At 39.6% G+C, this 72,089-nt stretch overlaps 2 protein-coding genes and 1 long non-coding RNA gene across 3 annotated transcripts; 2 read left to right on the top strand and 1 right to left on the bottom strand.

Moving 5' to 3' along the window:
• Positions 1-34,062: 34,062 nt before the first annotated feature.
• On the bottom strand, positions 34,063-36,524 carry LOC140004967 (uncharacterized). The gene is made up of 3 exons (XR_011812787.1): positions 36,415-36,524; positions 35,000-35,060; positions 34,063-34,264 (listed from the first exon to the last, which is right to left on the bottom strand). It is a non-coding gene; the product is annotated as an uncharacterized lncRNA (long non-coding RNA).
• A 10,028-nt stretch (positions 36,525-46,552) lies between these two features.
• LOC140004769 (uncharacterized) lies at positions 46,553-47,827 on the top strand. Its single transcript, XM_072044914.1, has one exon. It carries the CDS (start codon positions 46,553-46,555, stop codon positions 47,825-47,827), a length of 1,275 nt encoding a protein of 424 aa, XP_071901015.1.
• A 332-nt stretch (positions 47,828-48,159) lies between these two features.
• Positions 48,160-48,795, top strand: LOC140004768 (uncharacterized). The gene has a single exon (XM_072044913.1). It carries the CDS (start codon positions 48,160-48,162, stop codon positions 48,793-48,795), a length of 636 nt encoding a protein of 211 aa, XP_071901014.1.
• The last annotated feature ends 23,294 nt before the right edge of the window (positions 48,796-72,089 follow it).

Genomic DNA, 72,089 nt, shown 5'->3' with positions numbered 1-72,089 from the left:
ATAAACGAAATACTCAGACCTATTTTGACCGTCAAATTCTGTTACGTTTTTGCACAGTTTATGACTGGAACTTTGGCTTCACATTTGACTGGGTTACAAGCTGTTTGGGCTTGCGACCAAAACACCAAAATTATAGCCCTATATCAGAGCTTTCTAACGCCCTTGGAATTTCATGAATCGGATTTATAAAACCTGAGATATAGCCAAGCAAATAAGGCCTGACTGTGAAGATGACCATTTTCTGGTCAGATCTGTTTTGGTCCAGATGACCAATTTCCGTTTCGAATTTGGATTGCCGACCTTCATGAAAGTTGTTCCATTTGGAATGAACTATCTAACTGCCAATGTTCACCTCTTTTTACCATGTGTAGCATAGAAAACAGTTCGCACTCAAAACTGACCATTTGTGCATTGGCCAGATTTCGTAAGTGTTTGTGTTTGGCTCATTTGGGACTGAAGCCTCCAGTTTAGTTCTGGATGTCTTCATAACATTTGTTGTTCATCCTTTAAGCTTCGATATGGCATCTCATACGCCTTAATCCGATATTCGTAGCTCAACTTATGAGTAAACTAGAAATGTGTGTCAAATCTGCCGTTTCCTCTAACGGCCGTTTCCGTTTCCGTCCGTCATATTTACGTGCGCGCGTGTCGTTTTTGCCGTTTTGCTTGTTTTAGGCACGATAGTAGCCGTTTGCGATATTATGTGACACAATCTTCTATTTCAGACGGTGGTGAGCTGGGCGGAACTGGTGGGGCCCACTACTAGCTGTTCATTTCGATCCGACTTCGTACTTTTGCTATTTCAGTTTCTGAGTAAGTATTCAGGCCAGTTTGGTGTGTTTTCTTTGCTATGTGTTTGAGATATGTGAAAAGGGTACTTAGGCGAGGGTGTACTTTATCGCACTCGACCTAAACCCTAATTTGAATGTATAATTGTACTTGGCATATGTATATGAACCTTTTGGAACCAAAACCCTTGAGCTTGTGGCTCGGGGCGACTTTCGAGTAAAGTTTGTGAATTTTGTGAAGTTTGTGAGTTCGTGGGCCCGATCTAAGACCTGTATGGACTATTCGAGCCGGTTAGGGCTTGGTCGAAGTCAGTCCAACTTAGTCTGAGGTCACCAAGTTTGTAGGTTCATGTTATGAACCAATTTTGTGAATCCGGTTCACCGAGAAGGTGACCAAGTTTGTGACCCGAGCTTGTGACTCAAGCTCAAGTTTGTGATTTCGTTCGCCCGGGCAAGTTTGTGAGGTGACTGGCCAGTGAGGGTGATAAGGTGTCGGTGGGTGTACGAGTGAAGTTCTACGGACCATTGAGTGTGGTCGACGGAGTGTCGGTAGGAGATCACGCATGGCATATGAATTGGCTTTGGAGCCACCTGTATCCTTACTATATGATGTTGTTCTTTTCTGCTTTTGCTTTACTCTTGTTGTGAAATTGTTGCTACGTGAATTTATGCTTTCGCCCCTGTTTACTTACTAAGCATTTAGCTTACCCCATTCCTTTTGTTTTCCTTAGCAGGGGCCGACGCGGGGATTTTGGCACTTACACTAGTGTAGTTAAGTTTGTTTGTAATAGTTGGACAGTTAGGATGTTTGTTTTTGTTTTGGTGGTTTGTATAAGGACCCTTCTTAGGGTCTATCTTCGGCTGGTTGTGGTTGTAGTATATTAGAGTGGTTTGACTCGAGACTGTTGAAGATGTAAATATAACTTTTGGGATTGTATATATTGTATATAGTGCTCTTTCGATCTATCTCGTTTGATTGCTTTAAGTTTTGAGTCCTGGCGCGAGCTAGGCAGGCGGCCCGCCGATACCCTTGGGTTCGCCCTTGGGAGAAGTGGGGTCGTCACAAGTGGTATCAGAGCTTAGGTTTCAGATCTCTGTAGTGTATCCTAGACTTGAACTTTAGGATGCCGGACTGTGGGCTTGGCTTGAAATATTAGTGATTCTTGCGGGTTGACTTGACTTGATTAGTACAAGAGGGAATGTCGAGGACGACATTCTTTTAAGGAGGGGAGATTGTGACGCCTCGAAAAAAAAAGAGTTTGAGAACCCGTAAAAACCCTAATCTTTTCCGAGGGTTTTATCTCCTTTAATGGCATGTTTTCTGCGTTTTCTGGCTTAGGATATTTTCCTGAGGAATTTTTATGAGTAATTATAGTTTTTAGATGATTTTTCTAGCCTTGGAGAGTTTTTGGAAAATTAAGAACGTATATCGGATGTGGGACCCACTAGTGCGAAAAGTTCGGAAAAATTCGGCCAATAAGGTTAAGTTTCGGATACTGTGTAAAATTTATCGGGTGTTAAGAGATAAGTAGAGTGTGTGAAATGATTGATGTGAGAGAGAAAAGAAAGGATAGGATTGCATTTATGAGAGTGACAAGTGTCACTTCCTTATTGGATTGAATTTAAGAAACACTATTCACATTTTTTACTTTTTTGACCAAAGGATTAAATATCTCAAAAATCATTCAAAATTCACCATTTTTCTTTCTCCATAGCCGTCTCTCTCTCTCCCTTGCAAGAAGGAGAAAAAAACCTCTTCAATCTTCAAGCTTTCCACTAGCAAATCATCTCAATCAAGCACATAAATTAGTTTCCTTTCCATACAACTTTTCTAGTTGGTGATAGTGGTTGGTTTAGTGAAGCTTTTTGGAAGAGCTAAGGTGTCCATCATCTCCATCTCTCTTGTTATTAGGTGAGTGATGCTTAAACTTCCCTCCTATACTTAATGATGGTTATTTTGTGCCTAATGGTGGCTTGAGTAATGGAATATGTGATTTATTTTTTGATTTGAAGAGTTTTGGTGAAGTTTTCCATTTTATGATGATTTTTCTGGTTTAATTGGATTATGATGGTGTGGTTGTTTATGATGATTGGTAATGGTCTATATAGACTCTAGTAGGTGCAAATTAGTGATAAATGCAATCAATTTTGGATTTGGATGGAAAAATGGAAAGTTAGGGTTCATAATCCCCTAATTCTGTCCGGTTTTAGATCATAGGATTAGAGGCCGAATTGGACTTTTCTCAAAACATGAAAGTTGTAGGTATTGATGAGTTTGAAGTGCCTGCAAAATTTCAGGTCATTTGGATTAGTGTAGAGTGAGTTATGTCGGAATTACTGTAGCTGTTCTGCTTTGGTCAGAATGCGAAAACTGCGTTGGTATTTGGTTATTTTGGCTGGAATCACTTTGGATTTGGATGTTAGTGTCTTCTGATGAAATGTAGCTGGATGTCTTAGCTATCATATGCCTTTGGAATTTCGGCATTTGGACTTGTATAGACTGAGTTGTGTTCAATACAGCGTTGTGTATTTTGCAAACCTGTTTTGGTAATTCTGGTTTCGTGTTTTGCATATTTGACCTAGTTTTCCTAGGATTTGGACTGAGTGACCTTTTACATTGTTGTAACCCTGTGTCTTAGCTTCGAAACGGTGGGTCTTACACCCCCATCCGATAACCGTAATGAATTTGGTGCCATTACCGCATATTGAGGTCAAATACGGTTTGTGATCCTGTTTTGCGATTCTGGTATAGTGTCTTGCATTTTTGACCTTGTTACATTCAAAATTGGACAAAGTTTCCTTCTTCAACATTGTAGCCCCTTAAGTCCTGGATATCCCTGTAAATATTAAGGTTAAACGGATTAGTATATCCTGAGCTATAAACGAAACACTCAGACCTATTTTGACCGTCAAATTCTGTTACGTTTTTGGACAGTTTATGACTGGAACTTTGGCTTCACATTTGACTGGGTTACAAGCTGTTTGGGCTTGTGACCAAAACACCAAAATTATAGCCCTATATCAGAGATTTCTAACGCCCTTGGAATTTCATGAATCGGATTTATAAAACCTGAGCTATAGCCGAGCAAATAAGGCCTGGCCGTGAAGATGACCATTTTCTGGTCAGATCTGTTTTGGTCCTGATGTCCAATTTTCGTTTCGAATTTGGATTGCCGACCTTCATGAAAGTTGTTCCATTTGGAATGAACTATCTAACTGCCAATTTTCACCTCTTTTTACCATGTGTAGCATAGAAAACAGTTCGCACTCAAAACTGACCATTTGTGCATTGGCCAGATTTCGTAAGTGTTTGTGTTTGGCTCATTTGGGACTGAAGCCTCCAGTTTCAGTTCTGGATGTCTTCATAACATTTGTTATTCATCCTTTAAGCTTCGATATGTCATCTCATACGCCTTAATCCGATATTCGTAGCTCAACTTATGAGTAAACTAGAAATGAGTGTCAAATCTGCCGTTTCCACTAACGGCCGTTTCCGTTTCCGTCCGTCATATTTACGTGCGCGCGTGTCGTTTTTGCCGTTTTACTTGTTTTAGGCACGATAGTAGCCGTTTGCGATATTATGTGATACAATCTTCTATTTCAGACGGTGGTGAGTTGGGCGGAACTGGTGGGGCCCACTACTAGCTGTTCATTTCGATCCGACTTCGTACTTTTGCTATTTCAGTTTCTGAGTAAGTATTCAGGCCAGTTTGGTGTGTTTTCTTTGCTATGTGTTTGAGATATGTGAAAAGGGTACTTAGGCGAGGGTGTACTTTATCGCACTCGACCTAAACCCTAATTTGAATGTATAATTGTACTTGGCATATGTATATGAACCTTTTGGAACCAAAACCCTTGAGCTTGTGGCTCGGGGCGACTTTCGAGTAAAATTTGTGAATTTTGTGAAGTTTGTGAGTTCGTGGGCCCGATCTAAGACCTGTATGGACTATTCGAGCCGGTTAGGGCTTGGTCGAAGTCAGTCCTGTCGCGCCCCATTTTTTGAATAAATAAATAAAATGGTTTAAAAATGTATTTTTGATTTAATTTATGATTGGAAAATGAATTGTGATTTAAAAGAAAAATGGGTCTAAATGGGGGTTTGAAAATGCGACGATTTGACCCAAAATTATAGTTTAAAAAGGGTTTTTGAAAAAATGGGAGTCACCACTTGGTAATGAGTTAAGGTGTACCAAGTCACCTAAAAAATGAATTTTTAAAGAAAAATAGGAAAAAGCAGTAAGAAACCCCTTTTAAACGACTCCTAGTCCAAGTAAACCAAAGAAAAAAGGTTCGGGAGTCACATTTGACAAAGGGGAAGGCAAGGATAAAATCCAAGGCACCCCTTTGACCTAGCCAAGGCTAGTTGCATGATTTAATCAAAGTTTTTCTTGTTTTAACCAAAGAATTTATTATATTTGGATGCACTACATGAATGCAAAAGAAAGGAAAAATGTAAACCTAAATTCTAAAATGTCTCTTGTAAGGTTTTTGGTCCCAACCACATGAATTGCGGCGGCCAATAAAGGAAAACCTTATAGAGGTCGATTAATGCAAATAATGGCTAAAGTGCAAGTGTGCACGTGTATAAAAAGGTGCACGTGTGAAATTGTAAAAAATCCAAGTGTTTGTGTGCCAGTGTATGAAAAGGTGCATGTGTGAAATTGTATGAAAAATCCAAGTGTTTGTGTGCAAGTGTATGAAAATAGAATAATAGATATATAAGGTAAAGTGGAATTCCATTTGTGAGGTGAAAATGAGCACGTGATAAGAAAAAATGTAATGAGAAAGTATGGTTTGAGAAATGTGAAAAAATGTGGTTAAAAGAGTATGTAGGTGATAAAAATGAAAGTATGACCCTAGAGGAATGCAACAAGTCGGGTACGGGGGTTCACTCCTAACTTTTCGACTTCTATTTTCCCTTTGATTAGAAGGCAAAACTAGCGTGCTAAGGCTATCGAGTAGCCACACTCGCTCGTTTTCCTTATCGGAAGGGGACACTTCAAGCAAATGTACCCTAACTAGCATGAAGTGCAAGACCTAAAATGAGGGGAAAGGGGAATCGAGGAGCATGCGAAATGATAGAAAAACTAAAAGAATGCATGACATGTAATGAACATGCAAACAATGCACGAATGAAAAGGAAATGGACCTATTGGGTCTAGCGTTGGACTAGCCCTTTCTATGAATTTCTACTAGCATTGGACTATTGGAAACGGAACAATGAACCACAACTAGCGTTGGACTAGTGTGGTGACGGGAAAGGGGGCCACAACTAGCATTGGACTAGTGTGGTTACGTCCATTCATCCATCACGTTCATTCATGACTATAAAAAGCGAGTAGACATGCGAAACACTCATAAACACATAGCACATAACATTTAGCATGCTCGACTAGATGCAAGGCCCTAACAAAGCAAATTGACACTTAACACGTAGGCATGCAACCAAACTAATGAACCTATTACATTCACTAACTAAAACAAAAGGGGAAAGGGAAAATGGATCAAATTGCTCGCCACAGCCCTATCTATTACAAGCCAAGAGGTGTACACATACCCCATCTAAAAGAATAATTTAATAAAAGCAAGAATGAATGAAATAATGGAACTAAAGAATGGTAATGAAAGCAAATTAGGCATGTGATTCACACTTAGCACATTGGATCACATAGGAGAGACAAAAGGGATAAAAGAAATTATACCTCCCTTGAAATGAAGCTCTAATGGAGTGAAATCAACTTATTTACCCTCCAAAATAATAAAGGAGTCAAGGTGCCAATTTATTTGACAAATAATCACAAATGACAAAAACAAACATGAATTTGAATCAATTAAATCATGTAGACAACCTACATTTAAGAAGTCAAAAGAAGAAAGGACTTGATTGCAAAAATTAATAAAGTCTTGGGGTCAAAATCAAAGAAAAATAAAGTTCAGGGACCTATTTGCAATTAATTTAAGGACCCAACTGACAGCATTGAAAGTTTGTAGAGCCATAGTGTAGTTAAGAAGAAATCCAGGGACTGATTTGCAAAATTATTTTCTGGTTTCTTAATGGACCAAACCATTGGGCTATTTTTCCTTTTTTGCTTGGGTCAAAACCTTCCAAGCCCAACCGAAAATCCAAAACAAAAGGAAATGGGCCATTTTCACTTTTATCAAGTAAAACCCAACAAAATGTATGGGCTTTAGCTTTCGAGCCCAAATTACTAAACCCAGGAAACAAACAACCAAAGACCCAATCAAAAATGGACCAACCCACCATCAAAACTCAATGAAATTTAATCCTAATCCAATTCTCATCTAATTTTATTAAACCCATCAAAATAATAAGATAACTAAAAAAAAAACATTAAAACCTAATCATATCATAATCTCAGAACTAAATTACCCAATCACTTGCTGAAAATATAAAAGGGCAAATTGAAACTTAGAAGGGCCAAATCAACTGGAAATTTTTAGTTTTGGGCCACAATGAAATTAGACAGAAATTGAGGGGGTTAATTGCGATTCTTTAGGGAAAACTCATGCAAGCTTACGAAAAGCAGGTTTCTTTCTCGTTAACAATACTTCTGCAGTTTTATTTCCGCAACCTGCTTTCTTGTTCTAACATGTAGATTAATGCAAAACTCAAACCAAACTCCCTATTTTATCAATCTAAAATCAACAAAGCTTCAATCCATTCAATTAACATCGTCTAAACACAATCATTTATCCCTAGAAAATCCAATCACAGCAGCGAGACATAAAATGCAGCAAAGGTACAAAAGGAGGAAATTTAGGATGACAAGCCACAGATTTACATCAAACTAAAAACTTCAGCAACGAAATCAGGAACAGACTTCAACATCCGAACAAACAACAAAAAGTTTAGAATGGAAACAAAACATGTCACTTTTCCTCACTGATTTCCTCTATCTTTTTTCAGGTTTGACAATCTCATTGCAGCAGTTTTTCCTAATTAAAATGACCCTTTATCCGTCTTAGCATCCAAACCAAACTGTACACTATACATCCCCCAGCCATAGCAATTCTGCATTCATGCACAAACGAAACCAAGAGAACATTCATGCATTCTTGCACACACAGCAACTAAACCCACATGAATTCCCAAATAAAGTTCCAAAACATAGCTCAAGTTAGGATTCAAAAATTGCATAGACAAGAAAAAAGATATTGCAGTAGTTTAAACATGTGATTCAAAGCCCCCTACAAAATCATGTAACCCAAGTTTCGAACAAGAAATCATCAAGCTAACATCGACTACCATTTTGGCTTTCTTTTCAATCAAAGCAATATCAACAATTTGGTTTTAACTGTAGCCATTCCTCCCATAGCAGTAGCTCGAATCGATAATCGATACATAGGGAAGCATGAGGAACAAAAAATGCAAGGCACCAATACACTCAATTTCTGGAATGCAAAAAGAGGAACTTGCTGACTTAGCCTGTTTCTTCACACGGAAAAATGTAAAACAATTCATCTTCCAACAAAGATTTTCAGCTCAGGCATTTTGTCGAACAGGTTGGGGGCATTAAAAAGTTCAACGAATCTTTGCTCAATTTACATTACAACCGGTCCCAAAATCATCAGAAAAAGCAAGGAATTCAGCCCAACAAACACAGAAGATATATGCGAACAAAAATTACAGACCATCAATAGAACAATTGCAACCTCAAATCCCATAGCAGACATGCTCTGAGAGCTTAAACAGAACCAAAATTTTAAAAGGAAAAGGACAGCTTACCTGCTCCTGCTTCGTGAAATTATTTTTCAGGTGGTGGTGGGAAGTTCCGGTGATGGCAGCAGCTCCGATTCTTCACGGGTTGTCTGCTCCTGAGCTCATTTCAATGCTTCCAACCCCCAGCTTGAACCTCTGTTTCACTGCTGGAACGCACCTTCCTCTCTGCTTGAGCCTTAGAGTTGCCGCCATCGTGAAGCTCTCAGTTTCTTAGCCTTCCTTGAACCCGTAGCTTCCTTTTCTCCTCAGCCGAAAGCTCCACCCTTTCTCCGCCTCAACCTTCAGCCGTCAAAACCATCCTCAACACCCTCCTCAATACTCAGCCGCCCCTTTCTTCCTTTGCCCAGTTTTCTTTTCCCTTTCCCAGTCCGTCCGCCTCTCTTTTCTTTTTCCGATCCCGCTCAGCCGTCAGCCCGTCCTGTTTTCCTCTCCGTTGTTTTTTTTTTTGCCAAAAACGCTCTGCAAAACTCCTCTTTTTTTTCCTTTGCTTCGTCGCCGCGCCTGTCTCATCTCAATCCACAGCCGCCTCTGTTTTCCCCTCTTTTCTGAGCCCTTTTTTTCCTTCACTCTTGTTTCCCTCAGCTTTTCCTCTGTTTTTTTTAGCCGATCCCCTCTGCCGTTCTCTTCTTTTTCTTTTTTCCGTTGTTGACTCCCGCAAACCCCTCAGCCGCCACTCCATTCTCTTTTTCTGTTTTTTTTTTAGCCGTCCGCCCTCTTCCCCGTTTTTCATTCAGCCCCCTTAGATTTTTTTTTGTCGGCTGCTGCCAAATGCCACCTCCTATACACTTGTCTCATACTTCCTTTGACACTTGTCTAATGATCATTTTGTACACTTGTTCAACATGCACACTTCCACCTATTCCACATTGTTTTGTATTTTTGTATTTTTCATTTTCCTCCTTTTTTTTTTTTGAAAATTAGGATGAAGGCAAAAATAAATAAATAATAAAATAAAATGAACTAGAACAAAAATAAAATAAAAATAAAATAAAATAAAAATAAAAACTCTAGAATTGAAACCAAAAAATTAAATTAATTAAACAAAAAAAGTTAAAAATAAAAAATTTGGTGTCTACAAGTCCAACTTAGTCTGAGGTCACCAAGTTTGTAGGTTCATGTTATGAACCAATTTTGTGAATCCGGTTCACCGAGAAGGTGACCAAGTTTTTGACCCGAGCTTGTGACTCAAGCTCAAGTTTGTGATTTCGTTCGCCCGGGCCAGTTTGTGTGGTGACTGGCCAGTGAGTGTGATAAGGTGTCGGTGGGTGTACGAGTGAAGTTCTACGGACCATTGAGTGTGGTCGACGGAGTGTCGGCAGGAGATCACGCATGGCATATGAATTGGCTTTGGAGCCACCTGTATTTTGGCACTTACACTAGTGTAGTTAAGTTTGTTTGTAATAGTTGGACAGTTAGGATGTTTGTTTTTGTTTTGGTGGTTTGTATAAGGACCCTTCTTAGGGTCTATCTTCGGCTGGTTGTGGTTGTAGTATATTAGAGTGGTTTGACTCGAGACTGTTGAAGATGTAAATATAACTTTTGGGATTGTATATATTGTATATAGTGCTCTTTCGATCTATCTCGTTTGATTGCTTTAAGTTTTGAGTCCTGGCGCGAGCTAGGCAGGCGGCCCGCCGATACCCTTGGGTTCGCCCTTGGGAGAAGTGGGGTCGTCACAAGTGGTATCAGAGCTTAGGTTTCAGATCTCTGTAGTGTATCCTAGACTTGAAGTTTAGGATGCCGGACTGTGGGCTTGGCTTGAAATATTAGTGATTCTTGCGGGTTGACTTGACTTGATTAGTACAAGAGGGAATGTCGAGGACGACATTCTTTTAAGGAGAGGAGATTGTGACGCCTCGAAAAAAAAAAGAGTTTGAGAACCCGTAAAAACCCTAATCTTTTCCGAGGGTTTTATCTCCTTTAATGGCATGTTTTCTGCGTTTTCTGGCTTAGGATATTTTCCTGAGGAATTTTTATGAGTAATTATAGTTTTTAGATGATTTTTCTAGCCTTGGAGAGTTTTTGGAAAATTAAGAACGTATATCGGATGTGGGACCCACTAGTGCGAAAAGTTCGGAAAAATTCGGCCAATAAGGTTAAGTTTCGGATACTGTGTAAAATTTATCGGGTGTTAAGAGACAAGTAGAGTGTGTGAAATGATTGATGTGAGAGAGAAAAGAAAGGATAGGATTGCATTTATGAGAGTGACAAGTGTCACTTCCTTATTGGATTGAATTTAAGAAACACTATTCACATTTTTTACTTTTTTGACCAAAGGATTAAATATCTCAAAAATCATTCAAAATTCACCATTTTTCTTTCTCCATAGCCGTCTCTCTCTCTCCCTTGCAAGAAGGAGAAAAAAACCTCTTCATCTTCAAGCTTTCCACTAGCAAATCATCTCAATCAAGCACATAAATTAGTTTCCTTTCCATACAACTTTTCTAGTTGGTGATAGTGGTTGGTTTAGTGAAGCTTTTTGGAAGAGCTAAGGTGTCCATCATCTCCATCTCTCTTGTTATTAGGTGAGTGATGCTTAAACTTCCCTCCTATACTTAATGATGGTTATTTTGTGCCTAATGGTGGCTTGAGTAATGGAATATGTGATTTATTTTTTGATTTGAAGAGTTTTGGTGAAGTTTTCCATTTTATGATGATTTTTCTGGTTTAATTGTATTATGATGGTGTGGTTGTTTATGATGATTGGTAATGGTCTATATAGACTCTAGTAGGTGCAAATTAGTGATAAATGCAATCAATTTTGGATTTGGATGGAAAAATGGAAAGTTAGGGTTCATAATCCCCTAATTCTGTCCGGTTTTAGATCATAGGGTTAGAGGCCGAATTGGACTTTTCTCAAAACATGAAAGTTGTAGGTATTGATGAGTTTGAAGTGCCTGCAAAATGTCAGGTCATTTGGATTAGTGTAGAGTGAGTTATGTCGGAATTACTGTAGCTGTTCTGCTTTGGTCAGAATGCGAAAACTGCGTTGGTATTTGGCTATTTTGGCTGAATCACTTTGGATTTGGATGTTAGTGTTTTCTGATGAAATGTATCTGGATGTCTTAGCTATCATATGCCTTTGGAATTTCGGCATTTGGACTTGTATAGACTGAGTTGTGTTCATTACAGCGTTGTGTGTTTTGCAAACCTGTTTTGGTAATTCTGGTTTCGTGTTTTGCATATTTGACCTAGTTGTCCTAGGATTTGGACTGAGTGACCTTTTACATTGTTGTAACCCTGTGTCTTAGCTTCGAAACGGTGGGTCTTACACCCCCATCCGATAACCGTAATGAATTTGGTGCCATTACCGCATATTGAGGTCAAATACGGTTTGTGATCCTGTTTTGCGATTCTGGTATAGTGTCTTGCATTTTTGACCTTGTTACATTCAAAATTGGACAAAGTTTCCTTCTTCAACATTGTATCCCCTTAAGTCCTGGATATCCCTGTAAATATTCAGGTTAAACGGATTAGTATATCCTGAGCTATAAACGAAATACTCAGACCTATTTTGACCGTCAAATTCTGTTACGTTTTTGGACAGTTTATGACTGGAACTTTGGCTTCACATTTGACTGGGTTACAAGCTGTTTGGGCTTACGACCAAAACACCAAAATTATAGCCCTATATCAGAGCTTTCTAACGCCCTTGGAATTTCATGAATCGGATTTATAAAACCTGAGATATAGCCGAGCAAATAAGGCCTGGCCGTGAAGATGACCATTTTCTGGTCAGATCTGTTTTGGTCCTGATGACCAATTTCCGTTTCGAATTTGGATTACCGACCTTCATGAAAGTTGTTCCATTTGGAATGAACTATCTAACTGCCAATTTTCACCTCTTTTTACCATGTGTAGCATAGAAAACAGTTCGCACTCAAAACTGACCATTTGTGCATTGGCCAGATTTCGTAAGTGTTTGTGTTTGGCTCATTTGGGACTGAAGCCTCCAGTTTCAGTTCTGGATGTCTTCATAACATTTGTTGTTCATCCTTTAAGCTTCGATATGGCATCTCATACGCCTTAATCCGATATTCGTAGCTCAACTTATGAGTAAACTAGAAATGAGTGTCAAATCTGCCGTTTCCGCTAACGGCCGTTTCCGTTTCCGTCCGTCATATTTACGTGCGCGCGTGTCGTTTTTGCCGTTTTGCTTGTTTTAGGCACGATAGTAGCCGTTTCCGATATTATGTGACACAATCTTCTATTTCAGACGGTGGTGAGTTGGGCGGAACTGGTGGGGCCCACTACTAGCTGTTCATTTCGATCCGACTTCGTACTTTTGCTATTTCAGTTTCTGAGTAAGTATTCAGGCCAGTTTGGTGTGTTTTCTTTGCTATGTGTTTGAGATATGTGAAAAGGGTACTTAGGTGAGGGTGTACTTTTTCGCACTCGACCTAAACCCTAATTTGAATGTATAATTGTACTTGGCATATGTATATGAACCTTTTGGAACCAAAACCCTTGAGCTTGTGGCTCGGGGCGACTTTCGAGTAAAGTTTGTGAATTTTGTGAAGTTTGTGAGTTCGTGGGCCCGATCTAAGACCTGTATGGACTATTCGAGCCGGTTAGAGCTTGGTCGAAGTCAGTCCAACTTAGTCTGAGGTCACCAAGTTTGTAGGTTCATGTTATGAACCAATTTTGTGAATCCGGTTCACCGAGAAGGTGACCAAGTTTGTGACCCGAGCTTGTGACTCAAGCTCAAGTTTGTGATTTCGTTCGCCCGGGCAAGTTTGTGAGGTGACTGGCCAGTGAGGGTGATAAGGTGTCGGTGGGTGTACGAGTGAAGTTCTACGGACCATTGAGTGTGGTCGACGGAGTGTCGGCAGGAGATCACGCATGGCATATGAATTGGCTTTGGAGCCACCTGTATTTTGGGACTTACACTAGTGTAGTTAAGTTTGTTTGTAATAGTTGGACAGTTAGGATGTTTGTTTTTGTTTTGGTGGTTTGTATAAGGACCCTTCTTAGGGTCTATCTTCGGCTGGTTGTGGTTGTAGTATATTAGAGTGGTTTGACTCGAGACTGTTGAAGATGTAAATATAACTTTTGGGATTGTATATATTGTATATAGTGCTCTTTCGATCTATCTCGTTTGATTGCTTTAAGTTTTGAGTCCTGGCGCGAGCTAGGCAGGCGGTCCGCCGATACCCTTGGGTTCGCCCTTGGGAGAAGTGGGGTCGTCACAAGTGGTATCAGAGCTTAGGTTTCAGATCTCTGTAGTGTATCCTAGACTTGAAGTTTAGGATGCCGGACTGTGGGCTTGGCTTGAAATATTAGTGATTCTTGCGGGTTGACTTGACTTGATTAGTACAAGAGGGAATGTCGAGGACGACATTCTTTTAAGGAGGGGAGATTGTAACGCCTCGAAAAAAAAAAGAGTTTGAGAACCCGTAAAAACCCTAATCTTTTCCGAGGGTTTTATCTCCTTTAATGGCATGTTTTCTGCGTTTTCTGGCTTAGGATATTTTCCTGAGGAATTTTTATGAGTAATTATAGTTTTTAGATAATTTTTCTAGCCTTGGAGAGTTTTTGGAAAATTAAGAACGTATATCGGATGTGGGACCCACTAGTGCGAAAAGTTCGGAAAATTCGGCCAATAAGGTTAAGTTTCGGATACTGTGTAAAATTTATCGGGTGTTAAGAGATAAGTAGAGTGTGTGAAATGATTGATGTGAGAGAGAAAAGAAAGGATAGGATTGCATTTATGAGAGTGACAAGTGTCACTTCCTTATTGGATTGAATTTAAGAAACACTATTCACATTTTTTACTTTTTTGACCAAAGGATTAAATATCTCAAAAATCATTCAAAATTCACCATTTTTCTTTCTCCATAGCCGTCTCTCTCTCTCCCTTGCAAGAAGGAGAAAAAAACCTCTTCAATCTTCAAGCTTTCCACTAGCAAATCATCTCAATCAAGCACATAAATTAGTTTCCTTTCCATACAACTTTTCTAGTTGGTGATAGTGGTTGGTTTAGTGAAGCTTTTTGGAAGAGCTAAGGTGTCCATCATCTCCATCTCTCTTGTTATTAGGTGAGTGATGCTTAAACTTCCCTCCTATACTTAATGATGGTTATTTTGTGCCTAATGGTGGCTTGAGTAATGGAATATGTGATTTATTTTTTGATTTGAAGAGTTTTGGTGAAGTTTTCCATTTTATGATGATTTTTCTGGTTTAATTGGATTATGATGGTGTGGTTGTTTATGATGATTGGTAATGGTCTATATAGACTCTAGTAGGTGCAAATTAGTGATAAATGCAATCAATTTTGGATTTGGATGGAAAAATGGAAAGTTAGGGTTCATAATCCCCTAATTCTGTCCGGTTTTAGATCATAGGGTTAGAAGCCGAATTGGACTTTTCTCAAAACATGAAAGTTGTAGGTATTGATGAGTTTGAAGTGCCTGCAAAATTTCAGATCATTTGGATTAGTGTAGAGTGAGTTATGTCGGAATTACTGTAGCTGTTCTGCTTTGGTCAGAATGCGAAAACTGCGTTGGTATTTGGCTATTTTGGCTGGAATCACTTTGGATTTGGATGTTAGTGTCTTCTGATGAAATGTATCTGGATGTCTTATCTATCATATGCCTTTGGAATTTCGGCATTTGGACTTGTATAGACTGAGTTGTGTTCATTACAGCGTTGTGTGTTTTGCAAACCTGTTTTGGTAATTCTGGTTTCGTGTTTTGCATATTTGACCTAGTTGTCCTAGGATTTGGACTGAGTGACCTTTTACATTGTTGTAACCCTGTGTCTTAGCTTCGAAACGGTGGGTCTTACACCCCCATCCGATAACCGTAATGAATTTGGTGCCATTACCGCATATTGAGGTCAAATACGGTTTGTGATCCTGTTTTGCGATTCTGGTATAGTGTCTTGCATTTTTGACCTTGTTACATTCAAAATTGGACAAAGTTTCCTTCTTCAACATTGTATCCCCTTAAGTCCTGGATATCCCTGTAAATATTCAGGTTAAACGGATTAGTATATCCTGAGCTATAAACGAAATACTCAGACCTATTTTGACCGTCAAATTCTGTTACGTTTTTGGACAGTTTATGACTGGAACTTTGGCTTCACATTTGACTGGGTTACAAGCTGTTTGGGCTTACGACCAAAACACCAAAATTATAGCCCTATATCAGAGCTTTCTAACGCCCTTGGAATTTCATGAATCGGATTTATAAAACCTGAGATATAGCCGAGCAAATAAGGCCTGGCCGTGAAGATGACCATTTTCTGGTCAGATCTGTTTTGGTCCTGATGACCAATTTCCGTTTCGAATTTGGATTACCGACCTTCATGAAAGTTGTTCCATTTGGAATGAACTATCTAACTGCCAATTTTCACCTCTTTTTACCATGTGTAGCATAGAAAACAGTTCGCACTCAAAACTGACCATTTGTGCATTGGCCAGATTTCGTAAGTGTTTGTGTTTGGCTCATTTGGGACTGAAGCCTCCAGTTTCAGTTCTGGATGTCTTCATAACATTTGTTGTTCATCCTTTAAGCTTCGATATGGCATCTCATACGCCTTAATCCGATATTCGTAGCTCAACTTATGAGTAAACTAGAAATGAGTGTCAAATCTGCCGTTTCCGCTAACGGCCGTTTCCGTTTCCGTCCGTCATATTTACGTGCGCGCGTGTCGTTTTTGCCGTTTTGCTTGTTTTAGGCACGATAGTAGCCGTTTCCGATATTATGTGACACAATCTTCTATTTCAGACGGTGGTGAGCTGGGCGGAACTGGTGGGGCCCACTACTAGCTGTTCATTTCGATCCGACTTCGTACTTTTGCTATTTCAGTTTCTGAGTAAGTATTCAGGCCAGTTTGGTGTGTTTTCTTTGCTATGTGTTTGAGATATGTGAAAAGGGTACTTAGGCGAGGGTGTACTTTATCGCACTCGACCTAAACCCTAATTTGAATGTATAATTGTACTTGGCATATGTATATGAACCTTTTGGAACCAAAACCCTTGAGCTTGTGGCTCGGGGCGACTTTCGAGAAAAGTTTGTGAATTTTGTGAAGTTTGTGAGTTCGTGGGCCCGATCTAAGACCTGTATGGACTATTCGAGCCGGTTAGACCTTGGTCGAAGTCAGTCCAACTTAGTCTGAGGTCACCAAGTTTGTAGGTTCATGTTATGAACCAATTTTGTGAATCCGGTTCACCGAGAAGGTGACCAAGTTTGTGACCCGAGCTTGTGACTCAAGCTCAAGTTTGTGATTTCGTTCGCCCGGGCAAGTTTGTGAGGTGACTGGCCAGTGAGGGTGATAAGGTGTCGGTGGGTGTACGAGTGAAGTTCTACGGACCATTGAGTGTGGTCGACGGAGTGTCGGCAGGAGATCACGCATGGCATATGAATTGGCTTTGGAGCCACCTGTATCCTTACTATATGATGTTGTTCTTTTCTGCTTTTGCTTTACTCTTATTGTGAAATTGTTGCTACGTTAATTTATGCTTTCGCCCCTGTTTACTTACTAAGCATTTAGCTTACACCATTCCTTTTGTTTTCCTTAGCAGGGGCCGACGCGGGGATTTTGGCACTTACACTAGTGTAGTTAAGTTTGTTTGTAATAGTTGGACAGTTAGGATGTTTGTTTTTGTTTTGGTGGTTTGTATAAGGACCCTTCTTAGGGTCTATCTTCGGCTGGTTGTGGTTGTAGTATATTAGAGTGGTTTGACTCGAGACTGTTGAAGATGTAAATATAACTTTTGGGATTGTATATATTGTATATAGTGCTCTTTCGATCTATCTCGTTTGATTGCTTTAAGTTTTGAGTCCTGGCGCGAGTTAGGCAGGCGGCCCGCCGATACCCTTGGGTTCGCCCTTGGGAGAAGTGGGGTCGTCACAGTGACGACCCCACTTCTCCCAAGGGCGAACCCAAGGGTATCGGTGGGTGTACAAGTGAAGTTCTACGGACCATTAAGTGTGGTCGACGGAGTGTCGGCAGGAGTTCACGCATGGCATATGAATTGGCTTTGGAGCCACCTGTATCCTTATTATGTGATGTTACTTTTCTGCTTTTGCTTTACTCTTACTGTGTAACTGTTATTACGTGAAATTTAAGCTTTCGCCCCTGTTTACTTACTAAGCATATAGCTTACCCCATTCCTTTTGTTTTCCTTAGCAGGGGCCGACGCGGGGACTTTTGGCACACACAGTAGTATAGTTAGGTTTGATTGTAATAGTTGGACTTATAGTATGTTTGTTTTAGTTTTAGTTTTGGTGGTTGGTATAAGGACCCTCCTTAGGGTCTACATTTTGGTTTTGGTGGTAATTATAAGGATGTAATAGTGTGAGCAGGTACTTTTGAGAATGTAGTTATAACTCTTTTGGGTTTGTATATAGAACTCTTTTGAAGTTTCTGGCTTTTATTGTTTTAAGTTTTGAGTCCTGGCGCGAGCTAGGCAGGCGGCCCACCGATACCCTTGGGTTCGCCCTTGGGAGAAGTGGGGTCGTCACAGTTGGTATCAGAGCTTAGGCTTCAGATCTCTGTAGTGTATCCTAGGCTTGAAGTTTAGGATGCCGGACTGTGGGTTTGGTTTGAATATCAGTGATTCTTGCGGGATGTTTTGACTTGATTAGTACAAGATGGAATGTCGAGGACGACATTCTTTTAAGGAGGGGAGATTGTGACGCCCCGAAAAAAAAGAGTTTGAGAACCCGAAAATTTTCTAATTTTCTAGGGTTTATTTTTTTTTAACGCCCGCCTTTTCTACATTTTCTTGATTAGAAAAATTCCCCAGATAAAATTTATAAGCAAATATAGTTTTTAAATAATTTTTCTAGTATCGGTTAGTTTTTGAGAAATTAAGAGCGTATATGGACGTGGGACCCGCTAGTGTGACATAATTTTGGTGACTTAAGTGAATTGTGTGCTAAGTGTTATTATTTTACAAGGTGCTAGGAAATGATTAGAAGGTGGTTATATGATGTAACCATTGGAAGCCAAAGGATTAAAGAAAATACTAGAAGGGACAAGTGTCACAAACCCATTGCAAGTTGGACCTTTGACTAAGACCATGATTTCTTCTTCTTATCTTGACCAAACCTTTTGTTTTCATCATTTCTTCTTCTTGTAAGCATGATGGACGAAATTTTGAGAGAAAGAGAGAGAAAATCCAGCATCTTGCACCTCAATTTCTTCCTCCAATCTTGAGTTCTAACCGATTAAATTGCAAATCACTCCATAAAACTTGCTAGCTAAGGAAGATTGAAGCTATTGGTGGAGTTGTTTTGGAAGAAAAATCCCTAAGCCATCACCTTTCTTGATATTTCAAGGTATCATGTCTAACCATCCTTTCTTTAATCTTGATTTTGTTAAATTGATGACTTGTGATGGCTAATGAGATGTTTTAGTGGAAGATTAGCACTTGAATGCAAAAATTTCCAGATTAGGGTTTTCAATTTCCCCAATTCTGCCTGACACTGTTCATCATAGTTAGAGGCCGAATTGGCCTGAGCACAAAACATGAAAGTTATAGAGAATGATGTTTTATAGTTGCCTACAAAATTTCAACTCAATCAAAGTTCGGTAGCCTGTGAAAAGACCAAAATACCCCTGCTGCCCTGTTTCTGTCCGAACCTGGAAATCAGCTTTGGTAATTGGTTAGTTTGACTGGGAATACTACTGATTTAGTTATTGATGTCTTCTTAAGAATTCTAGCCCTGTATCTTAGCTTTCAAATGGCTTTGGAATTACCTGAATTGGAGTTGTGTGTGCTGAGATATGAGTGAATAAAGCAGGACTGCTAGTTGATTTCCGCAGTGAATTTCGAACTGGAAAATCTGGAGTTGTTTTGGAAAGTTTGACCTAGTTAGGGTGAGAACTGGAATGAGTGGTCTTCATGAAAGTTGTAGGGAATGATATTTTAGAGGTTCCTGCAAAAGTTCAGGTCAATCGGAGTAGTGTGGAATGAGAAAAGTCGAAATTACTACTGCTGTTCTGGTTTTACCCGAAATTGAGAAGTGCTACTGTAATTGGTTGTTTTGGCTGGAATTGCTTCCAAATTGGATGTTGAGGCCTTCTGATGAAATTTATCCCTATTTCTTAGCTTTCAGATGGTTTTTGAAGTTCTGGATTTGGACTTGGAGAGCCTGAGTTATGACGTTTCCGCTAGAATGCGTTCTGTGAATCTGTTTTTGTGATTTTGATGTAGTATCTTGCATTTTTTACCTGGTTACACTCGAAACTGGGTTGAGTGACCTTCTGTAATATTGAAGCCCTATCTCTTAGCTTCGAAACGGTGTATCTTGCACCTTCATCCGATAATCGTAGTGCCTTTGGTACCATTACCGCAAAATGACGTCAAAACCTGTTTTTCTGGTTTTGAGCTTAACTTTCATTTCCGGACTTTTTCCTAGCTTGACTTGTACTAGTATTACTTGGAGCTTGTTGAATGACTATTGGATGAACTTGTTGTTGTGTGTGTACCTTTGGGACTGGCTGAGGAAATAATGAAGCCATGATGGCTGGAAAAGTTAGCAAATTTAGGGGAAGTGCTGTCCGAACTTTGAAGGGACTTGTTCACATTGAGTTGGTGATCTAAGACTTGGATTTGAACAAGGCAATGTTATATGATGGATGATTTCTGAGCCATGGAGGTGAGTGACCTCAAACTACTTCTAAAGTTATTTATGAACCGTTTCTTACATTATTTACTTTTGAACTGTTTCCAAAGTTACTTTTGAAATGTTTTCTTGCATATCATGTGTGCTGGCATTTGAGTGTGCCTTGTTTGCTATATTTCTTGACTTCATGACTTGTATTTTGATTGATAACGTGTTAAGCGCTTATAATGATTTCCAAAACGAGTTTTCGAGGCGAGTGTGTACTTTATCGCACTCGACCTCGATAAATGTGAAATTTTCGATTGAAATGTTACTTGCGCATGAATGTAAGCCTTTTGGGCTGAACTGGCCATTGCCCCTTGTTACCGGTCGTCTTGAGCCATAAGCGGACTCGGTCAGGCGATTAGGAACTTGGGTGAACGTTTGGTATACTCGAGTATTACCTATGTAGGTTGGTGGAGCCTGGCCAAAAGCCAGGGACGGGGTGAATGAAATGAAATGAATGACCAAATGAGCGAGGAAATGTCAGGAGAATGAATGTATCCTTTCATGAATGTTACTATCGCTTTCCATTGTAAATGTTTCTTGAATTATTGATAATCCATATTTACTGTTTTGCAAATGTTGTAGTTGTTTCCGGATTTATCATTTGATTTATGACATCATTGCTATATGACATCATTGAAATGAACTATTGTGAAACCGATTTGATTAATGATTTTCTGGTTACTCGCTGAGCTTTTAGCTCACCCCAAAAACTATTTTATTCCTCTCCACAGGGCTCGTGGCGAAAGAAGGACTTGTTGTGCTTATTCACGTGAATGGATGGCCTAAACTTTGTACAAATTTTGGATTTGGAATTATTTTATGTATATTTGGGATTAGTTTCCGCTGCATTTGTGACATGTAATTATTGGAGACGGATGTGTATTTGTGGACCATTTGATGTATACTTGAGATTTGTATTGTATTTATTTGAGGACTGTAGTGAATGACTGAGTCCCGGCGAGAGTTGGGCGGGCGGCCCGCCGAACCCTGGGGTATGCCCTAGGGAGAGGTGGGGCCGTCACAGTTGGTATCAGAGCCTGCTTCGCGTGGTCTCTGCGCGGAGTGAGCTTGGGCTGTGTGGTGAATGGGTATGAAGGATTAAGTGCTCGTTTGAGCATAAGCTATGAACCCTGAAGTGTTATAGGTCTTCAATCTTTCTCATGGTATCTAAGGACCATAGATAGGTATGTCGGGTAGGAAGTTCGATTTGTAGATGGTTTACTCTTCGGACTGGCCAGCTCGAGATGTGAACTATTTTATTTCGGATTCTTGTGCCCGAATACTCCAGAATTGAGGTGATGCAAGCTACTAGGTACTCGAGACTTGTATCTTGGAAACATGAACAGGCTTTGTCTGACTAGAATGAGCACAAGAGGTCAATGGACATCTAGTTTGGATAGTAAGTGATGTGAGAGATCAGACGGGCTGATACTGGGACGACTTCACCTTTTCCTTTTGGTTCGCCTGCATATTACTACCACCTGACGTTAGTATATGTGTTTGTGTACATGGTTATCTCTCCAACTTGATATGTATGTGTGTACTTGCTTGTCCGTCTTTTGATATGGCGTGTTATGTGCGATATGTTATTTGTGTAATTGGTATGTTGGATTTTGTTATTGTAGTCAATTTACTGCATTCATTCATTAAAGTACCCATTTGGAAAGAAAAGAGAGAAAGAAGGGAAAACTATATATATATATGTATATATGTGGAAGGAAGACATAGTTACGGACATGGTCATAGCTGTGGAACAAAACGAGGCCGAGAGTCAAGAGAGGAAAGGGAAGGAACAATAGCTGAACGAAACATGGACCGAGAGTGCCACTTGTGTTCAAGAATTGATTATGACCCATTGTTTTGCCCGACAGGCTACCATCTGTGTTCCAACAATTTTGTGAGATGGCACATTGGGTTGAGATGTATAAGGAAATCGCGGTTCTTCGAGACGAAATAGAAGTCCAAAAGAAACTAGTCGCATACTGGGAAGGGCGATGGAAGCACGAGTATTCAGAGAAAATTGAGCTCTTGCACAAGAACTTAGAGCTAAAAAGGAAATACGAAGGGATTTCCGGGGAGGCCTTAGCAATGGCACAGAGCGCTACTTCTATGGGGGTTCCAGAGAAAAGTCAAAGGACAGAAATTTCATGGCCGCAAGTGAAGACCTTCCATGCAAAGAAAAGGAGCGCATCTCTTGAGAGTCAAAGGCCAGAACCGAGTAAGCGAGGTAGGTCATCTGCTAAGAAGGGTCGTGGAGCGGGTGGTGTGACAATTTGTGGTTATTGTAGAAAATCCAATCACATTGAAGTGAATTGTTGGAGAAAGAGGAGGAGATGTTTGCGCTGTGGGAGCGCCAAGCATCAAATTGCTAATTGCCCGGGTTTATTGCACGAAAAGAAAGGAACCCAACCGCCAACCCAGACTGACCCTGGATCGTCAACTAGAGAAGGGACTGGAATGAAGAGCCTCGTTTCTTTTAAGAACGTGGAAGGTACAGGCTACTGGTTACTTTAGATTTGATAGATTCCATTCGTAGAAATTTCGAGGACGAAATTGTCCTAAGTGGGGGAGATTGTGAGGCCCCAGTCCGTTCGTAAGTCGATATTAGGGTTATTTGATATTCGGTATAGAAAAAATCAGGGTTTTATGGCTAGGAAGGAAACCCTAATTCGGTTGAGCTTGAAAATCCTAGTTTACGTATTATGATTATAAGGTTCAAGCTATAGTTTATATTCGGTATTCTAGTGTGTGCCTTGCCATAGGTAAATATAGGATTTGTTTTAATTACAAAGGTTTAGTAAGTTTGAAGGATTAGCAAACCTCTAGTGTTGCAATATTAGAAAGCTTAAGTAGAATTTTATTTATCGCCCGTCTTTTCCACATTTTCTTTATTAGAAAATTCCCCAGATAATTTTTATTGAGTAAATAGAGTTTTTAGATGATTTTCTAGTATTAGTTAGTTTTTGAGAAATTAAGAACGTATATCGGATGTGGGACCCACTAGTGCGAAAAGTTCGAAAAATTTCGGCCAATAAGGTTAAGTTTCGGATACTGTGTAAAATTTATCGGGTGTTAAGAGATAAGTAGAGTGTGTGAAATGATTGATGTGAGAGAGAAAAGAAAGGATAGGATTGCATTTATGAGAGTGACAAGTGTCACTTCCTTATTGGATTGAACTTAAGAAACACTATTCACATTTTTTACTTTTTTGACCAAAGGATTAAATATCTCAAAAATCATTCAAAATTCACCATTTTTCTTTCTCCATAGCTGGCTCTCTCTCTCCCTTGCAAGAAGGAGAAAAAAACCTCTTCAATCTTCAAGCTTTCCACTAGCAAATCATCTCAATCAAGCACATAAATTAGTTTCCTTTCCATACAACTTTTCTAGTTGGTGATAGTGGTTGGTTTAGTGAAGCTTTTTGGAAGAGCTAAGGTGTCCATCATCTCCATCTCTCTTGTTATTAGGTGAGTGATGCTTAAACTTCCCTCCTATACTTAATGATGGTTATTTTGTGCCTAATGGTGGCTTGAGTAATGGAATATGTGATTTATTTTTTGATTTGAAGAGTTTTGGTGAAGTTTTCCATTTTATGATGATTTTTCTGGTTTAATTGGATTATGATGGTGTGGTTGTTTATGATGATTGGTAATGGTCTATATAGACTCTAGTAGGTGCAAATTAGTGATAAATGCAATCAATTTTGGATTTGGATGGAAAAATGGAAAGTTAGGGTACATAATCCCCTAATTCTGTCCGGTTTTAGATCATAGGGTTAGAGGCCGAATTGGACTTTGCTCAAAACATGAAAGTTGTAGGTATTGATGAGTTTGAAGTGCCTGCAAAATTTCAGGTCATTTGAATTAGTGTAGAGTGAGTTATGTCGGACTTGAAGTACATCCTAGCTCGGACTTGGCTACTCACTCACTACAAACCTTGAACAAAATGCAATATAAATCTCAAATTTTTCATCAAATTCTCCAAGAATTACATTTCATAAGCGAAGCATCCACGCTTCCGCTGCGCCACTCTGATCCATGATACCAGCTATTATACAGGAGGAATTTCAAATCTAAAGTGTACAAAATATAGGCCATCCAGTCGCACGAAAAGTACTACAAGCACTTCCTTCGTCTCGAGCCCTGTGGAGGGGAATAAAACATTTTGGGGGTGAGCTTAAAGCTTAGTGAGTAACCAATAAAACCAGTAAGCAAATCAGTTTCACAGTCATTCATTTCAGTGATGTCATGATTCCAAGATCAAATGTACATTTATTGCTCTCATGAGCCAGTGAAATCGTTGTACTTAAACACCCAACGCTCCAAACAAACATTTAACAGTAAACAATCAGAGGGGGAGCCATTTGCTCCAGATGAACAGTACACAGAGGTGGAGACGTTGGTGTTCAGCACACGAATTCCAAGTACTCATTTAAGCCAAAACATGTCATGGGCCACATGCAAGCACTCATGATATGCAATCAAGTAAATAGTGCAAGAAACGGTTCATAAGTAACTTTGAAAACAGTTTAGGGTCACTCACCTCCACGGCTCAGAAACCATCCATCATATACCATTATATTGTCCGAATCCAAGCCCTAAAACCCAAAAACAGATTTGATGTCATTTAGCGGTTTTGGCACCATTGGCACTACGATTATCGGATGGAGGTGTAAGATACACTGTTTCGAAGCTAAGAGATAGGGCTACAATATTACAGAAGGTCACTCAGTCCAGTTTGCAATGTATCTAAGTCAAAATTGACATATACGAAACCAGAAACTCACAAACAGGTTGGCTAACCGCACAATTGTTAAACAGCAATAATTCAGGCTACCGAAGTCCGATTGAAGTGTATCTTATGGTGTTTCGAAGCTAAAACACAACCCTACATTTCATATGAAGACCTCCAAGGCCAAATCATGTATTTTCATGATCAAAAATGGAAAACTACACGAAAATAGAATTCTGGGCGCGAAATAGGTTTCATGGACAGGCAATGGTATTTTGGTCATTTCACATGCTACAATGATCGGATTAAGCTGAAATTTTTTGGGTACAACGTTCATGTTTTGGCCAAAATCTAATTCAGTCGGGATCATGGTGAAAAGTCACGGTCAAATTGGGTGAAAAGACAACCCTGTTCGCTGAACTCCTACCTACACTAGTCTGGGTATTTCCGGCTTATCTCTGGCTACCGAGCTCGGATTGGGCTGAAAATTTACAGGAAACTAGAAAACATCATTCCATACAACTTTCATGTTTTGTTCTAAGGCCAATTCGGCCTCTAACCTGGTCAAATAAAAACGGGCAGAACAGGGGTTAGTGAAACCCTAATCTGGAATCTTTGCCCCAAACCAGAATTTTCTGCAATTAACTACCATTCACACCAATTAGCTTCATTCTAGGCCATTTCCAATCATCATACATGGCCACACCATAACAATCATATTAAAACAGAAAAATCACCAATAAATGTAAAACTTCACCAATTCAACCAAAAATCAAGATGTAATCCACAAAATGAACTCTTAAGTCACCACCAATCACAAATTAAACATCATTAGGTGAAGGAGAGGGTTCATTCACTACTCACCTTAGTAAAACAAGAGAGAGAGCAACTTGTCACCTTAGCTTTCCAAACAACTCCACCAAACAACTCACAAACACTAAGTGAAGAGGTTTTATGGAGTAATTGCAAGATTAAATGGTTGGATTCTTGAACTTGAGCAAGATTGAAGCCAAAAACTTGAAAAGTTTTCTTTCTTTCTTTGCTTGAGGAGCTGGCCAAGATGAAGGAAGAAATGGTGAATTTCTGGTATTTTTTTTTATTTATTTGGTCAATTGGTAAGACCATGAATAGTGGTCATAAAGTTACTCCAACCAAATGGTGACACTTGTCACCTCATTAAATGCATACATATCCTTTTGTTCCCTCTCACATCAATCCACATATCAATCTCTAATTATCTCTTAGCACCCGATAAATTTAATCCAGTATCCGAAACTTAACCTAGTTGGCCGAATTTTTCCGAACTTTCCGCACTAGCGGGTCCCACGTCCAGTATACGTTTTTAATTTTTCAAAAACTAACTGATACCAGAAAAATCATAAAAAAAAACTATATTTGCTTATAAACTTTATCTGGGGAATTTTTCTAATCAAGAAAATGTAGAAAAGGCGGGCGTTAAAAAAAAATAAACCCTAGAAAATTAGAAAATTTTCGGGTTCTCAAACTCTTTTTTTTCGGGGCGTCACAAACTCCACTTCCAGTTTTCTTCTTCCGCCGTTCCTCCTGCGTCAAAGCTCCCATTTTCTCTGCCGTTGTTTCACTCTTTTCCTTGCAGGCGTCCCCCCTTGGTTTTCCTTGCTTCCTGCTCGGCCAAAACTCTCTCAAAGCCCCCCTTTCCAGCCGTCACTTACTTCCCTTTGATTTTTCAGCCGTCATTCTCTATCTCTCCTCCACTCCCTCTCTCTGAGTTTTCAGCCGTCAACTCCCTATCTAACCCCCTAGCCCTATGCTGTTCTCTGATTTCTCTCCTTTTCTACTTTTTCACTCAGCCCATCCCCTCTACCTATGTTTCTTTCTTTTGCCGTTTTCCAGATTTTGCAGCCGCCATTCTCTGTCCGGTTCCTCTATCTCAAAAACTCTCCTCTTTTGCGGCTCTTTCTTCCCTTTTTCTATTTATATGGGACACCTCAACCCTAAAACCCAGTCCTTTCTTCTATAATTTGCAGCCAAGGGGCTGCCCAGCCTTTCCTTGCAAGCTGCGACAAAACGCAGCTTGCATGCGGCAAAACCTCTTTTTTTTTTCCTTTTTTTTTCAACTTAATAATTTAACAAAAATAATAGTAAAACTAAATAATAATAAAAACAACAATTTTAATTACAAATACATCAAAATAAACAAACTAAAATAACAAAATTACCATTTTCAATCTTTTTCTTTCATTTTTCCATTTTTCATGATTTTTCTCCTTCTTTTTTCAAGAAAACATTGAATTTAAATCAAAAACAAATAAATCATATTTTTTGAATGCTTTTCTTTTCTTTTTGAGAAATTCTATGCTTAAAAACTTTAAAAATAATAATAAAGCTAAAAAACCTAAAACCAACAAAGTGAATAAAACTTAAAATAGCAAATAAGAATTAAGAAATAAAAGCAAATGAAATTACACTAAAATTTGGTGTCTACAGTTTGCCCCTCTTTGTCTGAGTTTTGAAAAAACTTGAGACAAAGAAGTAGACACCAAATACTTACCTGCATTATTCGGCTGCGAATGATTCCAACGAACAGGAATTCTCAAACGGGACTGACCCGAACATGAATTTATCCGAACAAGTTTTAATAATCATGGGACTGACCCGAATAAAACGAAAATCATGGGACTGGCCCGAATAAAACGAAAATCATGGGACCGACCCGAATAAAATGAAAATCATGGGACTGACCCGAACAAGCTTTTAATCATGGGACTGACCCGAATAAAACGAAAATCATGGGACTGGCCCGAATAAGCTTTTAATCATGGGACTGACCCGAATAAGCTTTTAATCATGGGACTGGCCCGAACAAAACGAAAATCATGGGACTGACCCGAATAAAATGAAAATCATGGGACTGACCCGAATATCATGGGACTGACCCGAACAAGCTTTTAATCATGGGACTGACCCGAATAAAACGAAAATCATGGGACTGGCCCGAATAAGCTTTTAATCATGGGACTGACCCGAATAAGCTTTAAATCATGGGACTGGCCCGAACAAAATGAAAATCATGGGACTGACCCGAATATCATGGGACTGACCCGAACAAGCTTTTAATCATGGGACAGACCCGAATAAAACGAAAATCATGGGACTGGCCCGAATAAGCTTTTAATCATGGGACTGACCCGAATAAGCTTTAAATCATGGGACTGGCCCGAACAAAACGAAAATCATGGGACTGACCCGAATAAAATGAAAATCATGGGACTGACCCGAATAAAACGAAAATCATGGGACTGACCCGAACAAGCTTTTAATCATGGAACTGACCCGAATAAGCTTTAAATCATGGGACTGGCCCAAACAAAACGAAAATCATGGGACTGACCCGAATAAAATGAAAATCATTACTCCACTGGGGAAGTTTAAACAATGAATTGAGTTTTTACCTCGGAGTAGTTCAAATTTTGTGCCAAGAGAGAGATTTGATCTCTGTGGCTGAAGTGATAGTTGATGTTGTTCCTTATGATCAAGCTTTGCCAATAACATTATCACTACGTTTTTGCTTGCTGTGGAGCTTTTCTGACATCGATTTAGGTGCAAAAAGGAGAGTGGCTGCTTTTGTTTGTAAATGCAACGTTCCTGCAAGAAAAGAAGAAATAATGGACTTGCCACCATCATTTGATCCAATTTACCTTGAGAATCGCGTAAACATGAGTCTTGTGATGCTTTTGCCAACTTTTGCTGTGGCATCTGACTTGGTTGGATTTGTCACTTTCAAACTTTTCTGCTTTTCCCAAATTGACCGGGTATGCATTTTGCCATATTATGAACCTTGTGTAACTGGCTTTGTTGAACCTTAACCCTTTTCAAAAAATGACTGAATCCAAGTATGCTTCGAATAAACCACAGGGATTGTTATTCACCAAAATTCAGTGACCAAGAATGAGGTATGCAAGGTAACTTCATATGTCATGCAGGAATGAATATGCACAAGAATACAAACGTAACCATTTGTGTTTAAAGCCTACAAAATGCCATGAATGCAAGCAATTTGGAAAAATGAGCTTCCTAAAAAATGTATTTTGCAAAAGAATATTTTACAAAAATGACACAGCTTTTGGCCAACAGATGTCATGTTAAAATCTCTGGACATCTTTATTCTGGAATCCAACATTGGTAGAAGGATGACAAAAATGAGGAGAAATCCAAATGAACCAAGTCGCCAGCCGTTCCTCCTCGTGCTCGCTTGCTGCAAAAACCCTACCTTGGTGCCCTTTCGGGTTTTCACCAAGGTTGCCCCCACTCTTTTCTGTTTTGTTTTTTTTTTTCGTGTTTTTCTCTTTTCTTTCTTTTCCTCCTTTTCTTTTGAGGTGTCCTTTCGGGTTTTCACCTAAGGAAGCAAATGGAAGAGCTCAACCATGATCGACTCAGAAATGTAGGTTGAAAAATTGCTGACATCAGTAAAATGCGCTTCCCTTATAGACTTAAACGAAGGCATCATGGACATCACTTGCCAGTTGATTAGCAAACTTCCCAATTTCGCTTCTTCGGATTTCAGCTTGGAATACCAGTCGAGTGCATCCCCCTCCAGACTTTCTGTGAATAGCCTCAAAGGCAGATTTTCATCATCTGTTGGCCTACCCAACTTGTTGGCGAACAATCGGAGGTGTGTCTTGGGATTGCCCGTGCCATCGTATTTGTTAGACTTAGGGGTTTTGAACCCCTCAGGCAACTGCACATTAGGGAAAAGACAAAGCTCATCATAGTCCAGCACTCCTTGTTTGTTCAAACCCTGACTCCTCCTCATAAACTCATCAAAACGGTCAAGGCGTTTGAGCAGCTTTATGTCAACGGGAGCGGAAGATTCCCCCATTTCTGGCTTGGTTTGAACAATATGGTCGGGTAGGAATGGCTCAGCAGCAGTGTGATAGAAAGTATGTAGCTCTGGTGGTATGTTTGAAGTAAGTTGGGGTTGTGGACCTTGCATGTAAGCAGGGAAAAATGAAGGATCAGGAGGGTAAGTGTATGGCAAATATATGGTGGGATATGTGAAAGTTCCTTCGGTTGGAATAGGGAAAGATGGAGCAACAGTGGCTTGAATCGAAGGTATGACAAATGGCTCTGGCCTAGGCTGCCTGCCGGGCACGGGCTCGGGTTGAACTCCACTGCTGATAAGCTCATCGATTAATTTCCTCTGGGCCGCCATCTCAGTGGTCATCTCACCAAACTTAGTAGCATCTCAGTCAACTGAACCCCCAAACTTGTGGTCTCAGGCTGGGCGGTAGTAACAAACCTATCTGATGGTTCCAGTTGCGGACTCATGTTTACACGACTCCTCTGAGCTTGACTACGGGATCGTGTTATGATGGGGCTTCGACGAGAAACTATGTTTAAATATTACCTGAGAAATTTGAAAGGAATTGCCTTTAGATTTAACCCTCGTTTAGTTATTCCAAGAAAATAAAGAAAAGGAAAAGAAAAAGACAAGAGTTAGTAAATATCCAAAAAATTCGGACGCATGTCCTATGGGGGAGCCCTTTTGTGCCAAGGGTAGGCCTAGCATGAAAATGCAATCCTCTAGGGTAGGCACTATACCATACCTGATGGATCCGATCAACTTATTGACTGAAAAATAAATTTGAAAAATTTGGTCAATTGGAGTGACGAAAGTCATTTGTCAAAATGAGGTGAACGTCCGAATGGATTGATCACTTTTGATCGATACAAGAACTTGCAAAAACGCACGGGTTTGACCTTGATGAACTTCCTATAGAAGAGATTGGAATTCGTTTTGACAACTTTTCTCAGTGAAGCACAGGTCAAAAACTCCAACTGATCAAATGGTTGGATGCAATGGATGTTTTTCTCAAAATCGACTAGGTTTTTCATTTTGAAATTGACATTGAAACCCTAATTGGTCAAACGGGTTGAATGGATTTTATTTAAAATCGACCGCATTACCCTAAAAAGGGAAACGGGTCAAATGAATTGAGTAAAATTTAAAAACTTACTCAAAATTGACCGAATCATCCTAAAAAAGGAATTTGATCGCATGAAATTGAGAATCTTATTCAAAATGAACTGGTTCATCCTAAAAACTGAAATTGGTCAAATGAATTGAATGAAATCGAAGATTTATTCAAAATTGACCAGATCGCCCTAAAAATGGGTGAATTAGCCAAATGAAATGAAGATTTATTCAAAAATCGACCGGATAACCCTAAAAGGGGTAAATTGGTCAAATGAATTGATGATTTATTCAAAAATCGACCTGATGACCCTAAAAAGGGTAAATTGGTCAAATGATGGTTTATTCAAAATTGATTATGAATTGACAAAATGGATCGATTGAATCGGCCGGCCATTGATGGTTTCAGAAAATTAGTCTATGAGCCTTCTAAAATCACGATTTGGCCTCAATTTATTCATCGTCTCAACAGGAGGAATCATTTGTGAATTTCTTCAAATTAATGTCCTTTATGCCAGGGATTTTTACCAATTTCGATAAAATGACCAAATGGTGATTATTAGACGCTCATATTCCAAAGATCGCTCTCATGAAGACGATCGGATCCTACCTTACCTTGTGCACTACCCCTTTGGATGGTACAAAATGTAAATGTGCAAGTCTCTTTGGATTAAGTATCCGAGACACAAGGCGGCTTATTCCTAATATGGGATCCCCTAAATGGCATTCCCTTTCTAGGGTTTAATGCATGATGCCAGTTATTAAAGCAGGAAAAAATGCAATTCGAAATGAAACGTGACCTAAGGAACCCTTTATCTGCCAGGGTAGGCCTAGAATGATATGCAATCATTAATCTATGAATGCAATATACCAAAATCTTTAAACGTGCAATAGCCTATCTACAAGGGTAGGTTCTAAAAGAAAGTCATGCCAGACCTCTTATTTGCTAGGGTTTGTGAATGTAAAAGACAAGAGACAAGGAAACGTGAGTTCAACACGTAATCACATAACACATTGGACAATTAAGCAACAAAGACAGATAAGGAAAAAGGGGTGGGACCCCTCCCCTCGTGAAATAGTGTTTCCTAATTTAGGGTAAGGTCGAATCTACCCTAGGCAATTCTAATATGGATGCATGAGGTTGGGGTTCACTAATGCATCTAGACTCGACAAGCTTCGGCTCCCAAGCCTTCAGACTTGGAAACCAAGGGTCACCAATCCCAAGGTTCCTTGTCGGTGGCTCGAGCGATTCCCCAAACACCGCTACGCACACATCGTGTCACGGCTATGTGTTTGAGTGAATCTATAAAAAATCCTCAACCTTCGACTAAAAGCTAAAAAGGCCATCAACCCATAGCTTAAAGCGGAAGATTGAGTGACCCATTGGATCATGCTACATACACATCGTGTCATGATCACACGTCCAAGTGGGTCGCCTAAAATCCTAATAGGGTGGAGTGGCGTGACAAGCCACTAAAAGGAAAATAAAAGAGGGATAAATAATTAAAGCGTATGCACGTATGCTAGTGCTCGTTTGGAGGGGAGGGATCAAGAACCAACGCGAGGCTCTAAGGTGATGTCCCCCACCCAAATGCAATGCAAGCGCGAGATAAACATGCATCCAATCAACCAATCATACATGCATGAGTGAGGGAGTAATTAATACGCGCGAAATGCAAAATCCTAAAAAGGAAAAATGCAACCCTAAAACACCCAAATGTGATATATGAAAAGGTTAAAAGAAGAAAAATGTTGATTAAATCAAATTTGCTCGGACTCTCGAATGTCCCCAGTGGAGTCGCCAACAGTCGCGCCCCATTTTTTGATAAATAAATAAATGGTTTGAAAATGCATTTGTTGATTCAATTTGTGATTGAAAAATGAATTGTGATTTAAAAGAAAAATGGGTCTAAATGGGGGTTTGAGAATGCGACGATTTGACCCAAAATTATAGTTTAAAAAGGGTTTTTGAGATAGAGGAACCGGACAGAGAATGGCAGCTGCAAAATCTGGAAAACGGCAAAAGAAAGAAACATAGGTAGAGGGGACGGGCTGAGTGAAAAAGCCGAAAAGGAGAGAAATCAGAGAACAGCATAGGGCTAGGGGGTTAGATAGGGAGTTGACGGCTGAAAACTCAGAGAGAGGGAGTGGAGGAGAGATAGAGAATGACGGCTGAAAAATCAAAGGGAAGTAAGTGACGGCTGGAAAGGGAGGCTTTTAGAGAGTTTTGGCCGAGTAGGAAGCAAGGAAAACCAAGGGGGGACGGCTGCAAGGAAAAGAGTGAAACAACGGCAGAGAAAAAGGGAGCTTTGAAGCAGGAGGAACGACGGAAGAAGAAAACTGGAAGTGGAGTTGGTGGCTGAGCTGAAGGAAAAAGGGAAGAGAATCTGGAGATTGACGGCTAGAAATCTGGTGAAGGTTGAGGGAGGCGGCTGAGTTTAGAGAGAGAGAGAGGACTGACGGCTGGAAAAACGCAAGGAAAAGTCTGGGAGGAAGTTTCGAGCCCGCGTTTCTTCACCGAAGTCTGCAAAATTCATCCCATTCGATCCTTGTTGGAGCATATTCAATCTCTTATGGGTTCCTGTTGCAGCGGCCGTAAACCATCACTTCAGCCATCTCCACCATCTCTAACCGTCATTCAAGAAAAAGCAGTAACTCGATGATCAGATTCCAACATTGGAACGCATTGTTCTTGAATTTTTCCACGCTAGTTTGAGGCCCAAAGGTGTCAAAAGGTATCCCATTCTTCCCTTTTCCCTCATCTATTCCTGAACATGTAATGAGCATTCCAAAATATTGCTTTGTTGTTCTTGCCGTTCGCATTTCTGCTTGCTGTTTTCATCCAGAAATTGTTTGATTGCCTCCATGTTTCTTGTGATTGCATGTGGTATTCGTGTGAATGAGATTGGGTATTGTTGGAGGTTGTATAATGGTCCCATTTTGTTTCTGAACTTGGCTATTTGGATAAAAATGGTTGCTGCAAACTAACCCATGAAGTGCAGAATTTTTTTCCAGTTTTCTGTATGCTCTTTTGTGTTTAAATTCGGTGTTTTCTATGTTGTGAGTTGAAAACAATACTTGGTAATACGGTTGTATGGGTCAGGTTTCTGTGACGACCCCACCTCCCCCTAAGGCGTACCAGAGGGTTTGGCGGACCGCCTGCCCAGCTCTCGCCAGGACTCACTCACTAAAATCATGTGCACACACCCCAAGCACCATTAATAATATCCGCAATCCCAGCTTATAATTTACATTGATAGAAACCAAAGTACAAAGTCTTGATATACTTAAACTAGTTCAAAATATATACAATCCAAGTACAAATGTTCCATTCGAGGAATAGCGCGAGTACAAGACCAAAAAGTCAAAAGTCAAAACAAAAGGCTACGCTAGCTTTTACAAGTCTCGCGCGTCACTCGTATCCCTGTAAGGAAAACAAATAACGTGGTATGAGCTAAAAGCCCAGTGAGGTTCCAAATAGCAAATTGACCATTATTTTTTTTTTTTAGTACAAGTTTCGATATAGCAAAGTAACGAGCATGAAGAGTTCATAAATGTGAACAATAACACGTCAAGTAGCAATCTCAAAATGAGCGAGTGTAGAAGTTTTCCATAAGCAACAATAATCCAATAAGTAATAATCACTCCAAAGTATAAGGATACGGATGACTCTCAGGAGCCCAAATTCCCATTGCATTACCAGAAGCTTGATCACGTAGTAGTTGACACTCCGTCAACTTTCAAGTAAGTAACCAATCCAGTAGAACACCACTTACACGACTCTCCGTCCACCATTCACACCCCCTACTGGGCCCAAAATCCTCAATAAACATGGGTGGTAATACTCGAGTATACCGTTAGTCGAGGAGATAACACTCCACTCGACATTACAAGTGACCCAGGGTTTGTTATCTAATCGACCAGGCCCTTGCCGGCTCGACTCGAGTAACTCGCCACAGGGTTTCCGGAATTCCAGGAAGTGCGCACATCATGAACAAGTATATCAAGTCAATTGCAATCAATAAACAAGTATATCACGTAAAGGCAAGTGCGATAAAGTACACTCTTGCCCTATCAATTCACGTATATAACATGTACTCATATTGGTCACGTATCAAGTTCAAGTATCTAGTACATTTCGGTATTTGAAAGCACTCACCAAAAGATATAGTGCCTTTATTGATCACTTTCAGGGTATACTCCGGGTTCGGAGTCCAAATCTGCGATAAAACTCAGTTTGAGAACTTTGAAACATGACTAAGATTCGAAACTTAGACGTTTCGTTCAATAAAATCAAGAAATTAAAATTCACTTGAGAAGAGTCATGTAATAGTTGCTCACTCTTCAAACTGAAAACTTTGATAACATTTTTTCTTGAAGATGACTCTTGAGTCAAAAGTGCAAGTAAAACGGTTTCATAGTGATTCATATCATTTTCCTAAGGGTACAAGTTCGGCCAAGTCCTAACGTATAACCCTCGATAAACAAATGGCAAAGGTCCTCGATAGTTCAAGTGATAATCACTTAACCTTCACTCAAGTCACAAAGAGAGTTTTCTAGACCTCGAGTAAAAATTCGGGCAGCATGCCCTTTGTGTTTACCTAATTTCCAGCCATTTAGGCTTCATTATTTTTCTTCAACAACAACCCAACATCATACATATCAGCAATTTATGTCAAGAGCCGTTCCATAGGCTCACAATATCATAATAACAAGAATCGCATTAAGGACAAGTGCAGAAATTAAATTTAGCACAAGACAGATTTGACGTACCAATGCGGAAATAACATATCCAAGGCTACGCTTATCGGATTAAGACGAAACCTGTGCCATTTCGAAGCTAAGACACAGAGCTACAACATTCATGAAGGTCACTTAGTCCAGTTCCTAATGTAACTTAGTCAAATTCTCGAATTACTAAACCAGAAACCAATTCGTCGGCTGTTTAAATGCAGAACACTGTAATGGACATAACTCAGTGTACACAAGTCCGAATCAGGTTTTCTTTGAGGCATTTTAAAGATACTTCAGAACACTACAACTTTTATGTTTTGGCCCAGAGCTAAATCAGAATGGATCCTGGTCAAAAATCGTGATAAACTGGACTGAACTGAAGAAACGGACTGCTGGGAAATTCTTAAAACAGTAGGGGTATTTTGGACTTTTCACGTTCTGCGTTGCTCCGATTGAGCTGAAATTTTATAGGCACCTATAAAACATCATTTCCTACAACTTTCCTTCTTTGACCCAAGGCCAATTCGGCCTCTAACACATAGATACAAATTCGGACAGAAATGATCAAGAATTTTCCAGAAATCTGGAATTTGTAGTTTCTAGTGAAATTTTCCCTAATTTCTCACTCCAATCACTCCCAAAACACCTTATAAAACCTCAATGGTAACATACAAGTATCACACATCAAGTTGGGCAGAAATTCCACAGCCCTAGTTCATCAATTAAATTGGGGAAAACTACTAAAACTTGCTAATCATCCATAATCTCACCATAAAATCAAGTTACTAGGCTTAATATAACAAGATTAGAAGTAAAACTTGGAGAGATAAACTCTCTTACCTTGAATAAAAGTCACCAAGAGTAGCACAAGCTCTCCCCTTCAAGAATCACACCACAACTCACTAGCTAGTCACTCAAGAACAAGTTTAATCGGTTTATTTTGTTTGATTCCTCACTTATTTGTTGGATTTGGAGATGAAATGAAAGATTTTCCCTTGGAGTTTCTAGTCTTTTTTTTTTTTAAAACAAAATTAGGTTTTAAATCAAACCCAAAGAAATACACTTTAATATTTTCTTCACAAACAACCTCCTAATATTCGGGATGTTACAGTTTCGTTTGGTTGAAGATTTGTGCATAAAAATCTGCTGCAACAAGCTTGAAGTTGGCTTGTTGCAGCAGCGTGGAATTTTTCTTTTGGTTGCCCAGAGCTCGAAGCTTTCTTTCCTTGGGTTGCTGAGGGTGGTTTTAAGCCATGGAAATTTGTGTTTTCTTGTGTTTTACTGTAAAAAAGAGTAGATCAATGCTTGAGAATATTTGACTAATGCTGGATTTCTTTGGTTGAGCAAGTTTGCCGAATGTTTTGCTTCCATCTTTTCATTATCTCTTCTGGCTTGCTGAAAGGAGAATTCTCGGTGGTGTCTTGGTGATCCAAAAATAGGATGAGCTACACAGTCCAGTGAGGTTCCAAGACACTCTAACAGTTCAAATAAATCAAGTAGGTTGGGCATATCATATGCATGGTTCAAGGTTACACAATGGCATGTTATCATGAGGTGATAATCATTGTACGGGTAATTTGAGACATGTATCATGGTATGAGACATTTATCATGAGACAGTTATCATGGTTCAAGACATTGGCATGTATAGTTCATGAGTGATTGGAGCTTATTACAGGTGCGAGTAATTCAGCATGTTACAGGTATGAAGCATTAACATGAAACAGGTATCATGATATGAGTACTTTGGACAGGTAACAGGTATGGAGCATATCACAGGCATAACTCAGGATTTCATGTTGGCATTTTAACATGAAACAATTATCATGATACAAGGTAAACATGTACTGTAGGATACGGTGTTCCAGTGGAACTCTGTCAGTCATCTGCACCTATGACTTCCAGATCCCCTCGGTTTGACTGGCCATTACCTTATCCCTCTAGTAGTAATACTCAAGCATACCGAAACGGTGGCGCAGGGTTCCAACCTAACCGACCGAGCCCAATCCTGGCTCGAGTAGGTCAGTATCCAAGGGCAGGGCCCAAGTTCAGCTTAGAGCATACAACATGCACAGGTAACCAAGTAATTCGACAAAAGGTAAAATTCATCATTTGAGTAGGTCAAGTGAGGTAAAGTACACACTCGCCTAACAATGATGGACAGCTTCATACAACATCTGATTCATGATGATCAAGTAATCAAGTGCATTCTTAGTGTAGACAATGGAATTTTAATTAAATTCTAAAAATTACCATTGGTCTATTAAATATTTTCATCCAATCGGATATTGCCATATGGCACGTACACTTGGAAAAATTGGTTATTAAATGACCAATTATATTTTGCCACATGTCAAGGCGAGGTGTTCCAGATCAATTCAAATTGCAGGGATATCTCTACCAACCAGATCATATCATGTCACATGTCCATTGGATAAATATCTGAATATTTATTTCGTATTAAAGGGATAATATTTAGAGTTATTTAATCCAAGTATATCTCTTATATACTGCAATAGCTTGGCCAGTCAAATGGCGCCATGTCACGTGTCCTCACGAGTTTGGCCAATCGATAAATTTCTTATCTCTTTATTAATAAATATAAAATGAAGAGATAATATTTGACTGGTACAGTCCTAATATGACTGCACGTCTTGCAAGACAAGTAAAGTGGTACACAGGTTCTCAACCTCTACCTCTTGCTACAACTATAAATAGAGGTCTCTTAACCAAATCAAGTACACACAGATACACAGAGGGACTTCAAGAGGCACCTCATACACTCAAGTATTGAAGTTTCAAGCTACGAAGGGTTGGATCTTCAAGCGCTCCAAGTCTTTCGCATATCAAGGCTTGAGCCTCCAAATATTCTCAAATTCTTCAAATCTTCCATATCAAGATTTGAAAGAGTCAGTGGTGGATCCAAGAATAAGCTGCGAAGCCCTTGGATTGGTGTTCGAGGAGAAGAATCGAAGGAAACTCTCCATAAGTTCGAGAAACATCCAGAGATTGTACCCCCATATTTTTTCTAAATTTATATATCACATATTTGTCGTGTATTTCTTTTCATGTCGTTTTGCAGACTTGAAATTTTTATTGCATACAAATTTTTGGCACGCCCAGTGGAACCATCTCTGCCTTCCATCTCTTCTTCTCAAATATTCAACTATCACCAATGGCACCAAAGAGCAACAAAATCATGATTGTACGTTCCAAGGCTACTGATGCTGAGCCTGTTCAGGAAGCTGCACACGTTGCCACCAATACCCGCACTATTGGTCCCGTGACAAGGAGTATGACTAGAGCCTCCACCCAAAGTAGCATGGAAGCTCCATCGATGCCAACTCCCGTTTTCGGTTCAACATCACCAATAAGCTATTCTTCCACGATGGGAATCCAAGATGTTCCTGCCTCAATTGAGAAGGCTCTTGCCATGCTCGAACTTGGATCCGAATCCAAGTTCTCTAAAGATGACGATGATTCATCAAGCACTGGATCAGCCTCTTCACATGAAACTCTTCAGTCAAGATTTTCTATTGAAGATTCTGCTGCTTCTTCTGCTGCAATGTCGGCCATGATGACAAATACTTTAAGTCTCGAAGAACAAGTTTCGAACATGTCCAAGATGATGGAAACCATGATGAAACACATTAAGAACCAAGATGCTCTCATTGCTCAACTGCTCACTCAGAAAGATCACGCTGCTGAAGGAAGCCATGCGAATCCTAAGGAGCACCAAGAGCGTGAAATTCCCTCATCTAAAGGTAAGGACAAGGTGAAGGAAGTATATGTGACCGCCGATGGAACTATCTGTGAGAACCCGTAATTTTTCCAATTTCTAGGTTTTATTATATTTCTAGGTTTTCTTATTTTTAATGATTTGTTTTCTGCACTTTCTGTATCCGGAAAATTTTCTAGATAAATTTTATGAGTAAATATAATTTTTAGATGATTTTTCTAGTATTGAATAGGTTTTGAGAAATTAAGAGTGAATACCGGACGTGGGACCCACTAGTGCGAAAAGTTCGGCAATTTTTGACCAACTAGGTTAAGTTTTGGATACTGGATTTAATTTACCAGGTGTTAAGGGATAAGTAGAGGATGTTATTTGGATTGGTGTGAGAGGGAACAAAGAGATAGAGATTCATTAATTAGGTGACAAGTGTCACCATTTGGTTGGATTGACTTGTATGACCACTATTCATGTCTTTACCAAATTAATATCAAAATTAACCAAAAATTTCCTTATTTTCTTCTCTCCTTGGCTGATTCTCTTCAAGCAACAAAAGGGAAAGAAAAACTCTCCAAACTCTTGCTTCAATCTTGCTCAAATTCAACCAATCAACCGTTTAATCTTGTTTTTGTTCCATAGAAACCCTTAAGGGAGTGATAGTGAGTTGTTTTGTGAAGTAATTTGGAAGATTTAAGTGCAAGGTTGCTCCATTCCTTTGGGTATCAAGGTGAGTAGTGAAGAAACTCCTTTTCTCTTTCCAATAATGCTTAATGAGCAACCTAAGTGAGTTAAAGTGATGATCTTTGGTGTTATTTCATGATTTTGGTTGAGATTGATGACACTTTCTATTTAATTAGGATTTTTCTGTTTTCATATGATTATTATTATGTGGTTATGTATGATGATTGGAAATGATATTTGAGGAAGCTGGGAGGTGGAAAAAGTGATTAATTGCAAGAAATTTCTGTTTTGGAAGAAAATTGAAAAAAACTAGGGTTCCTTGTTCTTCATTTTGTCCGAAATTTTAGGTCCTAGTTAGAGGCCGAATTGGCCTTGGTTTAAAACATGAAAGTTGTAGGGAATGACATTTTAGAGGTGCCAACAAAATTTCAGGTCAATCGGAGTAGTGTAGAGTGAGATAAGTCGAAATTACTATTGCTGTTCTGGTTTTACCCGAAATCGAGATTTGCGACTGTAATTGGGTGTTTTGGTCTGAATTGCTTCTGAATTAGTTGTTGAGGCCTTCTGATGAAATTTAGACCTGTTTCTTAGCTTTCCGCTGGTTTTGGAATTTCTGGATTTAGACTTGTAGAGCCTGAGTTATGATGTTTCCTCTAGAATGCGTTTTGGTAAATCTGTTTTACATTTTTGATGTGGTATCTTGCATTTTTGACCTGTTTACACTCAAAACTGGGTTGAGTGACCTTCTGTGATGTTGTAACCCTGTCTTTTAGCTTCGAAATGGTGGGTCTTACACCTTCATCCGATAATTCTAGGGCATTTGGTGCCATTACCGCAAAAAGAGGTCAAAAACTATTTTTTCAAGGCCAAAGCTAACTGCATTTCCGAATTTTCTGGTTTTCTGTAATGTTTGTATATGTTTATGGAACCCTATTGGGGTCATATTTGGCATTGATTTATGATTCGTTATCGAGTCTCATTGTACTTGTTTACATGTTTTAAGGCTTACTCTTATTCCGGTCATTTCCTAGCTAACTTTTGTACTTGTACTACTTTGAGCCTATTGAACGGCTTTTGGGAAATGAGATGAATTTTGTGTGAGATGTTGGGACTGATTTGAGGAAATAATGAAGCCATGATGGCTGGAAAATAGGTAAAAACAAGGGATATGCTGCCGAAATTTTTACTTGAAGGCTAGTTGGATTTACTTGTGATTTGAGCAAAGGGCTTTTGGGTTGTTTGCGCCTAGGTCTTCATGTTACCTTTTCGTTTCCAAGAAAATCATGTTTTCCACCCTTGCATTAGTATTTATTTGGCAAGGCGTACGACGTGTAGTCGAGCCTCACTTGTGCATTCCGTTTACTCGATTTTGGATATGAAACCTTCAATTAGTTTACTTTGATTATTTTAGGGTTTCTTGGCGATTAAGGCCAATCTGAAGTGAAAACTTTTGAAGTTGAGCCAGTGAGTGTACCACTCCTCTCCATTGCTGTTTAACTTGATTTCTGCTCTGCAATCTGTTTAATTTGTTTGACACGAGGGTGTACTTTATCACACTCGTTCTCTTGTCTGTTCATATGTCAATTTTGGTGTCAATCTGAATCTGTATCTGTATCTGATATCTGTATCTATATCTGTTCGGACGTCGTTTGGAAACTTGTAACCAACGACCTTTCTGTGACCTATGAGCTCAAATCCTGTGGCTAAGTTATTCGAGTCGGGCCGGCAAGGGCCTGGACGATTAGATAACGAACCACGGTAGTCTGTTTTGGGATCTTTGGGTATTGAGACCCTTGATTCCGGTATACTCGAGTATTACCATTTCTGTTTCTATTGAGGTGAGCGGGCCCGGTAAAGGGGTGTTTGGTGGATGGAATTCGGTGTAAAGAGGGGTCTACGGACGCGTTGGTTCTATATACGTTGACGGAGAGTCAACTGGTTTGGATCAAGTACTGCGCTGGAAATTTGGCTCCTGAGAGCCACCCGTATCCTTCTGATTTGAATCATTGGTTCCTTTGCTTTACATCTGGCATGTGTACTTGATTTGCTAAACGTGAAATGCCATGATTTTATTGCTATCTGTTTGGTACCTCATTGAGCGCAAGCTCACCCCTTTCTGTTCCCTTTTGTTTTCCTTACAGGAAAATAAACACTTTTGGACTGGATTTGACAAAAGGCTGCCAAATTGAGCTAGTTGAACATATCTTTTGTATAGCTCATGTATTAAAATCCTAAATATATTTTTGGGGCGTTTTCTCTTTTGATTTGGCAAACCGTGTATATATATTAACTTTTGAAAACTTATGTATGTCATTTTGAGTTGTAAACGCTAAAGTTCAGATGTGAATGTTTGTTAGCTATTTCGGTTGGGTTCTGACGGGTCGGTTACTATTCATGGCCGACTCCGGATTTCATTTTTTTTATTTTTTGGGTTATTTTACCATTTTGACTTGTTTACGCTCGTTTGTAAGTTCCGGATCGCAATAGATATTTCTAGTCTGCATCGTTAGTCCTGGCGAGAGTTGGGCAGGCGACCCGCCAAACCCTCTGGTTCGCCTTAGGGGGAGGTGGGGCCGCCACACTATCCCCGTGGAACAACTGAAGGAACTTGTTGAAGGCGTGATCAAAGATAAAAAGGAGGGTGGTTCGAAGTCAAGCTTTACCTACTGCAAGCCTTACACTGCTAGAATCGATAACCTCGCAATGCCTGCTGGATATCAACCGCCTAAATTTCAACAGTTCGATGGGAAAGGTAGTCCAAAGCAACATGTGGCCCATTTTGTCGAAACTTGCAATAACGCTTGAACCTATGGTGACCTGCTAGTCAAACAGTTCGTCCGATCCTTGAAGGGCAACGCATTTGATTGGTACACTGATCTCACCCCGGGGTCCATCGACAGCTGGGAACAGCTGGAACAAGAGTTCTTAAATCGCTTCTACAACACTAGAAGAACCGTTAGTATGCTGGAGTTGACTAACACTCGTCAATGGAAGGATGAACCTGTGGTTAACTACATTGATAGGTGGAGAAGTTTGAGTCTCAACTATAAGGATAGACTGTCTGAACCCTCTGCCATAGAAATGCGCATCCGAGGAATGCATTGGAGCCTGAGTTACATTCTACAGGGTATACGTCCAAATACGTTTGAAGAATTAGCTACTCGTGCTCATGATATGGAGTTAAGCATCACGGCCAATGCAACTGATGGGCTTCCCATTCAAGCTCCGTGAGTGCAGCCGCCTCGTCAAAGTAATGAAAGGCAAGAAAATAAAAAGGGGGGCAAACCTCCTTCAAAATTCAGTAGAAAAGAGTCCATGGCAATAAATACAGCTCCCATGAAGATTGCTACCAAAGTGAGTCGAAAAGTCACCGAAAGAGTAGACTCTCCTCAAAATAGGTCGGTAAGAAGACCTACTCTAAAAGAAATGCAAGAAAAGGAGTACCCCTTCCTCGAATCCGATTTACAGGGAATGTTTGATGATCTTTTCAAGGAGAAACTCCTTGAACTTCCTGACATGAAACGCCCAGAGGAAGCTGGTCAAGTCAATGATCCAAATTATTGCTGTTATCATCGCTTGATTGGCCACCCTCTCATTAAATGCTTTGTCTTTAAAGACAAAATTATGGAATTGGCCCGTCAAGGGAAAATCCTTCTCGAGGAAGATAAAGCATCGACCAACCAAACAACAATAATGTTTGGGTCTGTGTGTTATCCGATAGAAGTTTTATTCACAACAAGCAGCGCTTCATCCAAGGAGCTTGAAAAATCCTCAATTGAAGATGTTATTGAATATGACAACGAAGGATGGACTTTAGTCACTCGAAAGAGGACTTGCAAGCAAAAAATAAAGAAGTACATCTTTTCGAAAAGCATTCGTCCAACCAAGCCTAAAGTGACAATGAAACGATGAAATGCAACAAAGAAACAAAAGGGAGTGGCCACAAAACCAATTCCTTCAGATTTTCAGCTCTTTCAAGAGGTTCGACAGCCCGTGACACTGAGAGAATTTATACCCAAGGGGTATTTAAGTGACGATGCTGATAACTCCACCTCTTGTATTGTCGTCAAAGCTAAAAATTCTCAGGTCATGCAAATTGGCACGAAATTTGAGAAAAAACTCAAAATCGACGATAAATCACCGGTGGATTGTGCAACTACTATCATTTTTTATGATGATGATTTAACTGTTGAGTTCAAAACCCACAATCGACCTTTGTTTGTTAGTGCGTATGTCCGAGAGCAGAAGATGAATCGGATACTCATTGATGGGGGATCTGCTGTCAATATCATGTCCGTGCGTGCTATGAAAGAGTTAGGAATCTCAAGCGATGAACTCTCCCAGAGCCGCCTCATGATCCAAGGATTTAACCAAGGGGGGCAAAGAGCAATTGGTCTCATAAGACTTGAATTGCTCATTGGCGAGTTGTCTTCAAGTGCGTTATTTCATATCATTGAAGCCAAAACCTCTTATAACATGCTCTTGGGAAGACCCTGGATTCACGAGAATGAAATTATACCGTCTATTCTACATCAATGTTTCAAATATTGTCAAAATGGTATAGTTAAGAAGGTTATTGCCGACGATAAACCTTTCACTGAGGCCGAAACTCACTTTGTCGATGCCAAATTTTACCTTCAGAAAGAAGCAAAAAGAAAAGAATCAGTAAAAGAAGAAAATCGAGATTTCAAGGTACCCATTTTGCGGTATATTCCAAGATCAAAGAGAGAAGAAGGTCAATCCTCTTTTATCAGGAATAATACATTAAATGTTCCGCTCACCAAAATAGAGCTAGTTAAGGGTGAGAAAGTGAGCTTGCAAGGATTTGTTCGTCCCAAAGAAGAACCGGCAGTAGAACATTACTTACTACCAACTAATCGGACTCAAGAAGGCTTTGATCCAAACGCGTATAGACTTCTTGCTAAGGCCGGTTATAACCCAAATGAGAAGCATGCATTGGGAAAACTCTCTCCTGAGGTGACTGGTGAGAAGACTATGGATTAACACCTACGCAGAAAATGTTGAAAGAAAAATGCTATAATATTGAAAGTTCATCGATGGGTCTTGGTTATCAACCACCTTCTCCAGTGCGTATAATGATCAAAAGGGCAAGTTGTAATTACGTGAACGAAGAAATGAAGGTCACAGGCCGAAAGAGATCTGTGTTTGATAGGTTAGGGAACAAGTCAAAGCGTACTTCTGTATTTGATAGACTTGGCCCGCGGCCGAAAAATTTGAAAACACCTGTCTATGAAAGATTAGACAGTAAAAATCAAGAGTATCAAGTTGCCAAGGAAGAAAGTCTTACTCTAACAAAGAAGAACGGACCAAGAAAGCGAGTCTCCAATTTCTTCATGCACTATGGAGACTTATTCAATGTAAGAATTGAAACTATTTTTGAAGAACAGGATCAAGAAAGTATGGCTTCCTATCATCATATTACGATCAGTGATCTTGAAGAGGAAGAAGAAGATGCAGATGACGCTCCCGCTGAATTTGAATAAGGAGTAAAGAATACAATCGATGCGCTAAAGGAGATTAATCTTGGCACAATTGACGACCCTCGCCCAATTTACATAAGTCCTTGTATGACTCCTGAAGAAGAGAAAGAGTATGTTGATTTGCTGCTCGAGTTCAAAGATGTCTTTGCCTGGAATTACTCAGAAATGCCCGGTTTGGATCCTAGAGTCGCTGTTCACAATTTATCTGTCAAGCGAGGAACAAAACCTGTCAAGCAAACTCAAAGACGCTTTCGGCCCGAATTAATTCCTCTTATAGAAAATGAGATAAATCGATTGATTGAAGCCGGATTCATACGAGAAGTAAAATATCCAACATGGATTTCAAGCATTGTCCCTGTAAGGAAGAAGAATGGGCAAATCCGAGTTTGTGTTGATTTTCGAGACTTAAATGAGGCTTGCCCCAAAGATGATTTTCCTCTCCCCATCACAGAATTGACGGTAGATTCTACAACCGGGCATGAAGCACTATCTTTTCTCGATGGATCGTCTGGCTACAATCAAATACGCATGCGCCCGAGGATGAGGAGCTCACCACTTTCCGCACCCCCAAGGGAATTTACTACTACAGAGTAATGCCGTTTGGCTTGAAAAACGCTGGAGCAACATATCAAAGGGCAATGCAAAGAATTTTTGATGATATGCTCCATAAAAATGTGGAGTGCTGCGTTGATGATCTTGTGGTGAAATCAAAGAAACGGGAAGATCATAATCAAGACTTTCGAAAAGCTTTTCAACGCCTTCAGAGATACCAACTGAAGATGAATCCTTTGAAGTGTGCATTCGGAGTCACTTCTGGCAAGTTTCTCGGTTTCATCGTTCATCAACGGGGAATAGAGGTCGATCGATCTAAAATCGATGCCATCGTGAACATGCCTGAACCGCGAAATATTCATGAATTGAAGAGTCTTCAAGGGAAGTTGGCTTATATCCGGAGGTTTATCTCTAATTTGGCCGGATGATGCCAACTCTTCAGTCGACTGATGAAGAAAGGGCTGCCCTTCGAGTGGGATGAATCGTGTAGGAATGCCTTTACAAGCATCAAAATGTATCTCATGAATCCTCTAGTTTTCGTTGCACCCATCCCAGGAAAACCATTGATTCTCTATATTTCCGCTCAAGAACGATCGGTTGAGGCCTTACTTGCTCAAGAAAATGATGAAGGTAAGGAGAATGCGCTGTATTACTTGAGTCGGATGATGACACCTAATGAGCTGAATTACTCACCCATCGAGAAGTTGTGCTTGGCACTTATATTTGTCATTCAGAAGCTAAAACATTATTTTCAAGCACACACTATTCGACTCATATCTAAGTCTAATCCCATTAAATATGTGATGGCAAAACCTGTACTGTCTGATCGGCTCGCGAGATGGTACCTCCAGTTTCAACAATTCGAAATTATTTATGTACCTGCGAAGGCTGTCAAAGGACAAATATTAGCAGACTTTTTAGCCGATCATCCCATACCTGCCGAGTGGGAGTTGACTGATGAACTCCCCGATGAAGAAGTGTTTATGGTCGAATCCCCGTGGTTAATGTATTTCGATGGGACTGCTCACCGTGATGGAGCTGGTGCGGGAGTTGTGTTTTATACTCCTGAAGCAGATGTATTGCCATACTCCTTCACTTTAACATGCCGATGTTCAAACAATGTGGCCGAATATCAGGCGTTGATTCTTGGTCTTGAAACGGCTGTAGATATGAAGCAGTTGCATCTTAGAGTCTATGGTGATTCAAAATTGGTGGTAAATCAACTTCTTGGTATTTATGATGTCAAGAAACCTGAATTGATCCCATATTATAAGTATGCAAGACAACTCATGGGATATTTGGATAGTGTCACTATAGAACATATCCCTAGAAATTTCAACCAACAAGCTGACTCTTTGGCAAGAGTGGCGTCCATGATCACTTTACCTTCTCATCGAAATCAAATTTCAATATGTCAGAATTGGGTCATACCTCCGATGTTTGACGAAGAAGGTGATGGTGAGGAAGAAAATACTTATCATATTTTTGTTCATGAGATCGAAAGGGAGGATTGGCGTCACCTCATCATTGATTATCTTAATCATGGGAAGTTACCAGAAGATCCTAAGAAAAGGGTTGATATACGTCGTCGAGCACCACGTTTCATTTACTACAAAGGGACGCTTTACCGAAGGTCATTCGATGGGTGTTTCTACGAAGTCTTGGAGAAGATGAGGCCATGCAAGCAATGGAGGAGGCTCACTCTGGGATATGCGGTGCTCACCAGTCTGGCTCGAAATTACACTTTCACATTAAAAGAATGGGATACTACTGGCCAACAATGGTAAAGGATTGCATTGACTTTGCTAGAAGATGTCAAGCATGTCAATTTCATGGCAATTTCATCCATCAACCTCCGGAACCGTTGCACCCAACTGTGACTTCTTGGCCGTTCGATGCTTGGGGTTTGGATATAGTTGGACCACTTCCAAAGTCTTCTGGCGGACACATTTTCATTTTGGCGGCGACAGATTATTTTTCAAAGTGGGCTGAAGCGATCCCTCTAAAAGAGGTCAAAAAGGAGAATGTAGTAGATTTCATTCACTTGCACATCATTTATCGGTACGGAGTCCCGCGTTATTTCGTCACCGATAATGGTAAACCTTTTTGCAATATAGCAATGAACAAGCTTTGCGAAAAGTTTCATTTCAAACAATACAAATCTTCCATGTACTATGCTGCTGCAAATGGACTCGCTGAAGCATTCAACAAGACCTTATGTAATCTGTTGAAGAAAATCGTGGATAAATCGAGAAGGGATTGGCATCTTCGAATTGGAGAAGCACGTTGGGCATACCGAACTACTTTTCGAACTCCCACGCAAGCAACCCCATACGCACTTGTTTACGGTGTTGAAGCTGTTCTTCCACTTGAGTGTCAAATACCTTCGCTAAGAATTGCAATTCAAGAAGGGCTAAGTGAAGAAGATAATGTCTGTCTTCGCCTCGAGGAGTTAGAAGCACTCGACGAAAAGAGATTGGAAACCCAGCAACGGATTGAGTGTTATCAAGCCCGCCTTTCAAAAGCATTTAATAAACATGTCCGGCCACGCTCTTTCCAGGTTGGAGATTTAGTACTCGCTGTTCGGAGACCAATCATTCTCACTCATGGCGGACAAAGAAAGTTTACTCCTAAGTGGGATGGTCCATATGTTGTTCGGGAAGTGTATACAAATGACTCATACAAGTTGATTGCTGAAGACGGGTTAAGGGTTGGCCCCATCAATGGCAAGTACCTAAAAAGGTACTATGCGTAATCGGAACCGCGCAAGGCTCCTGGCCCGCATGAGCTAAAACTGTGGATGGCGACCACCAATAGTGTAGTATGTGGTGAAACTGCTGAAACACTTCACCAAGTCTAAGGTGGTAAACAAATAGATACTCCTGGCCCGCATGAGGTTAAAATGTGAACGGCAGGAACTACGTGTGACTTGATTCCCTTGTTGGGATACGTAGGCAGCTTGGAGGGCAACTTCTAAGTTCAGTTACACCACTCCAAATCAAATCCTTGTCCCTTGCAAAAAAAAAAAGAAAAGAAAATAATTTTCTCTTTTCAAAAAAAAATAATAAATAAAATGCTCCATTTGAGTTCTTTCTCTCTTAAAAAAAAACAAGAGATAAGAAATGAAAAGCGTTTTATTATTAAAAAAAAACTCATTACAAAAAAAATGAATGATGGAAGAATTTAGGAAAAAGAAGAACATGGTGGAAAGCTAAATATCAAATTTGTATTCCACTACAGCTACTTTATATGATTCAAGTGCAGACTTCATGTCCTCAAGTTCATTCACAGCGTCATCAGTCAAGATGCTAGTATTTTCAATCGAAAATAGTTTATCATACGCTTGGGTTATTTCGGCCTGGATCTCTTTGAAGGTCTCATGCTTTTGATCGATAGTTGAGGTGATTTCCAAGCTTTGCTTCTCCAAACTGATGAGTTCCTGTTGCCGAACCTTCTTCCTGGCTTCAATGGATTGCAACTCTTCTTCAAAACTTTACAAATGACAAGTTAGTTCTTCTCCCTTTGCCTTAACTCATTTGAGTTGGACGGTCGCTTTGGAAAGGAGTTCTGCATGTGTTTCTTTGCTCATTCTCTCCCACGATGAAGATGCCAGAACATCATAAGCCTCCGCCTTGGCATACAATTCCATCAAGTGGTCTTTTAAAAGGAGACCATTGGTGGGATTCGTTCTTGTGATTTCTACAATGATTTCCTCTGCACACTCTTTTAAAGAAGAGATCTGCTCAATTGGAGTGTCAAGAATCTGTCCGCGAAAATCCGTCCACAAACTCTGCAAGTACTTTCTTCGATGTGCCTGGATCAACTTTTGGCCATGAAATTCTGAAACCAGTACTACCTTAAGTCTTTTTCGGGTTTCGTGTGAACTAGTCAGCTCCTTCTTATGCATTGACGAGGTATCTCCACTGGGGGCAAATTGTTGTGGGGTACTGATAGCTATTTCGTCACTTTTGTTGTTTGAAATTGTATCATCGGCTTCGAGTTCGGGTGGTGAGTTGTTGCCAACGTCTTCTTGACGGAATTCAAGGAACGGGGGTTGAAAAAAAAATTTTACGAAAAAAAAGGGGGAAAATTGAGAGACGATTACCATAAGTGGTGACACTCCAACCAACGGTGGTGAAAAGGAAACTTCCTCCAAATTAGAAGATGTCTTCTTCTTCGATCGGTTCCAGTGATGGTCTTGACTACTACTGCCGCTCGCCAACGAATGGGCTTCTCTTTGGGTAGATTCGATGCCCTGAGCTTGTGTCTCTTCTTGTTCTATAGCCTCGATAGAATCACGATCGTCCATCATTTCAATTTCGACATCCTCTTCTGCGTGAGTCACTGATAAAGATTTTGAAACCTTGGGCGGCGTCTTCCTTGTTGGAATCACTAGTTGCGCCTCTTTGATGGCCTGTCGAGAGTCCTTGGAAGACTTTTTATTTGTGACAATGTTGTTTGAGGGACTGCTAGTAATTTTGTTCTTTTGAAAGGTGGATGAGGCAAGACCCGTTACAATCTCTATAGCTCCATTATGATGCCTTGACTCGTTGGCGGAGGCAATCTTACCCTTCTTCGATGATTGCTGAGGGGTTTTAACGGTGAATTTAAGGGGAGTTGAAGAGACACTATTTGACCGAGTCAACCACCAGACATCGTAGTCTTTTGTGATCAACGGATGTTTCCTGTGCGTGGGTATAGTCATCCGAGATCGCGTCTGCATGCGAACTGAGGAATCCCATAGTTGAATAGCCTCGCCCAAAGTGTAAGTGTGAGTGATTTCTTTCAGGTTGTTGGGAATGTCTTGACAAAAGCCGAATTGTCTGCTAAACCTACAAGGATTATATTTTTCGATAATGAAAGTATTGTCCTTACGTGAAGTTAAATGGCAAGAGCGTTGACCAATGAAGTAGCTCGTGAGTCTTCATGATAAGGATCCATCATCGATCAACACCTTTTCTTCATTCTCAGTCCAGCACAATTTAGAAAGTCTCAAAGGATTCACTTCTTTGAAGATTTCTTCAGCTTCTGATTGGCCATAAAATATTGCCATTTTCTCACCGCTAAATCTCGTCATGGTGGCCGCTCACTTGATTATTCTCATGATATACGTCAAAGTATTGGCCAATCCAAGCATAGACGTAATGGATTGGAAAAGTTACCCCGCATTCTCCAAGGTTAGGGGCGTGGACGATGTGAGAACCCGTAACTTTTCCATTTGTTAGGTTTTATTATTTTTCTAGGCTTTCTTGTTTTCTATGGCTTGTTTTCTGCACTTTCTGTATCCGGAAAATTTTCTAGATAATTTTTGTGAGTAAATATAGTTTTTAGATGATTTTTCTAGTATCGAATAGATTTTGAGAAATTAAGAACGTATACCGGACGTGGGACCCACTAGTGCGAAAAGTTCGGAAAAATTCGGCCAACTAGGTTAAGTTTTGGATACTGGATTTAATTTATCGGGTGCTAAGAGATAAGTAGAGGTTGTAATTTGGATTGATGTGAGAGGAAACAAAGTGATAGACTTGCATTAAATGAGGTGACAAGTGTCACCATATAAGTGGTTGAACCTTAAGACTTTCTTACCATTGACTTAAATAACCAAAAATGACCCAAAAATCTTCAAAAAATCCTCAAGAACAGCCGGCTCTCTCTCTCTCTCTTTCTCTCTCTCTTACTCCAAGTACAAGGAAGAAAACACTTCAATCTTGCTCCAAATCAGCAAAACCAACCATCCAACCTTGATTTTTCTCCATAAAACACCTTCAAGTAGTGGTTGTGAGTTGTTGTGTGAATTTTTGTGGAAAGTAAGGTGACCAATAGCTCTCTCTCTCTTGTTCTTAAGGTAAGTGGTGAAGAACGACCCTCCTCCTTTAATTGATGCTTAAATCATGCTTAGTGGTAGCATAAGATGCAAATTTATGGATTAATTCTTGATTTGTGGTTGAGTTGATGAAGTTTTATATTTTTTGGGGATTTTTCTGTTTTCATATGAATATGATTATGTGGTCATGTATGATGGTTGAAAATGATGTATAATGACTATAGGAGGTGGGAAAGGTGAACAATTGCAATCAATTTCTGGTTTGGAAGAATTTCAGCAAGTTAGGGTTTTTGGTTGGAACATTCTGCCCGTTTTTTTTGCTCCTAGATAGAGGCCGAATTGGCCTTGGCCTAAAACATGAAAGTTGTAGGTATTGATGTGTTTGAGGTGTCTGTAAAATTTCAGGTTATTTGGATTAGTGTAGAGTGAGATATGGCATTTTTACTGTTGCTGTTCTGGGTTGATCAGAATGCGAAAACTGCACTAGTAATTGGCCAGTTTGACTGGAATTGGTTTGGATTTTGTTGTTGGTGTCTTCTGATGAAATGTAGCTGAATGTCTTAGCTACCATATGCCTTTGGAATTAATGCATTTGGACCTGTATAGACCGAGTTGTACTAATTACAGTTTTGTGTGATTTGTAAACCTGCAATTACGGTTCAGGTTGTGGTATTCTTCATTTTCGACCTAGTTGTACTAAGATTTGGACTGAGTAGCCTTCTACATTGTTGTATCCCTATTTCATAGCTTCGAAACGGTGGGTCTTGCACCCCCATCCGATAACCGTAGTGAAAGTGGTGTCATTACCGCATTATGAGGTCAAATACGTTTTTTTTGTTGTTAAGGCCTACGTTAAAGCCTTTTCTTAATTTCTGGTTACCTATGATGCTTATTTATGCATATGAAACCATATTAGGGTTATAATTGGTATGGCTATATGACTCGTTATCGAGTCTCTTTTAGGGCTTGCTTTCATTTCGGTTGTTTCCTAGCTAACTTTTGTACTTGTACCACTTTGAGCCTAGCGAACGGCTTTTGGGAAATGAGATGAATTTTGTGTGAGATGTTGGGACTGATTTGAGGATATAATGAAGCCTTAATGGCTGGAAAAGTAAGAAATTTAGGGGAAGTGCTGCCCGATTTTCTAGGCCGTTTGGTTCCTTTAAGTTGGATTTGCCTTTTGGTAGAATGAAAGGCTTTTTGGTTGTTTGCGCCTAGGTCTTCATGCTACCTTTTCGTTTCCAAGGGAATCATGTTTTTGCCTTCTTGCATTAGTATTTATTTGGCAAGGCGTACGACGTGTAGTCGAGCCTCACATGTGCATTCTGTTTACTCGATTCTGGAAGTAAAACCTTCAATTGGTTTATTTTGATTATTTTAGGGTTTCTTGGCGATTAAGGCCAATCTGAAGTGAAAACTTTTGAAGTTGAGCCGGTGAGTGTTCCACTACCTGCTACCCATTATGTGAAATATCTGAATATCTGAATACTTGATTTATGACTATTGAAGCCAAATACTGTTTTGATAAAATGGGGGCGAGGGTGTACTTTATCACACTCGTTCTTCTATCTGTTCATATGTCAATTTTGAGTGCCTATCTGAATCTGCCGTCTGAATCTGCTATCTGAATCTGCTATCCTGTATCTGTATCTGAATCTGTTATCTGTGTCTGCATCTGTTCGGATTTCTATGACCTATGAGCTCAATCCTGTGGCTAAGTTATTCGACTCGGGCCGGCAAGGGCCTGGACGATTAGATAACGAACCACGGTAGTCTGTTCGGGGATTTTGGGTATTGAGACCCTTGATTCCGGGTATACTCGAGTATTACCATTTCTGTTCGGTTACGGTGAGCGGGCCCGGTAAAGGGGTGTTTGGTGGACGGAATTCGGAGTAAAGAGGGGTCTACGGACGCATTGGTTCTATATACGTTGACGGAGAGTCAACCGGTTTGGATCAAGTACTGCGCTGGAAATTTGGCTCCTGAGAGCCACCCGTATCCTTCTGATTTGAATCATTAGTTTCTGTGCTTTACATCTGACATGTGTATCTGATTTGTTAAATGTGAAATGCCATGATTTTAATGCTATTTGTTTGGTACCTCATTGAGCGCAAGCTCACCCCTTTCCGTTCCTTTTGTTTTCCTTACAGGAAAATAAACCCTTTTGGTCTGGATTTGACCAATGGCTGCCAAATTGAGCTAGATGAACATATCTTTTGTATAGCTCATGTATCAAAACCCTAAGTGTACTTTTGGGGCGTTTTCTCTTTTGATTTGGCAAACCGTGTATATGTATTAACTTTTGAAAGCTTTTGTATGTTTTTGATTTGTAAACGCTAAAGTTCAGATGTGAATGTTTGTTAGCTATTTCGGTTGGGTTCTGACGGGTCGGTTACTATTCATGGCCGGCTCCGGATTTCATTTTTTTTATTTTGGGTTATTTTACCATTTTGACTTGTTTACGCGCGTTTGTAAGTTCCGGAGTGAAGCAGATAGCTCTAATCTGATCCGTAGTCCTGGCGAGAGTTGGGCAGGCAGTCCGCTAACCCCTTTGGTTCGCCTTAGGGGAAAGTGGGGCTGTTACAGACGATCTCCCTCAACCCATGATATATGCTCGTAAGAACGGGAATTGCAATGCAAAATCTTTTTCCTGTGGCCATTAAACATGCAACCTTGAAGACACTTGGGCGAATACGATCAACCTTTTTGCTTGGCAAAAGGAACTTGTAAATCCAACATGCTATGAATGCCGCAATATAGGTGTCCTTTCTTAAAGACCCTGGGATGCCTAGTGTGTCGAAAGTGACGTTGAAGTCCTTCGTATCAGCAAGCTCGTGAGGCTCCACGCTTCCAGAAGGGTTATAAGTCATCTTCGGTTTAGATGCGGTCTTTCTTCTATTCGCTCTGCTCGGAGGGGCCCTATACCTAGCATCTCCTTTGAACCAGAAACGGATCCAGTCTTTCATCCATACCCCTTGATCATTCGTCCAAAGGTGGTAGTAAGCGGAAAAAAGGTGCCTGCAGCTCTCAGGGAGAAGTAGCTTCCCTTCTTTGTCACGAGTAAGAATCTCCTGCGCCAAAGGAACAACTTCATCGAAGAACGAGCCATCGATCGAAAGGCCACCAAGTCGATAAAGGTCCCAAAGTGTGATGGACAACTCCTCAACAGGCGTATGGAGTGTGTTCGTCGAGGGGCACCAGTATTTGAATAAGGCTCGCAAGATATTTTCACAGCGGTCGTAGAAGTATCTCGACGCGTAGACGGCTTCAAATATACCAGCGCGTGTGAGTATGTCTTTGTGCCTGCCAAGAATGTCCTCGACCCACTCCCAATAATAGGAGGTGAAACACGCCTCGCCAAAGAAAGACGAAGGGATCTTCCATGTAGCGTTGTCAATATTGAATCCCACGAATGGGAGCGTGAACTTGGCTATTTCCGGATCTCCATTATGAAGTGACGAGTTTAATGCGACCACTTCTTCTTCCCTCGATGTAGTGGAGAAAGTCGATGGTGCCACCACTTCCTTAGTACACTTGCTAGTCCAATTTTTGAGATGAAAGCATCCTTCAAGGGGTATAAAAGATTCGGCAAGCGCCCCAACAGCTAGTTTATACACATGTAGCGACAAGCTCTTTGATTGAGGCCCTCCCCTTTCATCCGTCAATGAGATATGGGGCAATGGCGTGGCATAGTCCTTGATTTGCATGCTTGCTGAAATTATGTAAGAGAAAATATTAGGTGACGAAAGGAAATCCTTACAAGACTTTGGTAATTAAATTACCTAATTGGTTGCTTTCTTCAAATCCCCGAAATGGTTCCAAGCTCCTTTTCAGGCATGAGGTGGGTTGTCTACAAGAGAGCAAGTTGGGATATTGGCATGAGCAAAACCAAAAAAACAAAAAACAAAAACAAAAAAAAAAAAACAAAGCAAAGCAAAGCAAAAAAAAAAAAATTTGCTCAAATATCATATTTAGTGTTAAGGAAAAAGGGGGGTTCAAATATCATATTTGGTATTACCCTAGTAAATGAGCAAAACAAAAAAAAAACAAAAAACGAAAAAAAAACAAAGCAAAGCGAAAAAAAAAGAAGGTACAAAAATTGAATCTTCAGCCATGAGTAATAGCTCAAATATCATGCTTGGCATTATTTTAGTAGATAAATCAAAGGGCCAAGTTGCCTTGTAATATGTCGGAAATACAAGTTAAAGGCACACGTTGGGTGAAGAAATAAATTTCAGGTGTTGATCATATTCAAAGCATCTAACGATGAGACACGCAAGTACCTTGATCGAGACCTCTTGTAACAACTAAATGTTGTGGGTGAGGCAAACAAAAAAAAAGCCTGAAGTACCTGACAAACGAAGGAAAGTGTTTACTGGAGTATAGCCAGCAGATGATGGTTGTCCCTTGCAACTGTGGCCGCGTGATGATATAGCTGAAAAAAAAAAGTCTTGTTCAAAGTTGTGGCCTAGACATGGCTATTTATAGGAGAGGGTTTGTGTGAATCTGAGCCGAGGAGGAAGTTTTCTTCCATACGAACCTGTAAGAAAGTCGACTTCTTTTCAGATGCAACTTTATTGATTCGAAGCCAATTTGTCAGACGGTCTCGTGGACTGCACCAGCTAAGCAATCTGCTATGGGAAGAATTCCAATTTGGCTTAGAGAGTGAGCAATCACAGTTGGTACAGGAAAGGACTCGTGGGCCACGGGGAAATCATATCGGAAATGGGAGGCATTGCATATGGCAAGATAGCTACTTCATTGGATTTATGATATAGCCATGGCATAGACATTGCAGGGAAATGTTTTTGGTCTTGGGAATTTAAAGAGTCGGCCCCACCAGATGATGCATGCAGCCGTGGAACTTAAAAGACCTTGCATGACAATCTTATGTTGGTTCAAAAAGCCACGGCATGCAAAGCTTTAAGCAAATTCATCCGTGGGCTTTATTCCAATAGAAGACACAAGGCTTTGGTATAAAGTAATCCGGCCTCGGGATTAATGGGCAGTATTTCACATTGGAAATTAATTGGTGGTATTCATTGGAAATTGAGGTCATTAAGGGATACATTGGTGGTATTTCACGCGGAGTTTGGGGCCGCTAAATCATTGGACTTTATTTGAAGATCACTAAGCCACTAAAGCTCCAAGTTTAGTCTATTTATGGACTCGTTTGAAAATTAATTCCGACCGTGCTCGCAAAAAAAAAAAATGTCGAAACTTGCCCGTTCAAATCTTACTTCAATCTTCGGCATTCGCGAACAAGTTTCGAGGGGGGCATTTGTAGACAATGGAATTTTAATTAAATTCTAAAAATTACCATTGGTCTATTAAATATTTTCGTCCAATCGGATATTGCCATATGGCACGTACACTTGGAAAAATTGGTTATTAAATGACCAATTATATTTTGCCACATGTCAAGGTGAGGTGTTCCAGATCAATTCAAATTGCAGGGATATCTCCACCAACCAGATCATATCATGTCACATGTCCATTGGATAAATATCTGAATTTTTATTTCGTATTAAAGGGATAATATTTAGAGTTATTTAATCCAAGTATATCTCTTATATACTGCAATAGCTTGGGCAGTCAAACGGCGCCATGTCACGTGTCCCCACTGTGAGAACCCGTAAATACCCTAAAAATTTTCCTAGGGTTTTAGTTCCCTTAATTGCATAATTTTTGCATTTTCTGGCTTAGAAACTTTTTCTGGGTTGATTTTATGAGCAATTATAGTTTTTAGATGATTTTTCTAGTATTGGTGAGTTTTTAGAAAATTAAGAATATATACTGGACGTGGGACCCACTAGTGCGAAAAGTTCGAAAAAATTCGGCCAATTAGGTTAAATTCCGGATACTGTGTAAATTTTATCGGGTGTTAAGAGATAAGTAGAGTGTGTGAAGTGATTGATGTGAGAGAGAAAAGAAGTGATAAGAATGCATTAAATAGAGTGACAAGTGTCACCATGTTATTGGTTTTCCTTTAAGATTTACTATTCACAATTTTGACTTTTTGACCAAAGGATTAAATATCCAAAAATTGCATAAAATTCACAATTTTTCTTCTCTTGTTGGCCGGCCCTCTCTCTCAAGTTCAAGGAAGGAAGAAAACCTCTTCAAGTCTTGATTTCTTCTTGCTTCAATCCATAACTCAACCAACTAAACTAGTTTCTACTCCATAAAATCTTTCTAGTTGGTGTTAGTGGTTGATTTGGTGAAGTTTTTGGAAGAGCTAAGGTGTCCAACACCTCTACCTCTCTTGTTACTAGGTGAGTGGTGTGTGTATCTTCCTCCTACATCTAATGATGCTTAAGTTATGCTTATTAGTGATTAAAGTGCTGAAATTTCTGGTTTTTATCTTGACTTGAAGTGATTTGGTGAAGTTTTCCATTTATTGATGATTTTTCTGGTTTAATTGGATTATGATGGTGTGGTTGTTTGTGATGATTGGCAATGGCCTATAATAGCTCTAGTGGGTGTGAAATGTGGATAAATGCAACCAATTTTGGATTTGGAATGAAAACTGAAAAGTTAGGGTTCTTAAATCCCCAATTCTGTCCGGTTTTGGATCATAGGGTTAGAGGCCGAATTTGACTTTGCTCAAAACATGAAAGTTGTAGGTATTGATGTGTTTGAGGTGCCTTTAAAATTTCAGGTCATTTGGATTAATGTGGAATGAGTTATGACGAAATTACTGTAGCTGTTCTGCTTTGGACAGAATGCGAAAACTGTACTGGTTATTGGCCATTTTGACTGGAATTGGTTTGGATTTAGTTGTTGGTGTCTTCTGATGAAATGTAGCTGGATGTCTTAGCTAACATATGCCTTTGGAATTTCGGCATTTGGACTTGTATAGACTAAGTTATAGTAATTACAGTTTTGTGTGATTTGCAAACCTGTTTTGGTAATTCTGGTATAGTATTTGGCATTTTCGACCTATTTAAGCTAGGAACTGGATTGAGTGACCTTCTTCATTGTTGTAGCCCTGTTCCATAGCTTCGAAGCGGTGGGTCTTACACCCCCATCCAATAATCGTAGTGAGAGTTGTGCCATTACCGCATTATGAGGTCGAATCCGGTTTTCTTTCCAAGGCCTAAGTTTAAGGCCTTTCTTAATTCCTGGTTTGCTATCATGCTTGTATATGTTTATAAAACCCTATTGGGGTTGTGATTGGCATTGCTATATGACTCGTTATCGAGTCTCATTGCATTTGTTTACTTGTTCTAGGGCGTGACGGTGGTTCACGACATTCCCCTGACGGAAGTGCATGAAATAGCACTTATTTGATTTGTGAGTATACTACTCACTTAAATGTTACAATGTGGCTTTGTTATATGTGTAATTGATGCCTTGAAGGCTTATTTGCTTATTGGAAGTGATTAAGGTGAGGGTGTACTTGACCGCCCTCACCCCTTGTGATTTTATTCATGGCTATTGACTGTTTTACTGAAATACTGTACTGGTTATATGAAATACTGAATTCCACTCATGGAAACTGATTTGGTGTGTAACAGCCCCACCTTCCCCTAAGGCGAACCAAAGGGGTTAGCGGACTGCCTGCCCAGCTCTCGCCAGGACTAACGGTGCAGTACAAAGCGATCTATCACGTTTTGAAACTTATAATGCGCGCAACAAGGCAAAAGGGCAAAATAACCCAAAATAAAAGAAACGAAATCCAGAGTCGGCCACGAATAGTAACCGACCCGTCCGAAACCCAACCAAACCTCGAAAACATATACAACATAACATTAACCATTTACAAGCCACAATGGCCTTTAAAAGTGATACAAAAGTCACTACATATGTGGGTTGCCAAAACAAAAGTGAAAACGGCCCTAATAAAACATTTAGGGTCCCATTTTATATACAATACAAAAGAGGCATCCATCTAGTTCATTCGGCAACCATTTAACAAAATTCATTCCAAAAGAGTCATATTCCTGTAAGGAAAACAAAAGAAACGGGGTGAGCTATATGCCCAGTGAGAATACAACCACCATAGCAGCTAAGATCACATAAGCATAACCGTTCAGTTCAAGTATGCAAATAAGCAATAAATGTGACAGCCCCACTTTCCCCTAAGGCGAACCAAAGGAGTTAGCGGACTGCCTGCCCAGCTCTCGCCAGGACTACGGATCAGATTAGAGCTATCCGCTTCAATCCGGAACTTACAAACTCGCGTAAACAAATCAAAATAGTAAAACAACCCAAGATAAAATGAAAAGAAATCCGGAGCCGGCCATGAATAGTAACCGACCCGTCAGAACCCAACCGAAATAGCTAACAAACATTTACATCTGAACTTTAGCGTTTACAAATCAAAATGACATACAAAAGCTTTCAAAAGATAATACATATACACGGTTTGCCAAATCAAAAGAGAAACGCCCCAAAAGTACACTTAGGGTTTTAATACATGAGCTATACAAAAGATATGTTCAACTAGCTCAAGTCGGCAACCGATTATCAAGTCCAGTCCAAAAGTATTTATTTTCCTGTAAGGAAAACAAAAGGGACAGAACGGGGTGAGCTTGCGCTCAATGAGGTACCAAACAGATAGCAGAAAAATCATGGCATTTCACATTTTCAAATCAGATACACATGCCAGATGTAAAGCAAAGGAACCAATGATTCAAATCAAAAGGATACGGGTGGCTCTCAGGAGCCAAATTTCCAGCGCAGTACTTGATCCAAATTGGTTGACTCTCCGTCAACGTATATAGAACCAAAACGTCCGTAGACCCCTCTTTACACCGAATTCCGTCCACCAAACACCCCTTTACCGGGCCCGCTCACCGTAACCGAACAGAAATGGTAATACTCGAGTATACCGGAATCAAGGGTCTCAATACCCAAAAATCCCCGAACAGACTACCGTGGTTCGTTATCTAATCGTCCAGGCCCTTGCCGGCCCGACTCGAATAACTTAGCCACAGGATTGAGCTCATAAGTCATAGAAATCCGAACAGATGCAGACACAGATAACAGATTCAGATACAGATACAGAATAGCAGATTCAGATAGCAGATTCAGACGGCAGATTCAGATAGGCACTCAAAATTGGCATATGAACAGATAGAAGAACGAGTGTGATAAAGTACACCCTCGCCTCCATTTTATAAAAACAGTATTTGGCTTCACTAGTCATAAATCAAGTATTCAGATATTCAGATATTTCACATAATGGGTAGCAGGTAGTGGAACACTCACCGGCTCAACTTCAAAAGTTTTCACTTCAGATTGGCCTTAATCGCCAAGAAACCCTAAAATAATCAAAATAAACCAATTGAAGGTTTTACTTCCAGAATCGAGTAAACAGAATGCACATGTGAGGCTCGACTACACGTCGTACGCCTTGCCAAATAAATACTAATGCAAGAATGCAAAAACATGATTCCCTTGGAAACGAAAAGGTAGCATGAGGACCTAGGCGCAAACAACCCAAAAGCCTTTCATTCTACCAAAAGGCAAATCCAACTTAAAGGAATCAAACGGCCTAGAAAATCGGCCAGCACTTCCCCTAAATTTCTTACTTTTCCCAGCCATTAAGGCTTCACTATATCCTCAAATCAGTCCCAACATTTCACACAAGAGTCACCTCATTTCCCAAAAGCCGTTCACTAGGCTCAAAGCAGTACAAGTACAAAAGTTAGCTAGAAAATGACCGGAATAAGAGTAAGCCTTAAAACATGCAAACAAGTACAATAAGACTCGATAACGAATCATAAAACCATGCCAATCACAACCCCAATAGGATTTCATATACCTATATAAGCATAATAGCAAACCAGAAAATCAGAAAATATAACTCATTTGATCAATCAACAAAAACATGTTTGGCCTCCGTATGCGGTAATGGCACAACTCTCACTACAATTATCGGTTGGGGGTGTAAGACCCACCGTTTCGAAGCCAAGAAACAGAGCTACAACATTGTAGAAGGTCACTCAGTCCAGTTCCTAGTACAACTAGGTCAAATGTGCCAAATACTAATCCAGAATTACCAAAACAGGTTTGCAAAACGCAGAAAACTGTAATCGGTATATCTCAGTCCATACAAGTCCAAATGCCGAAATTCCAAAGGTATATGTTAGCTAAGACATCCAGCTTCAATTCATAAGAAGACACCAACTTCAAAATCCAAACCAATTCCAGTCAAAACAGCCCAATACCAACGCAGTTTTCGTATTCTGACCAAAGCAGAACAGCTACAGTAAAAACGTCATATCTCACTCTACACTAATCCAAATGACCTGAAATTTTGCAGGCACTTCAAACTCATCAATACCTACAACTTTCATGTTTTGAGCAAAGTCCAATTCGGCCTCTATCTATGACCTAAAATTTCGGACAGAATGTTCAACCAAGAACCCTAATTTTCCAGAAATTCTTCCAAATCCAAAATTGATTGCAATTTCCTATCATATGCACCTACTAGAGCCAAAGCCCCTTATTACCAACCATCAAAAACAACCACACCATCAAGATCATATGAAACCAGAAAATTCCTCAAAAATTAAAAAACTCAACCAAATCACTTCAAACCAAGAAATAATCCATAATTTCTAACACAATAGCCACCATTAGGCATAAATTCAACATCATTAGCTATAAGAGAATGTTCAAGCATCACTTACCAAGTAAACAAGAGAGAGGAAGATGTTGGACACCTTAAGTTCTCCAAAAAGCTTCACCAAAACACTCACTAACACCAAGTGGAAGGATTTTATGGAGTAAAAACTAATTTAGGCAAGTAGTTTGGAAGATTGAGCTAGTTGGGAGCTTGAAATTTGAAGCAAGTTTCTTCCTTCTTGAGCTCTCAAGAGTCGGCCAACATAGAGTGAAAAATGGTAATTTTTTTGTGAATTTTGAAGATATTTACTCCATAAGTCAAAAGGTCAAAACCATGAATAGTAGTCTTAAGCTACTTCCAATCCCATGGTGACACTTGGCACCTTAGTAAATGCATTTCTATCCTTTCTTTTTCCTCTCACATCAATCAAATCACCTCCTCTATTTATCTCTTAACACCCGATAAATTTAACACAGTATTCGAAACTTAACCTTATTAGCCGAATTTTTTCGAACTTTTCGCACTAGTGGGTCCCACGTCCGATATACGTTCTTAATTTCTCAAAATCTATTCGATACTAGAAAAAATCATTTTAAAACTATAATTACGCATAAAATCTACCAGAAAATATTTCTAAGCCAGAAAATGCAGAAAACATGCCATTAAAGGAAATAAACCCTAGGAAAAGATTAGGGTTTCTACGGGTTCTCACAATAAATCACATCAGTGAAAGGATACGGACGGCTCTCAAGAGCCCATTTCCACGCTTATGTCTTGATCCAACCTCATTGACCCTCCGTCAATGTTAAATAATAACCAACCGTAGACAACTCTTTACTTCCATTCCTTCCACCCAACATTCCCCAATCGGGCCCGCACTCCAATTCAGTAGCTTTTGGTAATACTCGAGTATACCGGAACCAAGGGTCTCAATACCACAAGGTTCCCCAGTACAGTCCCCGTGGCAATTCAATCTTCATGACCAAGCCCTCGCCGGCTCGATCCAAATGACTACCAAACGGGGTTGAGCTCAGTAATACAGTAAGGTCGTTGGACATCGTCCAAACAACACCAAATCAGTTTCCATAAAATGAATTGCAATAACTCATATATCAAGTTCAGTAAGACAGTGAAACAGTGGACAATCAGTGATACTATCAAAAGGGGTGAGGGCGGTCAAGTACACCCTTACCTTAATCAATTCCAATATCCAAGTAAGCCTTCAAGGCATCACATATACATTTAGCAAAGCCACATAATAACATTTAAGTGAGTAGTATACTCACCAATCAATTAAGTGCTATTTCATGCACTTCCGTCAGGAGAATGTCGTGAACCACCGTCACGCCCTAGAACACGTAAACAAATGCAATGAGACTCGATAACGAGTCACATAACAATGCTGAACACAACCCCAATAGGGTTTCATATGCATATACAAGCATTATAGCAAACCAGAAATTCAAACAATGGCATTAGCCTTGGCCCCCAATAGAAAACTGTTTTGCCCTTATTATGCGGTAATGGCGTCAAATTCACTACGGTTATTGGATGGGGGTATAAGACCCACCGTTTCGAAGCTATGGAACAGGGCTACAATAATGTAGAAGACCACTCAATCCAGTTCCTAACACAACTTAGTCAAAAGTGCCAAATACTAAACCAGAATCACCAAAACAGGTTTGCAAAACACAGAAAACTCTAAGCAGTATATCTCAGTCCATACAAGTCCAAATTCCGAAATTCCAAAGGCATATGTTAGCTAAGACATTCAGCTACATTTCATCAGAAGACACCAACTTCCAAATCCAAACCAATTCCAGTCAAAAGGGCCAATTACTAACGCAGTTTTCGCATTCTGGTCAAAACAGAACAGCTACAGTAAAAAAGGCATAACTCACTCTACACTCATCCAAATGACCTGAAATTTTACAGGCACCTCAAATACATCAATACCTACAACTTTCATGTTTTGAGCAAAGTCCAATTCGGCCTCTAACCCTATGATCCAAAACCGGACAGAATTGGGGTTTTATGAACCCTAACTTTTCAATTTTCACACCAAATCCAAAATTGGTTGCATTTTCTTATCCAATACACCTCATAGAGTCATTATCAGCCATAACCATTCATCATACAAGGCCACAACCTTCCATTCATATTAAACCAGAAAAATTCCCAATAAAATAAAACTTCACCAAAACTCATCAAATCAAGAAATAAATCATATATTTCATCACTCAAGCCACCATTAAGCATCATATAACCATCATTAAGTATAGGGAAGAGGTTGAAGCATCACTCACCTAATAACAAGAGAGAGGAAGATGATGGACACCTTAACTCTTCCAAAAAGCTTCAATAAACCAACCAATATCACCAAAAGGAAAGATTGTATGGAGTAAAACTAACTTAAACTTTTGTTTGTGGAAGATTGAAGCATATGGAAGCTTGAAGTTGAAGATTTTTCCTTCTTCTTTGAGCTAAGAGGGCCGGCCATAAGAGGTAAGAAAATGGTGATTTTTGAGCAATTTTTAGATATTTAATCCTTTGGTCAAAAAAGTCAAAAATGTGAATAGTAACTCTTAAAGTCCAACCAATAAGAGGATGACATGTGGCATCTCCATAAATGCATTCCTATCTTTCTTTTCTCTCTCACATCAATCATTTCATACACTCTACTTATCTCTTAACACCCGATAAATTTTACACAGTATCCGAAACTTAACCTTATTGGCCGAATTTTTCCGAACTTTTCGCACTAGTGGGTCCCACATCCAATATATATTCTTAATTTTCTAAAAATTCACCAATGCTAGAAAAATCATCTTAAAACTATAATTGCGCATAAAATCCACCAAGAAAATATTTCTAAGCCAGAAAATGCAGAAAACATGCAATTTAAGGGACTAAAACCCTAGGAAAAATTTAGGGTTTTTACGGGTCCTCACATGGTGTCGTTTGGATGAATGTCCAACGGCTTTACTGTATCACTGAGCTCAACCCCGTTTGGTAGTCAATTGGATCGAGCCGGCGAGGGCTTGGTCGTGAAAATTGTCTTGCCACGGGGACTGTACTGAGGAACCTTGTAGTAATGAGACTCTTGGTTCCGGTATACTCGAGTATTACCAAAAGTGACTGAATGGAGTACGGGCCCGGTTGGGGTATGATTGGTGGAAGGAAAGGAAGTAAAGTGAGGTCTACGGTTTTGGTACTTTTAACATTGACGGAGGGTCAATGAGGTTGGATCAAGATTGCAAGTGTGGAAATGGGCTCTTGAGAGCCAACCGTATCCTTTCACTGGTTTGATTTATCTCTTAATTGCATATTTGAACTGAACGGTTATGATTATGTGATCTTGACTGCTTTTGTGTGATAGTTGCTCACTGGGCTTTAGCTCATACCGTGCCATTTGTTTTCCTTACAGGAAAATGACCACTTTTGGAAAGAATGTGCTAGTTGGTTCAAGTTGAGCTCATGTGAATGTATATTTTGAATAGCTCCTTGAGGGTGAAAACCCTAAGTGTTTTGTTGCAACCAATGGTTGGCTTGTAAATGGTTATTTGTACATGTATGAACTAGTTGAATATTTGATATGCCGTCTTGGCTTGCAAATGTTGGTTTCCAATGTATATATATGTTTGGTCGATGCTTGGTTGGATTTCGAACTGATACGCGTTTCAAACGGAAAAAAGAAAAAAAAAATTTTGAAAAAGGAAAGGGCCAAATCCGGCCGGATTCTGACGTGTCCTCTACTGTTCATCGCGGCTTCGATTTTCATTTTTTTTTATTTTGTGATTTTGACCTATTTGCGCGCGTTGGTAAGCTCCGGAGTGCATTAGATCGACGTTAACTGATCCGTAGTCCTGGCGAGAGCTGGGCAGGCAGTCTGCTAACCCCTTTGGTTCGCCTTAGGGGAAAGTGGGGCTGTTACACCCACGAGTTTGGCCAATCGATAAATTTCTTATCTCTTTATTAATAAATATAAAATGAAGAGATAATATTTGACTGGTACAGTCCTAATATGACTGCACGTCTTGCAAGACAAGTAAAGCGGTACACAGGTTCTCAACCTCTACCTCTTGCTACAACTATAAATAGAGGTCTCTTAACCAAATCAAGTACACACAGATACACAGAGGGACTTCAAGAGGCACCTTATACACTCAAGTATTGAAGTTTCAAGCTACGAAAGGTTGGATCTTCAAGCGCTCCAAGTCTTTCGCAAATCAAGGCTTGAGCCTCCAAATATTCTCAAATTATTCAAATCTTCCATATCAAGATTTGAAAGAGTCAGTGGTGGATCCAAGAAGGTGTTCGAGGAGAAGAATCGAAGGAAACTCTCCATAAGTTCGAGAAACTTCCAGAGATTGTACCCCCAGATTTTTTCTAAATTTATATATCACATATTTGTCGTGTATTTCTTTTCTTGTCGTTTTGTAGACTTGAAATTTTTATCGCGTACACTTAGCACGTAAGCAATACAAGTTGATTTCATGGGAGCATGTAATTCACGGATATCGAATAGTCATGTAGATTGAAAATCATGTGAGCAAATAGTCAAGTAATCAGGTAGTCATGTAGGTGGGTAAACTGTTCACGGTTAACGGTTAACGGTTGACGGTTAACGGTTGAGTAGTGTGTGACAGCCCCACATTCCCCTAAGGCAAACCAAAGAGGTTAGCGGACTGCCTGCCTAGCTCTCGCCAGGACTAACGGTGCAGGCAAACATGATCTAAGACATTTCGGGAAATAACACGCGCTCACACAAGCCGAAATCGCAAAATAGCCGAACGCAGCTAAACCGTCGGTGAATAGTGGGTGCCATGTCATATAACTCGGAAAAACATTCCCAAACTAAATAGGAAACATACGTTTGTAAATTTACAAAACAAAAGGGAGATAATTGGATCAAAATACATTTAGGGTTTTGCCCACAAGGAGCTATTCAAATTACATTCACATAAGCTCAACTTGGCAACCAACATTCACAGCCTTTCCAAAAGTATTAAAATTCCTGTAAGGAAAACAAAAGGAATAGAGTGAGTTTACGCCCAGTGAGATACTACCACTCAAACAACGAAGATTATATAAGCAGATAGCATTTCATTCCAATTCATCTAATAAAAGTAAGCCAAGAGTACACATCAATAAAGTTGGTAAAAGGATACAGACGGCTCTCAAAAGCCCCTTTCCTCGCTTATATGCTTTGATCGGACATCATTGACCCTCCGTCAATGTTTACAAAGCAACCCACCGTAGACTCCACTTTACTTCCATTCCTTCCACACAACATACCCCTACCGGGCCCGAACTCCATACAGTACAATTTGGTAATACTCGAGTATACCAGAATCGAGAGTCTCATACTACAAGATTCCATATAACAGTCCCCATGGCTCGTCAATTTTCACGACCAAACCCTTGCTGGCTCGATTCAATCGACGACTACCAATGGGGTTGAGCTCAATAGTAACAGTAAAAGCCGTTGGATCCTCGTCCAAATGACACCAAACCCAGTTTTTCATGTACATTTCAAGTACCACAGTGAAACAGTAGACAGTCGTATATAATACAAAAAGGGGTGAGGGCGATCAAGTACACCCTCACTTTAATCAGGTTCAACAGTGCAAATAAGCCTTCAAGGCATCAAGTTAAATATAATAAAGCCACATTGTAAACAAACAAGTGAGTAGTACACTCACCAAGCAAGCAAGTGAAATTTCATAAACTTCTGCCCAACGAGCGTCTTTAATCACCGTCACGCCCTAAAATATTCAAACAAGCACAATAAGACTTGATTACAAGTCATAAACCAATTTCCACATACTACCAAAATAGGGCTCCATAAGAATGTATAAGTACTAGAGTGGACTAGGGAAAGTCCGGAAATGAAGTTAAACTTTAAACCCTAAAAACAGTTTTTAACATCATTTTACGGTTTTGGTACCATTGGCGCTACGATTATCGGATGGAGGTGCAATACACACCGTTTCGAAGCTAAGAGATAGGGTTACAATGTTGAAGAAGGCCACTCAGTCCCGTTTCTAGTGCAACTAGGTCAAAAATTCAATATACTAAACCAGAACAACAAAAATAGGTAAACAAACCGCATTCTGGTTAACGAACCGTAATTGAGGTTACCTAAGTCCAAATCAAATGATTCCAAAGCCATCCGAAAGCTAAGACACCAGGATACATTTCTTAAGAAGATGTCAACACCCAAATCAGAAGTATTCCCAACCAAATTAACCAATTACAGAAGCAATTATCAAGTTTGGGTAGAAACAGGGCAGCAGGGGTAGTTCGGTCTTTTCATAAGCTACACTACTCCGATTGGCCTGTAATTTTGTAGACATCTATAAAATATCATTCTCTGCAACTTTCATGTTTTAACCCAAGGCTAAATCGGCCTCTAACTATGATAAACAGTGCCAGGCAGAAAGGGGGTAATCGAAACCCTAACTTCCGAAATGTCCGTTCAATGCAGAAATTTTCCGCAAATAACTACAATTGACACACTAAGGCTTCATTCCAGATCATTTCCAATCATCATCCATGGCCACAACATATGAATCATATTAAATCCGAAAAATCGGGAATAAATAGAAAATGTCATCAATCTCAACCACAATCATGAAATAACACCTAATATCATCTCTTAGGCTACCACAAGTCATCAATTAAACATCATTAGATAGAGGAGAGGGGTTCCTTCACTACTCACCTTAGTAACCAAAGAAGAGAGACCACTTAGCACCTTAAGCTTCCAAACAACTTCACTAATCCCCTCACAACCCCTCACTTAAGGGTTTTTATGGAGTAAATGGAAGATTAAATGGTTGGTTTGTTGGATTTGAGCAAGATTGGAGCAAGAATTTGGAGAGCTTTTCCCTTTCTTTTTGTTTGAAGTGGCCGGCCACAAGAAGCTTATAAATGAAGAGTTTTTGGTCAATTTTTGGGTTTATTTAGTAAATGGTAAAAAGGTGAATAGTAGTCAAAATGCAAGATTTAATCATATGGTGACACTTGTCACCCTATTTAATGCATGCATATCACTTTGTTTCCTCTCACACCAATCCATTTAGTAACCTCTACTTATCTCATAACACCCGATAAATTAAACCCAGTATCCAAAACTTAACCTAATTGGCCGAATTTTTCCAAACTTTCCGCACTAGCGGGTCCCACGTCCGGTATACGCTCTTAATTTCTCAAAAACTAACCGATACTAGAAAAATCATCTAAAAACTATATTGACTCATAAAAATTATCTAGAAATTTTTCTAATAAAGAAAATGCAGGAAAACATGGCATTAACTAGAATAAAACCTAGAAAATGAGAAAATCTATGGGTTCTCACATAGTGACGGTTAATTGACAGGCATTTGTCATATTAATAGGCCTTCATTGGCCGTTATCCCATTTTTACCATGTGAGAGTCGAGGAGATTCACTCCAACGACGTATGCAACCATAGCATACCAAGTCATGTTATTCGAGCATTTCCAAGCATGAGTTATTCATCTCAAAAAAGAACGAGTGCGATAAAGTACACACTCGACTCCATTTTTCAAAACCAAGTAGGCTAAGCAAGCAATCTAGCAAGTTAAGCATGTATCGAATTCATATGGTCATTTGATATGGTTAATCATTTAACCAATTCATGTAGATACACAATGCAAGTATACATTCCTTAAATAGGCATGAGTATGGTAAATACTTAACACATAGTACTTAACCATTAATAATCATGAAATAAGCATGTTCTAGACTTATTCAATTACGTATTCCTATATGGAGCACTCACCTAGTCAAAACAAGTGAGTAGTTCTCAAACAAGCGTTTTAGGTGTCTGCTCCGAGATGCTCTTGAAGGTCCCCTTGAGTGCCTAAGCAAACAACTCAATATCACTACAAATCTCTAATTATCGAGGAAGATTGTACGCTAGTACAATCTAAGGAAATCTTATGAAAATGAACCTCAATTACTCGTAAATCGAGGTTCAAGAGGAGTTTCTTAAAGTACATGGCCAATCGAGTTTTCATTTTGGAAATCAAGGATAAAATGTTCGAGTAATATCAAAGGAATAAGGAGTATTTGAAAACTCCCTTCCCTTGGAATTCGGAAAATTTTCAGGTTTGATACGATACTTTGAAAAATCGTATTTCACATTCTGCATGTCAAAAATTGGAAAACTTGATATCGTTGGAAACCTCTTTGAAAGTACTAAAAGTTCTTAGAAGCCACTTTTCCATGAATGTAAGTGAAAGGCACTCAAATTTTGGCTCAAAGTTGGTAACTTGAATTACCAGGACAGATTTAAGTTGGTTTTTGGCCAACTTTGGAAATTCGGAAAAATTCACTTGTTTTGAACTAACCTTTAAAATTTGGAAATCAATTAGTGTTGTAATCCAAGAGTATAACAAAACAAGCAGAATGGGAAATGGAGTTTCGACCACCAAGATATAGTAGCTCCAAGTTGCTGAAAACGTTAAGACTGTTGGGCTATTTTCCAGGTTCGAAGACTAGATTCGAAGTATCGTTTGGTCATCGAGTTGGCATTGGAAATACATAAAAATTGTTACACTTAATCTTCCATGTGTGAACAATATTTCTACCAAGTTTCATACAAAAACTCTCACGGTAAGGCAGTCATTAAAACAACCAAAGTTTATGAAGAGTTTCAAGGCTAAACTACCTTCTCACTTTTCTTTTGTTTACAAACTTTTTGTACCATGAAATCAGTTCCAAATCTCTCCATTATTGAAACCAAGAGTTCATAAACATCCACTGAGCAATTTAGAGACTATTGACATCCAAATTTTCGAAATAAAACTCTCCAAATCAGATTTGACTATTTGGCTAAGAGAAAACGAAAAGTTTTCTAGTTTCAATGAGCGAATTTTGTGACATCATTTACATATCAAAATGGTCTTAGAATATTATCAAATTTTGTACAATTAAACCTCCATATGAGGATTACTCTTCTATCAAATTTTATTTGAAAATTCACACGGGAAGGTAGTTAACTAAACCATCAAAGTTCAAGAAATTTCCCAAGGTAAAACTGTCTTCTAGCTCTTCTTTCCTTTTTAAACATTTTGTCCAAAGCAACCAACCCAAATCTGGTTTATTTGTGAAACAAAGTCCAAGGAACATCTAATATAAAGTTTGGTAGATGTTGGACATCAAAGTTTCCAAAACAACAAGTCCCAAATCATTGTTGGTTACAAATCTGTCCAAGTGGAAAATTCTATCACTGTGGCAGTTTCAAACTTTGGCCACAACTGTGACGCCCCGAAAAAAAAAAAGAGTTTGAGAACCCGGAAATTTTGTAATTTTCTACGGTTTATTTTTTTTAATCGCCCGTTTTTCTACATTTTCTTGATTAGAAAAATTCCCCAGATAAAGTTTATGAGCAAAAATAGTTTTAAAATGATTTTCCTAGTATTGGAGAGTTTTTAGAAAATTAAGAATATATAACGGACGTGGGACCCACAAGTGCGAAAAGTTCGGAAAAATTCGGCCAATTAGGTTAAATTCCGGAAACTGTGTAAAATTTATCGGGTGTTAAGGGATAAGTAGAGGATGTGAATTGATTGATGTGAGAGGAAAAAGAAAAGATAAGATTGCATTTATGGAGG

This window comes from Coffea arabica, chromosome 4c (genome assembly GCF_036785885.1).
Source record: "Coffea arabica cultivar ET-39 chromosome 4c, Coffea Arabica ET-39 HiFi, whole genome shotgun sequence".
In the NCBI taxonomy this organism is placed as follows: Eukaryota; Viridiplantae; Streptophyta; class Magnoliopsida; order Gentianales; family Rubiaceae; genus Coffea; species Coffea arabica.
This window is presented reverse-complemented; position numbering and strand designations above follow the sequence as displayed.

Excerpts from the sequence above, each read along its gene's own strand:
- LOC140004769 (XM_072044914.1), top strand. The coding sequence starts at position 46,553 with ATGTATCTCATGAATCCTCTAGTTTTCGTTGCACCCATCCCAGGAAAA.
- LOC140004768 (XM_072044913.1), top strand. The coding sequence starts at position 48,160 with ATGAACAAGCTTTGCGAAAAGTTTCATTTCAAACAATACAAATCTTCC.